The sequence below is a fragment of the Micromys minutus genome (genome assembly GCF_963924665.1).
Source record: "Micromys minutus genome assembly, chromosome: 10".
NCBI lineage: Eukaryota > Metazoa > Chordata > Mammalia > Rodentia > Muridae > Micromys > Micromys minutus.
In genome coordinates this window covers 12,293,321-12,364,365 of record NC_137979.1, presented here as the reverse complement: position 1 = coordinate 12,364,365, position 71,045 = coordinate 12,293,321, and the positions used below count along the sequence as shown (strand labels likewise).

The 71,045-nt window shown below is 46.1% G+C and overlaps 2 protein-coding genes and 1 pseudogene across 4 annotated transcripts in view; 2 read left to right on the top strand and 1 right to left on the bottom strand.

The window, feature by feature from the left end:
• Positions 1-14,049: 14,049 nt before the first annotated feature.
• NT5M (5',3'-nucleotidase, mitochondrial) lies at positions 14,050-39,554 on the bottom strand. 2 transcript variants are annotated; one of them, XM_080924634.1, is made up of 5 exons: positions 39,076-39,554; positions 34,900-35,000; positions 26,904-26,964; positions 15,833-15,947; positions 14,050-14,743 (listed from the first exon to the last, which is right to left on the bottom strand). In XM_080924634.1, exons 1-5 carry the CDS (start codon positions 39,316-39,318, stop codon positions 14,601-14,603), a joined length of 663 nt encoding a protein of 220 aa, XP_080780760.1. In that variant the 5' UTR covers positions 39,319-39,554; the 3' UTR covers positions 14,050-14,600. The 2 variants fall into 2 exon arrangements, with proteins under 2 accessions (XP_080780760.1, XP_080780761.1); XM_080924635.1 differs by lacking the exon at positions 39,076-39,554 and adding an exon at positions 36,147-36,232.
• A 3,917-nt stretch (positions 39,555-43,471) lies between these two features.
• Positions 43,472-43,818, top strand: LOC308425861 (small ribosomal subunit protein eS26-like; annotated as a pseudogene). Its single transcript has one exon. The product of its transcript is annotated as a small ribosomal subunit protein eS26-like (transcript).
• A 7,152-nt stretch (positions 43,819-50,970) lies between these two features.
• Positions 50,971-71,045, top strand: part of COPS3 (COP9 signalosome subunit 3) — a 20,952-nt gene continuing 877 nt past the window's right edge. The window contains exons 1-10 of the mRNA XM_080922238.1: positions 50,971-51,123; positions 53,162-53,291; positions 56,519-56,631; positions 56,728-56,777; positions 58,807-58,899; positions 60,533-60,712; positions 62,127-62,267; positions 64,105-64,278; positions 67,133-67,219; positions 69,660-69,773. Coding sequence (XP_080778364.1) covers positions 51,069-51,123; positions 53,162-53,291; positions 56,519-56,631; positions 56,728-56,777; positions 58,807-58,899; positions 60,533-60,712; positions 62,127-62,267; positions 64,105-64,278; positions 67,133-67,219; positions 69,660-69,773 — 1,137 coding nt within the window. The 5' untranslated portion in view covers positions 50,971-51,068. The remainder of the gene's footprint in view (positions 51,124-53,161; positions 53,292-56,518; positions 56,632-56,727; positions 56,778-58,806; positions 58,900-60,532; positions 60,713-62,126; positions 62,268-64,104; positions 64,279-67,132; positions 67,220-69,659; positions 69,774-71,045) is intronic.

The window sequence follows — 71,045 nt, the reverse complement described above, 5'->3', positions numbered from 1 at the left end:
TTCCAGGACAGCCCGAGCTACATAATAAGGAAAGCCTGTCTCCAAAAAACAAAACAAAACAAAAACTTAAAAAATTATATATATATACCATTTCAGAGACTGGAGGAAAACTTCCAGTAATTGATTCTCTTTTTCAATGTGAGCTCCAGGGATCAAAAAGTGTTTCTACCTGCTGAGCCATCTTGCAGTTGTTTTATTTAACCAATCCTCCTGCCTCAGCCATTCAAGAAACTGAGATCATTACATGCCTGTATCACCACACTAGAGCAGTGACTGTGTGAAATTCACAAACCGTGTAATTGTCTGGCGTAAAGTGCATACTTGAGGCTGAGATGACGTGGCTCAGGCTTAGAGCACATTCTTTGCAAGCCTGTAGAGCTCTGAGTCAAAGCTCAGTACCAGAGGAAAAGAAACGGCATAGATGCGTGTCAAGGACCTTCACACAGACCACAGGATCTTCTCCCTCTGCTCTCCCGGGCTCCAAGCACTCACCAGTCTCTCCGGTCATTCTGGATGAGCCTGTGCGCCTGTGTTAGCTACATCCCTCGCTGCCATGACCAAGACATATGACAAGCAACTTAAGGAAGATGTGGTTTACTTCAGCTTACCGTCAAGGGGATGTGGTCCATCACGATCAATGTGGCATGGTGGTCCATGGTGGCAGGGGCATGAGGAGGCTGGTGACACCATCCACAGTCAGGAAGGAGAGAGATGCAGGCTGTTGCTCAGCGCCTTTCTCCTCTTATTCAGCCCGGAATCCCAGTACCACCATATTCAGGACCAGTCTTCCCTCTTCAGCTAACATTTCTGAAAAAACCATCACGGACACACCCCAAGATGTGTTTCCATAGTGATTCCAAATCCAATCAAGTTGGGGTGTGAAGATGAACCAAAACAGCGTGCCTCGCATGAACAGAATTTTGCAGTGTCTCTCCTTTTGTGATTGGCATATTTTACTGAGCAGTGTCTTCAGGTTTACCCTTGTTGGGACATGTGACAGCATCTCCCTCCTTCACGAGCTGAACTGTCCTGACACTCCTTGCCCTCCTGCAGACGGTCACTTGGCTGCTTCCATCTCTCAGCTGTGAATACTTCTGCACTAGTTCCTTGTGGTCACCGGTGGGTTGTGTTTGCTTACTTTTATTTTACACACACACACATACACATGCACACACGCACATGCATATATATGGTACTGCTGTCACTTACTAGCAGTAACCACGTGGGTCCTGGGGAATCAAACTCAGGCTATAAACTTGGTGGCAAACACCTTTACCCTCCGAGCCACCATGCCAGCTCAGTTCTTGGTGTTTTTAAATAATCTGTTATGGGATAGAGATAACACATGCTGTACATAGAAAGTCTTAGGGGACCAGGTCTGGAAGAACCCTCCCTAATCTTCCTTGCTCCACCGAGAAGTTCCACCCTGGTTCCTCCCTCAGACCAGCCCTGTCACAGAAGAGGAGGGTTTCCCAATCCAGGAGCCTACCCTGGGGAAAGTTCAACCTGAACCCAGACTCTCCAGAGATTAATGGTTGCAGTGACTTTAGGACATGCAATATCATGACTTGGGTTAGATCATGGTTGCATTATGGACTATTGGAGATTTGCTCTCTGCTAGGACTTTCCAGGGTCAGTCATGACCCCATTTTACAGACAAAGAAGCTGAGCCACTCTCCTCCTTTACCTGCCTTCCATGCCCATGGGAGCCTAGGAAGCTGGACACAGTGGTATGGAGCAGGCCTGTGAGAATGACAGGTCTGGTCTGGGTTCCCATGCCAACTGTGTAGCCTTTCTGATGCCCATGTCTCCTCTGGCAACCATGCTCTCTTTGGGCTTTCAATGAGGGTGAGCTGACACAGTGAGGTAAAAGTGCCACCAAGTGCCATCATGATTCTCGGGGCTGGAGACATGGCTCAGCGGTTAAGAGCACTGACTGCTCTTCCTGAGGTCCTGAGTTCAAGTCCCAGCAACCTCATGGTGGCTCACAACCAACTGTAATGGGATCTGATGCCCTCTTCTGGTGTGTCTGAAGACAGCTACAGTGTACTTAAAAAAAGAAAGAAAGAAAAAAAAAAGAGAATGATTCTCTTCCTATGGCTACGAAATAATAATCTGACAAAAGTGTTTTAAGGAAGACGCTCAGCTCACAGTCCAGGGATACAGTTCCACCATGGTAGAGAAGATGGCAGGAGTTTGAGGCAGCTCAGACAGCCTGTCCCGCTGCCACCACAGTCAGGAAATAGAGAGCAGTGAAGGTTGATTCTCACATTAAGTTCTTTTGTATTTAGTTCAGGGCTCACAGCACGCATCTTGTCACTGCAATTAACCTGACTGCATATTCCCAGAGGCTTGTCTGAGGTGATCCAAGATCCTATGTGATAGTCAGCATTAACTACCATGAGGCTCCACTTTAACCCCTTCATTACCCTAATGGGCTGGACAGGATGTTGCTTCTGGCTACACCTAAACACACCACTATTCTCTTCTCCCAGGAAGCTCCAAATATCCCAGGTTTCTTCATGGGCAGAGTGATACTATATTGTAATTTTCCCACCCCCACACCCCCGGCCATAACATGATGAATCTTATCTCTTGCTTGGGGTAAAGATAACTTCAGCCTGGTATCCATGGTAACTAAATGTACAAAACAGATTCATTGATATTTGGGTTTATTGTCAGTAATGAAACTTAACATTCTGAAGTAGGAGGAGGCATGTAGGAGGGACAAAGATCCTCGCCTGAGATTCCAGGCATTATTCTTTTCTGCCTGCACCCCAGCTGCAGATGACCTTGGGATGTGCTAGATTATAGAGAAGGTGAAAGGTAAACTAAAGGCAGGACTTCATGATACAGCCTCCATGATCTCATTGGAGTGGATCTCACAAATGACTGAGATCAGGGCTGATCCTTCCTTAGTCCCTTAAGCTAGTATGGGTATCTTATCTCTAGAAACCATTTTCTAGGAAGAAATGACATGTACCCCTAGTAGAGGTTCAGTGTAACTATGCTTTCTTGTGCCCCAGGGATTATATTACACCAGGGAACTTTTTTCCAAATGAAACCATGTTTAAATATGCTGACAATGAACCTGCTGGCATTAGACTTCCTAAAGTCTTGATTCAGGTTAATCTGAACTAAGTTTTCATTCTCATCTCTTCCTGGCTCCCAAACCTGCCTGACTCCTGCAGAGACCCCTCAAAGTGGGAGGCAGAGAAAGCAAGCACCAAGAATCCTTTGAAACCCCAGGCCTGCCCCCAGTGACACAAGTCCACACCTAATCCTTCCCAAACAGTTCCGCTGACTGTGGACCAAGTATTCCAATGAGCCTATGGGAGGGGGGCAGTCTCATTTAAACCACCACAGTCCACTCCCTGACCTCAATGACTTGGGGCCATATCATAATGTGAAATATATTTAGTCCAGCTTCAAAAGTTTCCACAGCCTTTCATAGTCTAACCCTGTTTAAAAGTCCAACATCTCTTCTGAGAGTCAAGGTGATCTCTTAGTTGTAATCCCTGTAAAATCCAAAAGCAGATCACATGCTTTCAACATACGATGGCACAGAATATACATTACCATTTCAAAAGGAAGATATCTTAACACGGTGGATCAAAGCAAAGCTGAATCCCCAGCAGGGCAAACTCCAAGTCCTGTAGCTCCCTGTCTGACATCAAAGGGCTTAGACGGCTCTGCTCTTCCAGCTTTTTGCTGCTCTCTCTTTCCTCTCCTCCCTCCTCTCTCTCTCTCTCTCTCTCTCTCTCTCTCTCTCTCTCTCTCTCTCTCTCTCTCTCTCTCTCTCTCTCTCTCTGGCAGCTAGCCCTTAGCTCTAGAACTTATAGCATCCTAGGGCCTCCAATGTAATCAAGGCTTCACTTTCATGGCTATATGTCATGGCCTCTCAGGGCATCCCGACATACAGCTGGCCTCAGTGGGGTTTTCCTTAACTTCAGAAGATTCCACAACCCTCTTTCTCAGATATAATTCATAAAGGGAAGACCACTAGGATAACAGTGGCAGGTTTGAGCCGGCTTTGGATGAAGCCTGGCCCCTGGAGTCACACGTGCAGCAGATTCCCTTTCTTGCTCTCTAGCTGCAGAAAATCCCTCAGGACTTTCTTTTTTCCAAGTTGAAAGCTTGGCTAGGTGGGGCCCTGCCTGGGGACACCACCCCCTTATTCCACTTTGCATCAGGCCTTTCCTTTAATCTTTTCACCTCTTTCAGTACAAACCTTGGCTCTAATATTAAATGTCCTGGCATTATTTTTTCTCCTCGAACTGTACATTTTGTATTTCTCTTTGTCCAAGTTGTTCCCTTGCATGGTAGACTTGCCTAATAGTGATCGCTAATAACCCCTTGGCAGAGTTAATATTAGGCTGTCTTGAAATCCCCCCCACTAAGGAAATTAGTCTAAAGCTTTCCGTTTTCCCAGGAAAATTGTTAGGACAAGGCAGAAAACCATATTTGCCAAACTATCACAAGAATGGCCTCTATTTCAGCTGCTAATATTGTTCCCCTCTGAAACCTTGAGAGGAGCCTTCATAGTCAACATATTTATTATCATTACTCACCATCTTTCCGAGTTCCTACTGTGATGGCCCATTAAGCCCCATTTATAACACTCAACTGCATTCCTAGTCTGAAGTCCCAAAGTCTCCCACATTTCTCTAATAAAGAGCATGGTCAGGACTATCACAATAGCCCATTCCCTGGCACTAACTTCTGTCTTAAAATTATTCTTCTCTTACTGTGATAAAATGCCATGACCAAGGCATCTTATAAAAGAAAGTGTTTACTTTAGCTTATGGCTTCAGAATCCTCCAACAAGGCCACACCTCCTAACTCTTCCCAAAAAGTTCCACCAACTGTGTACCATATGAGCCTATGGGGGTCATTCCTATTCAAACCACCACAAGTCACCTACCTGAATGTTCAGCCACACTACAACTGGTGGATCACCTCGTATATCATCCTGCTGCCTAGAAGCTGTGTGGGACCACTCTCTGCCAGCATCTCAGGAGAGGGTGGGAGTGTGTAGCACCAGCCTGGGAAAACATCAAACAGAGACTTTAAAGTCACTCAGTTTGGTGAAGTAAATACAACACATCACACTTTACAGCAAGTCAAAGCTGTGGAAGATGTGCCACATAGAAAATGATCAGGTCAACGTCCCTTCCCCAGATATAAGCATAAGGTTTATACAGCGTCACATGGCACCTGAGCTGCATGCTCTCATTCCCAAGACTTCCCTGACTCACAACAAAGGGCCTAGCAGGATTCTCCTCCAGGGAAAAAGTGGAGCTTTATTGGGGTGGGGGTTGCAGTGAATAAAAATAGCCCCATAGGCTCATACATTTGAGTGCTTAGTCATCAGGGAGTAGCACCACTTGAGAAGGATTAGGAGGTGTGGTCCTGTTGGGGGAAGTGTGGTTTTATGGTTTCAAATGCTCAAGCCAGGCCCAGGAGCTCTGTCTCTTCCTGCTGCCTGGAATCTGGATGTAGAACTCTCAGCTCCTCCAGCACCGTGTCTGCCTGCATTCCACCATGCTCTCTGCCATGAGGATAATGCACTCAACTTCTGAAACCAAGCCAACCCCAATGAAATGTTTTCCTTTGTAAGAGTTACAGTGGTCATGACGTCACTCCACAGCACTAGAACACTAATGTCTTTGCCAAAGGGATAGAGAAGGATGGAATCAGAGAACCCAAGAAGGATTTGCAGTGCTCTGCAGGAAGTATATCCTTCAGAACCCAAGGTCAGCAAAGGAGAAACAATGTTTCTGAAGTCATGGGTACAGAAGGGCATGGTCCAGCTCTAGTGGGCGAGTAACAAAGCCTGAGCCTAATCTGACTTCCCCAGTCCCAGGGGAAGGCAAGAAACCGAGAATAGACGTCATCTTATTTTCCAAACAAACAGCTGGCATAGTGCCTTTAAACCCTGAAAATTTTGTTTTTTTCCTTCACCATTTTCGTCAGCCATCCTTGGGGCTTTATAAATAGAATCACTCACACGCAGGCAGGGGTAAATCAGGCAGCCCGTCTGAATATTCAGCACAGGGTTCAGAGCCTGGGGAAGGGCAAAATGGGTAAATTAATGGCCAGGCAGAGCCACCAGCTACTTCCTGGGGCCCCGGGGAGAGGAAACCCTGTAAGGAGAGCAACAGGGACTAATATGCAGGCTGCAGGCATGAATGGATGGACAGAAGCTCCAGGAAAGGCTGCGCCTGCCTTGGAGCATTTCTGCCTTTCCCAGAAGCCCTCCCATGCTCCCGAAACCCCACCCATGCTTCCTGTGTGGTATCTCCCACGAGATCCCCAAGTCTGGGGCTTTTTCTACCTGCCTTGCTCCTTTGAGTGCCCTCCTTCCTCCTCTAGCAGCTTTTCTCAAGAGTCCAGAGCTAATCGGGGTTGTAGGCTCCTGTTTTCCTGTGGCTCTGGGTCTCCTCCATGTGAGACCAGCTGCCAATGGTACAGCTGTTTAAACACTGCCCTATGCTATCACAAAGATATCTCTGTGTGGCTGAGGGAGCCCATGAGTGGTGCCTTCGGGATATTTATAGTTCTTGGGAAGGTGGGGGTGTCCCAGTCACAGGAGGGACACAAGTTTAGACAGAGGTTGCCATTTAAGAAAAACCTGGTGTCTGGACACTGGTAAAGGGCAGCCTGTACCCAGCTTAACCTCTGGAGGAGGGAAGAGTAGGGCAGAGGCTTTGTGGGGAGATACAGGCTCCAAGGAGATGGTGAGTAGCTGGTAAGGCCAGAGATAAGGACTTGGCAATAAAGAAAGGCTTTATACACACAAAGAGTATCTACCTCGGCTGAGACCCTGGGGACAGGAGGGGCAGTTGCTCAGCATGAAGCTGACCCAAGCTCCAGCAACCACTGACAACAGATAGGCTGGAAGCCAAAGCTGGTGGAACCTGACATCAGACAGTGTCAGGCAACAAGCTGAGTGGGTGACAGGAACTGAGGTCACAGCCCTCCTCAGGGAAGTCCCACTCCCTGTTGGCATTGAACACGAACAAAGTCCATGACCTAGTCAATGGATGTCAGCACACAGCACTCCCCCAGCAGCAGGAACCATGGTGCTGGGCCCCATCATATCCCAGAGCCCACCTCAGCAGAGATGGCCAGTGTGATGTGAGGCTAGAGCCACACACAGGGATCCTGGGGCCAGACCTGTCTATGGAGTGACCAGCAAGCATCTACAAAACTGACAACTGCACAAATGGACAGTCTGAAGGCATCAAATAGTAATTAGAGGGAAAGAAGCCTATGATATCACAAAACCCACTGAATGGTCGCTATATGGCAAGGTCTCCTCCATCAGGGACCTGGTCTTTAGCCTTTGGGTCAGGGAGTACCATGACCATTCAGGTACAATGGATGCATCTGGTCCCCTCATATGTCAGCTTCTGGCATTTGGGGCTCCATACATAGTAAAACTACTCAGAGTCTATGCAAAATAGCATAGTGTCCCTAGGACTGGACATGTGGGGACAGGAAAACCTATCTATACCTTATCTTACCTATGATGGCTAAATTCATGAAGTAAGTAGGGTATCTGACATCTTCTTTTCCTTCTTGCTAGAGTTCATAACTTGGTAACTCTTTTAAAAAGGAACTTTATCAGGAGCTGCAGAGATGGCTCAATGGTTAAGAGCACACACTGGATGCTCTTCCAGAGGACCTGGATCCAATTCTTAGCACCCATAAGGCAGTTCGCAGCCATATATAAATCTAGTCCCAGGGAATCTAATACCCCTTCTAGCTTCTGTGGGCATCGGGCACACATGCAGACAAAACATAACATTTTTTAAATGGAAAAAAGGAACTGACAAAGTCATGCGGTTCTACTCTAACATTTTTCTAAAGATTCATTTTTCTTGTAGTGTGTGTGTGTGTATGTGTGTGTGTGGGGTATGTTCAAGTGGGTACAGGTACCCACAGAGGCCAGAGGATTGAAATGCTCCTGAGCTGGGGCTACAGGAAGTTGTAAGCCATTTAACATGGTGCTGAGAACCAAACCCAATTCATGCTCTTAAAGGCTAAGCCATCTTGCTGGGCGGTGGCATTGTGCACCTTTAAACCCACTCTGGAGGCAGAGCAGGTGAATTTCTGTGAGTTTGAGCCCAGCCTGGTCTATAGAGGGAATTCCAGGGCAGCCAAGGCTATAAAGAGAAACCCTGTCTTGAAAAAGCAAACAAAAAGCTGAGCCATCTCTCCAGCCCTCTCGGGATTTTTTCCCCCTTATATTTAGCTCCACTTAGAGGTTGAGTCTGAAATCATTTTCCTTTGGATTTTGAAAATAAGTATCTCATTTTCTTTTGGGGGAGGGGGTGTCTGGAAATGCTTAGAATTAGTTTGTCTTCAGATGTAAATGCTGTAGATGCTCAACACATCTGTCCAGTATGAAATCTATTCGTGCATCAACCCAGGCTCGGGGTGCTGGGGCACTGTTAGAGTCAGCTCTGTGCTCTTTGACACGTTCTTCTGGAGGAAGAAATGCTTTTGCTGTGTCCTCTGAGTCTCTTCCTCTTCCTACCCCCTCTCTGGGCTGCATGTTAGAAGTCTTCAGCTTGGGCCCCTGACTGTTCATCTCTTCAGAAGTGTTTCTGCTGCTGCTCAGCCCATTTCCTGAGGCCTTTTAGCAATCAGGTTTTAACTGTCCCAGTCTCCACTGAGTCTTGATCTACTGAGGACACTGTTTTGCGCATCTCTCAGCGGGTACTACTACACCGTCTGAGTTCTGACTCTGGTCGGATGAAGTCTCTGCTCTTGTGTTTTCTTTTCTGGCTTTGGAGTCAGCCGCCTGTCATCCACTGTGGTGGATAGCCAAGACCAAGCCATTTTTAAAAACTCTCCCCCATTTTGGTGAAATAGTGGTAATCTGTTTCCTCTAACCACTAACTTGCTTGCCTCTTTCCCATCTCCACCCCTGCTGACCAGAAGAGATGGGAATCTACTTTGAAATGGAACGTTATTAATTCTTTGAGATTCCGTGCAATGTATTTTGACCACATTCACCCTCCCCCTGAGGCGTTTATCAATCTTTACCTCAACCAGTCATCTCATCAATGACCTACCGCAGGCCAAAAATGTCCGAAACCTTCCTCCCCACCAGCTTCCACCCTGAAAAGGATGGCAAGTTCTGATGCTTACAGGCATCTCCCCTGTGCGAGCTTTTCCCAAAGAAAAGCCTCCACCACCTTAAGTCCTTTGTTTGGTTTTAATGTGTTTTGTTCCCGACACTGGACACTTGACACTCATTGAAATGTGTTTGTTGCTGGCAGTGTTCCTAGCAGGAGGTAAAGGGAGGGCTAGAGATTTTAAACCTATTAGGAAAGCAGGGACAGGACCCTGGAAGAGGGGCTGTTTCTTGCTCCTGGTAGTGTTCCCAGCCCAGGACCTTAAATGGGTGACAAATGACTACAAATTTCAGGAAGAAAAGTGTGGGGGGGGGGGAAGAGCCCACTCAAGGGAGGGTTCCCAATTGGGACCAAGGAGTGAGAAGAGGAGGAATCCAGAAAGGGGAGGCCTCTCCCTCCTCAGTGGCATGGCTTGTCTTCTCTAAGGAACCGGGACAACTTTCTTCTCCTTTCTCCTTCCCTGTGTCTCTGGCCTCCGCCTTGGCCTTGGCTCTTACCTCTTGCTTCCACTGGTGAGCTGTACTTTCCCTCACCACACGCTGCTTGCAGGTCCCTCTGTTCCGTCCTCTCTTGGCACCTGCCGCTGTTGCTCCATTTGTGCTTTGGTTCTTCCGTTCCCAGGAGGCCCCATCCTTTATTGCATAGAATGAACTCAGTGGTCCCTAAATGACCACATCTCACTCCCAGAATCCGTACGTGCACGCACGCACCATGAATTACCCAGGCTTAAGTGTGCTTACGGCTCACACCACAGTGTCATGTTGCTCCTGCTGTCTCTATTTGTAGACCAGCCACACTCCATCAACAGTACCTCAGACTCTGGGCTCAAACTGGCAATATGGGAGGTAGGGATGACCTGTAGGGCATGGGACCTCGTGAAAGAATGTTAGGTCATTGGGAGAGATACTCAAAGAGACCCTCATTCCCCCTCTTCACCTGTCTGTTCACACCTAAGGTACAAAGTGAACACGTTTGCTCCACTGTGTGATCCCTCCCCCATTCTCTTCTTCATCCCAGGCCCAACAGCAGAAGGATCAACGGATCATGGGCTAAAACCTTTGGTCTTAGTCCCCAATAAACCAAGACTAAGCCTTTCCCCTTTTTATCCTATCCGTGCTTCATAGTCACTTGGGGAAATTTATGTTATCACAGCACACAGCATATGCTCAGGAAGCTCTGGGGCCGTCTGCCCGCTTCCACAGACTGTCTTCTCCCTGCACCTCCTCCCCTAGAGTCCTGTGGAGTTAGCACTGTACTTGTCATAAGGTTAGGACTCTGGAGGGTGACACTGCAGGCCTGCGGTCTGGATCGGCCTGGGGGCAGTGGGGAGAGAAAGCAGAGGCTCCAGGCTGGAGGTGGAGGCTGATACATCCCATCGTGCCAGGCTCTCCTCAGTGGGGGGGATCAGCTGATATGATTCATGTCACGATGCCTAGACAATAGTGCCTGAGGTCCCAAGACCCTGCCCAGAAGGATCATAGTTCATTGAGAAATGTTGGTGGTTGGGAATAGGCTGAGACTTCCCAGGGATGACTGACTACAGGCTTCAGGGAGGCACAAAGGGCTCCAAGTCCTGGAGCCAGTCCTCTGGCGCCATCAAGTGGCCATCTTGACAAACTGCAATTCCTCTGTCAGATTTGTTTCACTCTGTGGTTGTCAACCTTTCTAACGCTGTGACCCTTTAATACAGTTGCTCATGCTGTGGTGAGCCCTCCCCACACCATAAAAATTATTCCGTTGCTACTCCATAACTGTGATATTGCTACTGTTACGAATCATAGTGTAAATATCTGATATGTTACCTGGGGTCATGGAAAACACTAGAATTTGCCCAGCAGCAGAACTAATTAAGAGATTCTTGGAGTTTGCGTTAAGACCACGAGTCCTCTGTGCAGACAGCCATTCGTTAAGTGGTGAGCACCTTGGTTGTTACTGCCCTGTGGAACCCAGTCTGCACATTCAAGCCAGCAAGAGCAGATCTAATCAAGGATTTTCAAACAGCAGATATACCCACAGGGGTGGCTGTCTATGTGTGGTTTCCATGTGTTTTTTTTTATCCTGTAGGGTCGTTTTTAAAAGAAGGCACAACGTTGGGCAGAGAACAATTGCGGGTGCTTCCATTTCCCCTGCCAGCCCTCAGCCACGGGTGGTCAGTGGCTCTTGTCTGATGAGCCACACTCAGGAATCGAACTAACTAGCAATTCCTCCTTGACCGCATTGACGAGGCAGTGCCCTTGGGCACAGAATTCCAGTGGATAAATGCAGCCATTGTTGCCTGCGTTTCAGGGATTGCTTTCAAGGGCACCTCCAAAAGGATCCAGTGTGTAACTCTCACCATGGTTCTGCGAGGACAGACAAAAAGCTAGAGCCTTCTCACACCCAATGGAGCCTCCTAGGCAGGGAGCACCATTTGTTGGAAGGGTAGCAGAGCTTTGGGCCCCGAAGGAGCTTGCCTAAGGGAGGCCTTTCTTAAGTGTCCCTAATCAGTGAAGAGGGCCTCCTGGATCACTATGGGGTTAGTCAAATATAGCTGTCACAACCCTAGCACAAATAGGAGGAATAGTAGAGACCAGATGCTAGGCCACTCCATGCAGGGCCCCGGAGACCAGAAACTATCTGAGCAGGAGGCAAGAGGGAGAAACCCAGATAGGGCTGCAAACCTCTGTGCCAGCTCCTGCCTCCAGGTTCCTGCCCTGTTGCATTCCCATCCTAATTTTCCTCATTGTGGAGGGACTTCGGAACTCTGGGTTAGAAAAGCCACTGAGTGCTGGGAGATCAGTGAGCTGGTCCGTAGAGGACAAGAACGCTGAGGGCGGTGCAGACAGCGGGGGTTGGTGGGGGGAGGGCTGGCTTGTGAAGTTCCAGGGGGAAGAGAAGACTCCGCTGGGTCTTTTGTGGGAAGAGTCGGTGGTGTCTGGTCAGCTGGGGCTGAGGAATCGGCCATGCTTGACAAGAGACCAGAAGCACTAACGCGAAACAACCTTCTCATCACTGGGACAACAGAGATGAGATTAACAGTGACTAAGAAGAGACCAGCAGCACCGGGGTGGAATCTTCTGGCAAGTGTTCCCTCAGAGTCAGCACATAGATGCTGCATTCCAGAGGTGGCCCCGGTTGTGCCACATGCTGGCAGCTAAACCTGGCTATGGGTAAGAGTCTCCCAAGTGTTCCTGGTTTTGGAGGCATGAAGGGGTCCTGGAGAGCAACCGAAGTTTGGCACTTGAGAGACCAGGAGAGATGGCTACTAGAGGCGTGCAGCTGAAGCCCCTGGGTTGAAAGGTCATGGAGGAAGTTGAGGCTTGGCACCAGGAAGAGAGCCTGGAAGAGGCTACTGGTAAAGGCGCAGCCCAGTTGCAGGAGACCCGGATTCTGGAGATGTCAGTACCATGGGAGGTCCACCGAGCAGGGCAGCTGCAGCGGAGCAGAGTCCGCTGCAGCCTGAATGACAAGCTGTGTGTGCTGCAGAGGGTGGAGTTGCAGAAGTGACCCAAGCCTTCGAAGGAGCCTGGAAAAGTCTTAGCTGACAGAGACATTGGATACTGAGTTTTTGAAGTTGGAGTTTTGTTTTGCTTTGTCCAAATTGTGACTATGTCCTGATTCTTCTCTCTTAAAAAAATGTACACATTTAACTTAATTTTTTATAGGATCCCACAATTGAGACTTTGGATTTTAAAGGGGACTTTGAAATTTTTCAAAAACGTTTGAGTTTGTAAGACTGTAGGGCTTTTACATTTGAAAATGTTTTATACTGTGATGCCTGTACTAATGTGTAATCTTGGGGGTGAACAAGAAAGGGAAGGTTGTGGTTTAACAGTGATTTGTGTGTCTGAAGCCCACTCTCTAGGGACTGGGTTTCCTCCAGACCACCCAGGCATTGCCACACACTGCCCTGCTTGTCCAGAGTTCCAGTGATGCAACTGCCGCATGTTTGCAGTAAGACGCTGGCAGGGCGCCCAACCAGTCCAAGGGGCAACAATGGTAAGACTATGGAAAGCTACATATAGACAAGTCAAGAGGAGCCCAGGATGGGCAGTGGGTTCCTGGGGCATCCTTCTCTAGTCTGGTTGAAGAATGGATACCTTAGACATCCCTACCTGGGTGACAGAACTCAACGCTTAAGACTAAAAGATGGGAAACAGAATCCCTGGCCAGCTCTGAAACCAGGGCTCTCTCATTGTCCTTTTCTCTACCTAATCAAGTCCCCAGGCAACCTAAAGATCACCTGCCACAGGTACCAAAAGGCAGAGCATGAAGGCTCAGCATGTAAGCCCAGAAACAAATTGGGGTGCTGGCTTTAAATGTTTCTCGACAGGGTTTTGCTATGTAACTGGTCTAGACTGACTATGTGGCCCAGGCTGGTCTTGAGCTCACAGTAATACTCCTGGTTCAACCTAAGTGCTGGGAACAGGCATGTGTCACTGTGCCTGTCTCAAGTCAGGGTTTTGAGAATGCAGCTGGCCTTCAAGGGCACTGTTTTCCAAAGTATTAAGAGGACAGGTGGGAGGTGGCTTGTCAGGCGTCACCACCCAGAGGTTCTGCTCACATGTAACAAATGTTGCAGCTGTACCAGCAGTTTCTAGGTCTTATGGAAACTTGGCCTTGGGTGAGAAGTAGGGATGGGATAAAGTGTTAGGGAAGGGGCCTGGGGGACGAGTGGGACCAAAGAAACCATCAGGCTGCCAGCAAGGCCACCACCCAGATCATCTTGTCATTGTCCCCATATGGTACCATGCAAGGTACACATGGGAGAGCTATGCCCACCTCTGTCCTGTGTATCGGCGTGTGGGAGTCCCGTATGCTGACATCACAAGCAGATAACACACTAGAGGACCCTGGGGCAGGCTCTAGAGAAGGCCACAGCACGGGCTATATGCAAACAGCATTTATTTCTCATGTCGTCAACAAAGATTCGAGCCTGCTGATCTCTTTCTGGGCTGTGGATGGGATGTAGGGACACCGGAGCAAGAGACCGCAGCACTGGCCATAGGCAGGGTCACTGTCGGCCTACAGAAGAATTTGGTGGCCGTGGGAAGCCATAAAGACTAAGAGGTAAGTTGGACAAGATTCTACAGTAGAGGTAGAGGGGCACATGCCTGCCAAGGGAATCTCTGTCATCTGTCCTTGGCACTCCTCGCCCTGCACATCCTGGACCAGGGTACTCTCGTGTCTCAGAGGCCTGACACAGTGGCATAGGCCTCGGGCATGGGCCTGAGGTCAGACCAACTTGGCTGGGAGCACATGCCTTTCTTCCAGCCCTGTCCCAATATCAGGTTAAGGCCTTGCTGGGCTAGGGAAAGAAGGGAAGTGTGTCAGATGTTGTTTTGACCAAAGTGGTCCACTGGGGTCCTCCAGGAAGTACCAGGAAACTGCAGCACAGCCCTCCGTGGGCTGTTTGTTCAGTCGTGAGCTGTGAGTGCCATGCTGGACCACGAGAGAGCCACAGTACAGCCCTCAGCGTAGCCGCTTGCTGTCCAAGATGGCCTTCCAGTCGTCTGCCCACGAGTGCAGCCTCCGGCGAGGGGGCTGCAGCTGCAGGTGGTAGTTGTGGCAGGAGGTAAAGAGGATGTGCTCCCAGCTGGGGTGCGGCTCGGCCCCTGTGGGGGGAAGCAGCGGCTGAGACCAGAGACTAGGGGCTAGGTGTAAATCAAGAGCCCCAAGAGTAGGTTTCTGATCATCTGACTCAGTTTCTTTCTCCACAAAGTGATCCTCTACTAGCCTGCCCTGCAGAAGGCATGAGGGCAAAACAAGGTACTGTGCACAGGGTGACAGAAGCTGAAGTCACACGTTGCTGTGCCCTGCCAGCCACCTCTGTGCCCATCCTGTGCCGCTTCAATTGGGAAGCCCCGGCTAGCACTGCCGGCAGTTACTGTTACCACTGTCCTTCTACAGGTGCTGTGACTGGATAAGCCCCTTGGGGTAGTGACCGGCCAGCTCTTCTGGAAGACTGGTTTGAGAGAGGCTGGCTCCTTACACACAGACAGATTGGAGGTCCCACCGGAGGGACTAGGGTGGGTAGACACGATTCCCCTGGCATTCAGCAAGCTTTAGGATAGAAACTGTGTTTTCCTACTGATGTGCCCAGACAACTCATGAGAACTACCAGGAGATTTTGTCCAGTGGAGCAAAACCAGGTAGAACACATCCAGGAGAGAGGAGACAGTATGGACTGACTAAGGGAATGCTCATATCTCGCCATGCCTAAGGCCCTCCCTCTACCCTGCCTTGTCAGCTACGTAAGCCAAGTTGTTGGTTTGCTTCTTTTTTGGGAAGGGGTCATGAGCTAGAACCAAAAAAAAGCGGGACAAATACAATGCCCAAGTTACTCTTAGTCAGAGACACCACACTGTGACTTCCTGTCATACAGTAAACTTACACAAACTACCTCTGAGGGGAAAAGGAGGGCCGGAAGCTACTAACCATAAAGGTTTGAAAATCAAAGCTGGGTCTTCACTTGACTCAGGAAGGCCAACAGGTTAAATTCAATCTGGATAAGGCACAGACATTCTGGCTTCCAGTAGCACCCTGTCCCTCGGTGCTGAAGAAGCTCCTGGCTGGGTGTTTACCTGGTGATGGTGGGAAGTGGGCTGAGGAGACCCCAGGAGAAGGGACTTGGGAAAAGGGAGAATGGAACTGTGCTCTCCACCCTCTCTCTGCCACCCTCATCCCTGCCACAGGCCACTTGCCTGTGATGTCCGGCCGGTCATCTATGAGAAGGTCGGCAGAGACCACGGTCTTGTCTCTGGTCAACACAATTTGCTCCAGAAAGTCAGGGCCAAAGTGCTTCTCCACCCAGGCATACTAGAGGTAACAGAGGAGGATACAGCATCAGATGGAGCTGCGGATGGTTCAGCCTGGGACCCCGCACTCAGAAGGGAAGGAGGCGGATATCAATGGCCAGCTCAGGCAGCTGTGCCCAGGAATTCAACACCTGGGAGCTGTGTGCCAGCACACTTGTCCCCTAGACTACAGAAAGGTCACAACTCAGACCAGAACTTGACCAGAATATGCTTTCAGTGTTCCAATAAGGTCCATCATACTGGCTGCCACTGAGTGACTCCCTGAAGTGGCTGTGACTCCCTGAGGTGGCTGTGACTCCCTGAGGTGGCTGGGACAACCAGCAGATCAGCCCAATGTCTCTCGGCGGGAGCATTCAAACCATGTGTGACATACTAGGGAGAGGGGCGACCAAACAGTAGTTGAGGAGAGAGGACAATTACAAGGAGCTCGACTGGCACGCTAGTGCCAAGGGGGTGCTGCTGACAGTCGGTGTCCTCGGGCACACAGGAGAAGCACAGGCGTCTGCAGGACTGACAGGCAGAAAGCTCGACTCACACCAGAGTAGCAGCTACCACTGACAGATCAGTGTGCAGTTTGGCAGGCCACACTTCCCTCTGCCACTGTGGGGTTCTGAATAAACTCTCCCTGTTCCAGAACACTCTGGATACCAGGAAAACAGCCCTCCTTCCTTCACCACCCCAGTGAAACTAGCAGCAGAAATGGCCTGACTAGCCTGGGTCTGGTTCTGTCAGGAGAACCAGGACAGGGATGAGAGGGCCCTGGGCCCGAGGGTCATAGCTGTGTCACTCTACCCTGCAATTGCATTTTGCCACCTGTCCTTCCGCATCCTCCCTGGTCTGCTCACAGACCGAGATGGGTATGGATTTTAGTCAGGGCAGCTTCCAGCGGAAGGAACAGGAACCTTTGTCCAGATTTCTCCAGCCCCACCTGGAGAACAAACAGCAGCCAGAAGCTGGGGGAAGATGGCTGCAAGCACGTACTAGGTCACATGGAATGACCTCCAGAGGGAAAGGCTATGTAGTCACCAATGGGCCCACAGCAGAGCCTCAGGCAGGTTCGTCTCAGAAGTGCTCTACGTGACTTGGGCAGACACGAGCAGACTACGTGTGGCTCCAAGTGACCTCTAGCACATGAAGAGCTTGGAGAAAAGATCAGAGCCCTGTCCCACCCATGGCTTCAGGCCTCGTGATGGCAACCTTGATTTTCAGAATGTTCTACCTCTTCAGGCCTTTAACCACAAACATGCACGTATCTCTCTCGTCTCTCTCTCTCTCTCTCTCTCTCTCTCTCTGTCTCTGTCTCTCTCTCTCTGTCTCTCTCTCTCTCACACACACACAGGCACACATATCCCACACAAACACTCACACACACTTCCAACACAACAAGTTCCTAAAACAGCCTCTATACTCAACTCCTGTTTCCCACACCTCTACCTCCTTCAACTTCACAGTCCTCTCCTTCCAGATGATGATCACAACTGTAGCCACATTATCTGTATCCCTGCAAGCTGCCTCAGTGGCCTCTGACATCCTTTAGGACAGGGACTGTGGTTCTTTGGATACCCGTCCAAATAACCAAATGAGCCAATGAAGAAGAAAGTACTTCCTGAGGTCGCTCTGACTGGGTAGCCTTTATGGCCAAGGCCTCAGTGAAGCCATACAGGAAGACATCCCGTGGCAGGAAAACCCGTTATGCTCATAGAAAACCTTAGCAGGATCAAAATGCTGCCTCGGGCAGATGGTGGTAGACGGGCTGAGTCCCTGGAGTGCTTGCTTACCTGAGTGGGGCTGGGGTCAGCACTGGGTGTCAGGCCAGGGAAAAGACATGGCTGACCCTGGTGCTGGTGGTGATACAGAGGTGAGAATGTGAGACAGAAACCAGGGCTGCTAATGTGAGTGTACTTGATGTCCAGTGCCTTCTTACCCTCACCACAACCTGGATACATCCTTTCTCCCCACTCCTGCAGCTCTCTGCCCTGTCTATGAGGCATACTAGAGAACCTGGGAGACCCCAGGCCTCTTCCAAGCAGAGGAACCACAGCCCAGCTTAGTGGTACAAGGGTTCTGAGGCCTAACAGAGTTGGTCCCTGAGCACCATGTTTCACAAACCATTCATAGGCCCAGGGAAATCTCCCTCTGCTGTGTTCATTTCTGGTCCACTGTAGCCAGCAGCTCTGTGAGTGACTGTCACATCAGTATCAAGTCACCACAAGTGTCTGATCCCACACACCCAGTCTCTGGGTCTCTCCTCTCTGGCTGGGCCTGGGTACAAACCACAGAGGAGCAGCTAGACAAACAAACAGCACAGTGACCCACAGATCCTGTACAGAAAAAGAAACTGAAGTTCAAAGAGGGCTGGTGATGGCTGCTACCACTGCACTCTCCTGCCCTGGAGCTGGGGAGGGCTCAGGTTCCGGCCTGAGCTGACGGCAATGTGGCTGGGGACATCAGAGATACTGTTTCTAAATGGGCTCGCCATTGCTCTGCCTCTGAGCCTTGCTGGAAAGCTGCCTGATCCACGTGTGGTACCAGGAGCATTGGGACAGTCGGTCTTGGTTGTCCACTTGACTACATCTTTATAAACTGATTTATCTCAGGTGCTTTTTATAGTGATGGGAACCTGGCTAACGTAAACATCTACAAATACCTAGTATATATTACCATAACTGAGCTTTAATAGCCCCCAAATAATCTACAAAAGAAAAAAATAGAGCTACACTAAAACCCAAGCAGCTGGGTACACCTGTGAGGGATTTTTCTTAATTATTTGAAATGGACAGACCCCACCTTTAATCTGGGCCACGCCTTCTGCTGGCAGCCTGTGTAAAGGGCATAGAAGAAGGAAGTTTGCTTGCTTCTGCCTGCTGGCTCTCACTGGCAAGTCCACTAATAAATCCTAGATACATGTGTGTGTTTGTGTGTGTGTGTATGTGTGTGTGAGTGTGTGTGTATATGTGTGTATGTATGTATGTGTATATGAGTGTGTGTGTGAGAGAATGTGTGTGTATATGTATGTGTGTATGTATGTATGTATGTGTATATGAGTGTGTGTGTGTGTGAGAGAGAGAGAGAGAATGTGTGTGTGAGAGTGTGTGTGTATGTGTGTGTATGTATGTATGTGTATATGAGTGTGTGTGTGTGAGAATGTGTGTATATGTATGTGTGTATGTATGTATGTATGTGTATATGAGTGTGTGTGTGTGAGAGAGAGAGAGAGAGAATGTGTGTGTGAGAGTGTGTGTGTATGTGTGTGTATGTATGTATGTGTATATGAGTGTGTGTGTGAGAGAGAGTATGTGTGTGTGTATATGTGTGTGAATGTATGTATGTATATATGAGTGTGTGTGTGAGAGAGAGAGAGTATGTCTGTGTGAGAGTGTGTGTGTATATGTGTGTGTATGTATGTGTATATGAGTGTGTGTGTGTGAGAGAGAGAGAGTATGTGTGTGTGTATATGTGTGTGTATGTATGTATGTGTATATGAGTGTATGTGTGAGAGAGAGAATGTGTGTGTGTGAGTGTGTGTGTGTGTGTGTGTGTGTGTACTCACACATATATATTCAGTTTATCAATTTTGTTCTAGAGAATGCTGATTAATTCAAGCATCTTCTCTCTCAAGTTTGGGAAGATGTGTGTGGATGCCCCTGCACTGCATCTGGCACACAGTGGGCATGGGAAAAATTTTAGCTCTGGGTTTTACCACAAATCAGAGGCCCCAGGTCCTTCCCACTCCATGGTTCTGACAATGACTGAATTCTGGGACCTCCTAAGAGTGTACACCCTCAGGATATAGACGGCATGGTAAATTAATGTAGGGTGCGGCTACAGTGTCCCTCAGAGGCCTGTGTGGCACTGTTAAAAGTGCTAACCCTTGAGAGACTGAACCTTGTGGGAACATCTTTGGGTCACTGAAGGCCTCAGAGGGATTTACGAAAACCCAGACTTTCTCTTCCCCTTTTGCTCTCTACCTAGCTATAAGGGAAGTGGTTTTGCTCTCTAATGGCTTCTGCCATGACTACAAGCTGCCTTATCAGAGGCCCAAGGTAAGGGATCCAACCAATAAAACCTCTGAACAAAGAAAACCCTTCTCTTTATAAACTGATTTATCTTGGGTATTTTTTTTATAGTGATGGGAACCTGGCTAACACAAACATCTGTGCCCAGTATATATGACTGTAACTGAACTTTAATAGCCCCCAGATAATCTATACAAAAATTAGAACTATTAAAAGTAGATGATACAATATGCAAACCACTTATATTTCTATTCATCTGGAGATTGTAAGTAAGCAAAATGTTTTACAAAGAATAAACTGAACTGGCTATGAGAGGAACTTCTATGTTATATGTACCTAACACATTAAAAACCGTTTAACTAAGCCAGACTTATAATGAAGATCTGAAGTCTCAGCCACTTGGAAGGTGAGGCTAGGGGTGACAATGCCCTCAGTGAGCTTGGCCCACCCACATCAAGAATATGTACTATAGGTCAGGCAATCTGATGGAGTCATTTTCTCAACTGAGACTCAATCTCTTAGATAACTAGCTTGTGGTAGGTTAAGGTTGGGTTAAAACACCCAACCAGGACAACTATCAAAGACCCAGAACAAGTAAGACAAGCCGGAAGTAGCACATGGGTGATGGAGGTGTCAACCAGCAGCTGCAGAGACCCAGGCCACTGCCGTGGGTAATAAGAGATCTGAGGTAGGTGGTAGCTCGGGGGACACCTCAGGTGTGAGGGAGGGGATGCAGGGAGAAAGCGTGGGAAGCCGTCTGGCTCTGGTAACAGCCTCCTACTTAGTGAGTAAATTAGACAAAGGAGACAGAAAATGAAGGTTTGTCTATTTTGCTTGTTGTTGTTGAAACCGGAGATACAAAACTCCTCCTGGAAACCTAAAATCTAAAACTTATAGGAGGGGGCCGACCAGCGATCAGAGCTGAACTGATCTAGAAGCAACAAAAGACACCCGTAAGTCCAACTTCAGATAGAGAGGAGGAGAAACCCAAGAGCCAGCATCCAGACAGCGTGAGAGACCATGGCAACCAGAGAACATTCAGCGCTGGCACTGCTGGAATTGGGGAAAGCCCTAAACAATCCATGAGGGACTCTCTCACGGCCTGGCTTGTGCGGTATGGGATGCGGGGCAGACAGGATCAGTCTGAGCGCTGCAGAAGCAGAGGACCAGAGCACCATAACCACAGTCCTCCTTGGGACACATAAGATGGAGTCGCATAGCCTGAGGCAGTACAAGGAACCAGTCCCCGATGGACTCGCTCTTAGGAGCCATTAGAGATGCTTGGTCGTCAAGCAGCTAAGGACCCATAGGTATGGGGGGGTGCCTAGAGGACAATGGCAGAGGGACAGGGTCACTGAGGGAACTAGGTATGAGGGCAGCAATGTTTGATGCCCGTCACAGGGCCCGAGAGGATGGTGTGCACCAGAGACTTAAGGGAGACTTGGTTAGCAAGGACCTGGAGGCTGGCGCGGAGCTTTAGTGGCCTTTGCTGAGCCCTTCGGTGGAGTAGGAAAGGCTTCGGAGGACTCAGGGGTTACAGCAGCATGTGAAGACTGCCCACTGACAAACCAGAACTGTGGCATCCATACATCTATCTTCATAATTTGTATGTGTGTGGCATCCTTCAGTGATGGATTATGACCTCAGACTTGTGAGGAGAGATAACACCTCTCCTTCCCGGAACACCCCAAAAGAAGCATGTCCACCAGAGCACCTGTCTCAGAACACAAAAACAAAAATAAACAAAACAAAAGGTGGCCTCCAGGTGTGGTAGACAGAGGCCACAGTTGTAGCTCCAGCCACAATGCCAAACCAGGGTTTTCCTGAAACAGGGAGCTAGCCCAAGCACAAAGTACAGGGTCTCAGAAACTCAAGGGGCACCTTGACTCTGGGCAGGACTGAGTCAAGTTCATCAAAGGTGGGGAAATTCAGGGAGCACTCCAAGGTGTGGAAGCGCAATGGCTCAGAGAGCGTGCCTGAGGGCTGTGGAGGCTAAGTCAGTGCCCCTGTCCACGCTACGGCACCCAGCATGGCTCTGTGGAGAGAAGAGCTGATGCCAATGGATAAAGTCGGCCCAGATGTTAGGCTTTGCTTATGTCTGACTTAGTGTCTGCTTAGTGAACGTCTGTGATGGCCTGGCACGGCTTAAAGCAGATGACAACGGACTTCCACGGGCTTCACCAGGGTTATCTCCACAGTCTCACTGCGCATTGTGCACGACCAGATCACTGCTCTGCCCATCCTGTGAGAAAGACGTGACTGCACAAAGGCAGCAGGAACCCTTGAGCATTTTTGCAGATTTGGAGACTCACTTAAGAGGCACGTGAGTGCACCTGAAGAAGCCATCATGGGACATTAGGTCACAAAGGGATGAAGGCCAGGCGCTGCTGTGGAATTCTTGGGAGCTTCACAGCTGGGTAAGGCACAGTGACACCCACTCAGGTGGGAGGGGTGAGTCTGCAAAGCCCCATGCCTGTAAATGCTAAAGAGCACACACCCAGAAGCCATAGGTGGTCAGTTGGGAAGCCAGTGTTAAGAATAGGTAACCTCTCTAGGAGCTGTTGGCCACAGAGGCCCTAGGAGCCCTAAAACAATAAAGGCCATGCCGCAGGGCTGCATTACAGTCCTGGATGGTAGCATTCTATTGCTGTGCACATTTTGGCTGCTGACGTGGAGAAATAAAGTTGGGCCTGGGCCCAAAGTCTTCCCCCTGAGAGCAACTCCTGTAGTGCCAGAAGTCCCTGCTAAGAATGTTGGGGAGAATTAAGGCCCAACATCCTGCTCAGCTGTGGATCTTGCACGCTTGGTGATAGAAATGTCAGACAAGATGTGTCGACTCGCACATCGCAGACACATGGTTCTAGACAGGCTCAACTTTCTGAACGAACTCAAGGCCAATCCCAGGAGGAGATTCATGTCTAGTACTGGGAAGTCAGACAATTGTGGGCTCCAGTGTTTTGTAGTAGGAGAAATACCAACGATCCCCCAACCACCACGGTCTGGAGATGGAGGAGTGGATAGAAAGGCAAGGAGAAATATTGTCATCTATGCTACCCTATTTCTGGCCCAGGGACTCCTGCAGAAGAAGGGGACAAGGAATGTAACAGCTGGAAGGGGTGAAGCCTGAGTGTACCTCAGCATAACTGTGCCTCGGTTTGCCACTGGGACCCTCAGAGATGGGCAGACATTGTTTCTGTCTTCTCCTTGGAATGCATTTTACTAGCAGCCTCCTAACTGGTTTTCAAATACCAGGGTTCAACCCTAAAAACACATACTTATAAGCAACATTAAACAGACTAAACATGTAGTATTAATTAAAGAATAAGGCTACGAATTTGGTAAAAAATGAAGAAGAGGGGACATGGAAGACACTGGAGGGACAAGGAAAAAAAGTAAAGTAACTATAGTTTAGTATTTTACTTCATCTTATTTTACTTTTTTTTTTTTTTTTTTTTTTTTTTTTTTTTTTTTTTTTGAGACAGGATTTTTCTATGTATCCCTGTCTGTCCTGGAACACACTGTGTAGACCAAACTGGCAGAGATCTACCTGTCTTTGCTTCCAAGTGTTGGGATGAAGGCATGTGCCACCACACCTGGCTACAACTGAGGCTTAATTTAAAAATTTTCAAAGAAGAATGTTGGAAAACTTGCTGTTTTGAAGTTATTATAAAACTTTCAAGACAGTGCAAAAGGGAGAGACATGGGTCAATGAACCTATTCAGAATGTCAGAATGAGACCAGGGTATAAAAATAGAAAGATAGATAGATAGATAGATAGATAGATAGATAGATAGACAGACAGACAGACAGACAGACAGACAGGTCAAGGGGAATCATAACTTACACAGGAGAACTAAAAGCATGAAACCTTTGCACTGCAGAAAACGTTAATGCTGAACAGCACCATGTACAAGAATGGAAATAGACCTGTACCCCTCACCTTGCACAGAACTCCAGTCCAAATGCATCAAAGACCTCGACATAACACCAGACACCCTGAATCTGACAGACGAGGAAGGAGGGATGGCCGTGAACTCGTTAGCACAGGAAGAGAATTTTGAAACAGAACACCACTAGCACAGGCACTAAGATCAACGATCAGTAAACAGGACCTCATGAAACTAAGGAAGGCAAAGGACGCCATCATTCAGACAAAGTGGCAGGCTCCCTAATAGGAAAAGATTTTTACCAACTACACATCTGACAGAGGGCTAATATCTAAAATATATAAAGTATTCAAAAGCTGGACACCAAGAAAACAACTCAATTAAAAGATAAAACGCTTCTTACAGAAAAGGGCACCACCAATCAAGCAAAGAGACAGGTTACAGAATGGAAAAAATCTTTATCAGCTATATAAATGTTACAGGGCTAATATCTAGAAAATCCTGATGGTAAGGCCCTATGGCTGAAGACATCACATTCTTACATCATCAAACATGGGGAAATTAAAGCTGATGTTCAACTAGGAACTTTGCTGCTACTGACTAGTGTTTATACACAGGACCTGAGGAGAAGCGTAACAGCCGATCTCAGCCAGCTGCAAGTCCTGAGAATTACAACAGCAACCCGCTGCAAGCTTTACCCACGGGTGCTACAGTGGCATAAATGTCATGGAAGTAGCCAAACAGCTTCTGATTGGCTATAAGGTCTGCTCCATGAGATGGTTAATGAGGCCAAGAGGTCGTGGGCCCTAAGGGAAAATCTAGAGTTACTCTGTTAAATGAGCACAGCAATAAAACAACTCCTAATGGCATACTGCTAAAGCCATAGATTGGTGCACTGTTCAGTCCCCACAGTGAGACCCACAACTAGATAATGTGTGAAGAACAGTCAGAGGCTCTTTGTCAGACAGGCCTATATGGAATATTTTTATCCAACTTCTCCCTTCAAGGCTTAAGTATCTATGCTAAAGAGGAATGTGAAAGATTTTAAGATCCAGAGGTGATGGGAAACTCCAAAAAGTGTTTTCCAGATACAACAGGGGTTAACTCCCAGAAGAACTCACTGTGACAGTATTCTTTATGTTAACCTGAGATGAGGAAGCCTCAGTTGAGAAAATGCCTCCATATGTCAGGCTGTAGGCAAGCTTGTAGAGCATTTTCTTAACTTGTGATTGATGGTGAGAGGCCCAGCCCATTTACTGTAGGTTGTAACACCCTTAGTACCTGAGTTCTATAAGAAAGCAGGCTGAGTAGGTCATGAGGACCAGGCCAGTAAGCAATGTTCCTTTATGGCCTCAACGTCAGCTTCTGCCTCCAGGTTCCTGTTGGGTTTGACTGCCTGCCTTGGCTTCTATAAGCAGATTATGACTCAGTATATGTAAGCCAAATAAACCCTTTCCTCCCCAAGTTGCTTTTGGTCATCGCAGTAGAAACCTTAACTAAGACCTGTACAAGTTCCAACTAGACGAAAATCCCAGCATTTAGATGGGGAAGTGGGCAAAAAGTCCCAACCCTAACCAAGATTAACTTTTTGCAATTGAGAGCTACTGGCAGAAAGTTTTTTTAAAAGTTTATTTTCTTTAATCATAGAGTGTGGACCTTCCTGCCATCATTCCCTACACAAGACTGTCGAGCAACCGCAGCAAAGGCATTTGTTCTGCACTGCAGTCCCCTGAGATGGCTTAAGTACTCAAGCTCAGGGGAAGATGTGTACACACCATGCTGTTTCTATAAGGAACTCAAGTACCTGCGTACTTGATTTTGACAAGCACCCACGGCACCTGTTCTGGCCAGGCATCCAATTGTTTGAACTAGCTAAAGTTGAAGCTGTCACCTGACCGTCACGGCTCAAGTGCAAGGGCCAGCAGAGTCATCTGACAAAAGAGTTGGCCAGAACCATCACATTAGCACTCAGAGTTTCTGACTCAAAATGTCAGTGTTACCGAAATGTCTATTTCTAACCGGTCTCCGAGGGAGGATGACCCCACCAGTCCACAACATCCTGATAGGTGCTCTGATACAAAGTGGGGACCCATCCTTCACTCCTCGCTTGACCTCCGGGAACTGTGGATCCGACACCCACTCCCTTGTGCTGAAATGAACTCAGCCTTGGGAGGTCAAAGGGCTAGGGATGACCCCAGCTGACAAGGAAACTGCTCACATAACCCACAGTAGCAGCCATGGGTGTGAGCTCCTCCCTTAAGCAAGGCACATAACAACTCCAGGCTGGGGACGGCACTGAGTGGGAAGAGATGGAGGTAGAGCAGGTAGGCAACTCAGCAGCCCTGAGGATCTGAAGCCTGAGTTGGAGAAATCTGACTGGGAACCCAGCCTCCTGAGTGTCTGGGAAACCTGCAAGGGCCCTATCCTCCCCACATGGGAAGCAGCCGGCAGCTTCTACAGTACAAAAAGCTCCCTACTGCAAGACTGCTACTTCTCTCAGCTAACACAAAAGAGCACACAGAAAAACGAACTTACATTTCCTTGCTTAGACCTCCTTTCTGTTTTGGGGGTGTGTGGCAGATCTCGTTGTAGCCTAAGCTAGTTTTGAATTCACTGTGTAGCGCAGGGTTGCAATACCTGTCTCAGCCTACTAGGTGCTGGGGCTACAGATATTCACCACGATGTGCAGCTCTTGGTTGGACTTTTGGTGTAAGTCTGAGGAGAGCGCTCGCCTGGCATGTATGATGCTGAGTCCCATTCCCTGGACCACAGAGGTGAGTGTGAGAACGAGCTAAAGGGGGGTGGGCTGTTCATGCAGGACGTCCTTGAGCCTCTAGCCCCTCCCCGGGCCTGGTTCTCTCTCTGATCCTTGCCGCTTCCCTTACCAACCTTTCCTGGGCTAGGTGCATCTGACAAGCAGGTACCCACCGAGCCCATGGTGGAACAAGTCCATCCAGCATGTGAGGGAGAGCCTCAGGCTGGTCCAGAGCGGCAGGGAGCACCAGAGGAGGCCCAGTGCCACACAGCAGCCCTTGCCTGGGATGGACTCCTTACCTTCTCATAGGGACAGTACTTGAACATCTTGATGGGGCTTGTACAGATGAAGACATCAGTGCTGCCAGAAGAGAAAGGACAGTGAGCCCTGCAGCTGTCTCCACGCCACCCACCTGTTAGTCCAGCCTGCACCTGCCACGCCACCCACCTGTTAGTCCAGCCTGCACCTGCCGTGGGAAAACACACTGTTCTGCGTCTTCCCACCCAAGGGGCTACAGTGTGCAACTTCAAACCCCACTCAAAGGCCTTGGGGAGCTGTGGATGATCTGTCCTGGCCATTCAGAGGTGGGGCAATATTTGCAGGACTTGTCCCAGAAGGTTAGCTGGGCTCATCACATGCATCTAGCTGAATAAGAAAATGAGGGAGAGAAATGGGCATTTGCCAACAAGCACTGCACTGAACAGATAGAGGACTGGAGGCTCAAAGGTAGAGAAGGTGTATCTAATAGATGAGGCCTTGGGTTCCTTCTCCAGCACCAAAAAGGGAGGAGGAAAAGAATAAAGGGAAAAAATACGCAGAGCCTCTAGACAGCTTAAACGGAACTTCATCCCGGGCCTATTGAAAGGATGAAGGAAAGGACTCTATCCTCTATCCCCCGGCTGCAGGCTGCACAGGGAGGGAGGGAGGCTCCACCAGGACAAGCTCTCTAGCCTGGAGCCTAAAGAGGAGCATGGGCTTTGCGTAGTAAACACACCATCAGGGCTCTGGGTTGCTGACCCTGACCAAGAAGGGCTCCTCCCCACACCCACAGGATGGATTTTCTACTGCCGCCGCCGCCGCCCCATTTCAAACACTGTGTTCTACTCTGTGTGGGATGGCCCATCAAGCCCAGCAGTGAGAGCAGTGTTTCTTCAACTGTTTAGCAAATAAGTCCCTGACATGATCGTGGAAGCCTGTCTGATGGTCTCTGGGTAGTTTTGCTTGTCTCAGCTCAGTGTTCACCCTGACATGATCGTGGAAGCCTGTCTGATGGTCTTTGGGTAGTTTTGCTTGTCTCAGCTCAGTGTTCACCCTGAGATGATCGTGGAAGCCTGTCTGATGGTCTCTGGGTAGTTTTGCTTGTCTCAGCTCAGTGTTCACCCTGAGATGATCGTGGAAGCCTGTCTGATGATCTCTGGGTAGTTTTGCTTGTTTCAGCTCAGTGTTCACCCTGAGATGATCGTGGAAGCCTGTCTGATGGTCTCTGGGTAGTTTTGCTTGTCTCAGCTCAGTGTTCAGGAAAATAGCAGGTGCAGAGAGACAACATGGTTCGAAGTATCTGCCCCAGCCTCTGTGGAAGCTCACATGAAGGTCTAGCCTTAGACTGGCTTTTCCTCACCCCCCCCCCAAACCTTAGAAAGAAGCAAGCTGTCCTCTTCTCTGGTGCCCGACTGCTCAGGCTCAGGCCACAGCCTCACTCTCCCTGCCTTGCTGCTACACACAATGCCTACCCTCAAAGCTCAGATGACCTACCAGATCTCGGCTTTGCCTGTGCTCAACTCTTCGGCCCAAACCAGGCAGGCTGGTCAATCCTGACACCTGCACGCTGTCCTCCTCCACCTAAACTAACTCTTTATGCTAAGGAGGCACAGGGCAGAGTCTTCTCATGTTGCCCTGGCTGGCCGTGACTCCCACATTCATCTAATCCCTCTGCCTCAGCCTTCTGAGTAGATGGGTCTACAGAGGTGCTATCTGGCTCGAACGGATCATTTTCCAAACAGCGTTATTGGGATACAATTGGCAGGCAAGCATGCGTGTGGTGCACATACATACATGCAGGTAAGCATACGTAAGCATAAAATGTAAAAATCTTTGAAAACTGCACCTATTAAAAGGGGACAATTTGATACGCTGTGGTACACACGTGCCACAAAAGCAGATCTCCTTGTTCCAAGAGTAAAACTCACTTTCTCCCAACCTGCCCCTGCCTGACCTCCTGACCCCAGAGCCCCAGCAACCACCACGCTGCTTTCTCCAGCTATAGATTGCTTTGCATATCCGAGAGCATCTGGAGTGTTTTCCGGCGTCTTGAGCTCAGTGAACTATTCACCCACACTGTTAAATAAACACACCGGCTGCCTGCACCTTCTTAAAAACCAAGCAAACCGACTTTAAGGTTTTTTTTTTTTTTGTTTTGGGTGTGGTGTCATTTGCTTTGTTTTGTTTTTGAGACAGGGTCTCACCACGTAGCCCTCCTTGACCAGGAGCCTGCTATATAAACCAGACTGGCCCTGAACTCACAGAAATTCACCTGCCTCTGCCTCCTGAGGGCTGGGATTGAAGGCGTGTGTCACTACTCCTGTCCCGATTTTAGGTTGCACTGAGATAATCCATATAATATAACGTTGACCCACTTAAAGTATATCATTAAATACATTTTAGTGTATCTGTAGTGTTTTATCAAACACAACGGAAACTTAATTTTTGGAATATTTTCAACACTCACAGAAGAAACCCTACTAAGCAGTCAGTACCCATTCCCACCTTGGCTGGCCCCTGGACACAATTGATTTGTATCTAGTCCTGGAGATCTGGTGTAACTGGGGTCATACAGTGTGTGGCTGCTGTGTCTGGATTCCTCTCCTTAGCATCGCCTGGATTCCTCCTCTTGGCATCCTGGCTTCCAGGCTCAGCCACAATGCAGTGTGAATGCAGCTGTTACTCTGGAAACCTCTGTGTGCACATCTACTAACTCCCATGGGTAACATCTGCTACCACCGCTGCTGCTGCTGCTGTTACTAAGTATCTTACTCTGTGCCAGGAGCCATAGGATCATACTGTAGCAAGTTTCTTATTAGCTGCAGTTTAAGAAGTTTAAGAAACAGAGCTTCGGGAAGGTTGAGAGCATGCTGGGACATGAAGTTGCAGTCCAGTTGCAGACCCTGTTCAAAAGCCCTGCGCCAGGACACAGCAATGTGGGTGTGAGGTTTGGCACACATGGTCTGAGGAAATAAGGAGGATTCTGAAAAGCATAGGCACTGGCATAGCTTTCCTTTAGCATCCACAGGACTTGGCTGGAAGATCCTGTGGGCATCAACCACTCGGGATGCTCTGGTCCCGTATGTGTCCAGTGCACATCCTCTGTGTGCCTTTCACCAATGCTAGTGAACTGATGGCCTAAAGCAGTGCCACCGTGGCGTACATAGTCACTGCATGTCCACACATGCTCACTGCAAACACAGCTTGTATCATGTGTCCTATGGTCTGGACCTGGAGCACTCCCCAAAGGTCCCTAGCCTTGGGAATTATGGGGGGAAAAATGATGTATCTCAGAAAAGACATTGAGGCCCTTCCTCTTCCTGTCTCTTTCTTCAATTCCTAGCCACCATGAAGTGACAGGCTTCTTCCACCACATGGTCCCAGCTGCTGTGTTCTGAGCCACCATGCTCAAAGAAACACAAGTGACCGCTAATTACAATTTCCATGGGTATGTGCCCAAACAACCCTTTTTATTCTCAAAAAAAATCAATTGTATTATTTTAGGACTGTTTTGCCTGCATGTGTCTATGTGCATAGTGTGCAAGTGTGCTGTCCAAGGAGGTCAGAAGAGGGCATCAAATCCCACAGGACTGAAGTCATAGACAGCTGTGAGTAGCCATGTGGGAGCATGGAATCAAAGCCAGGTCCTCCACAAGAACAAGTGCTCATAACTGCTGAGCCACTTAGAAAGCCCCCAACCCTTGCTCTTTCCTGAACTGATTTTCTCAGGTGTTTTGTACGGTAGTAACACAAGGTTAGCTAATACAAAAGGCCTGTAAGTAAACTGGATATACTGAAAATACACGTTCATTAAAAACGTAACGTTTTACTGATTAAATTTGTTCTTTGACAATATCATACATGCATATAATGCATCCTGATTAGTCCACCTAACTCTTTTTTTTTTTAAATAGAAAACTCTTACATTTACTTATCTATTTTGTATGGGGTCCCACCGCATACATGTGGAGTTCAGAGGACAGCTCACAGTCCGTTCTCCTCCTCTGCTCTGTGGGCCCCAGGGTTCTTACTCAGGGAGGCTGTGTAGCAAGTACTTTCACCTACTACGCCATCTCAACACTCTCCCCTTAAACTTGCTTGCCTTTTGCTTTTTTATCTCTCCAAATGTAACTTTTCTTTCAGAATTTTTTTTTATTAAGAATAGGTTCAAAGGAGGGTAAGAGTAAACTAACAATAAAAATGTCTGAAAAGACATAAGTTGGTTTACAAATATACATACATAGACCTAGTAAAAAATTTTCATCTGAACTGACACGATAAGCAAACAAAAATCCCAATACTAGGTATAAGAAGCCCTCCTTTGAGTGGTTAGTCAGGGTTGCCCCAGAGACTCCCATATAGCTCCTGCTCCTATCTTTGGTTGACCCCGTGCTCTGGATTTGGAAGCTAGTACTAAAGATGGTTTGCACCTCAGAAAGAAGGCCTGGGAACTCTGAGCTGGAGCTGACCTGAAGGTCTCCTCCCTGATGACTAGCTTTCACTGTGCCTTAAGATACAATGCAAGCTTCCAAAGGAGGAAGGCAGCCAACAGTCCTGCCCAGATGTGAGACCTCTGAACCACAACAGTGACCCTAATGGCACAGCAGTGGCACACTGGAAACCAACTGCTCTCTCCGTGGACCTAAGACCCACTCAACAGGAAGAAACCAAACCTGGTACCGGAAATGAAGCCAACTACTTGAGGAACCTGAAGTCATGAATCTTGGAAAAGAACCTAAAACTGCCATGTTTCTAAGTCCCCAAACCAGCAAGGTCTCTCACTACATGCTAGACATTTGTCCTTGTACCCGCAGGTAAGTGTAGGCACCATCTCTCATCAAGGAACTTCTCATCACAGAAACTCACAACTCATTAAGAGTCATGTAGAATTGTCCCAGTGCAGACGTGTACAACAGTGTTCCTGAACCTCAGGGGCCATTTTGGAAGAGGATCCTGGAAAGGTTTTAAGAGCCAGAGGAATAAGGAGCTTGCTGTGCATGCGTGTCTCTTAGTAATGCCAGGGCTACAGCCATAGCCCCTCACTAACAAGACTACCTAAATGTGAGCTGAACAAGAGAAATAACAACAGACCTGCTGGAATAGGTAGGGGGAAGCCTGGGAGGCCCCAGTTCTACACAAAGAACCACGGGCAACTATAGATGTAAGAGCGGGTAAAATGTTCTTTCCCAGGAAAAAGAACAACTGGTTATCCAATACCAAATAGCCCTGAAAATAGACACACAAGTAATATTATATAGACTGGGAGGTTTGTAGTTTTGTATTTAGTAGTGTGTGCATGTGTACATGTGCATACAAGCATATGTATTTGTGTGTGACAATTGGTTTTTAAAAGAGGCTATGGATTTGAAACAGGGCAAGGAGGGGTGTAAGGAAGGGCTGAAGGGGGGAGGAAAATGAAGGGGAAATGATGTAATTATATTACAATCTCAGAAAATAAATAATAAAAATAGGTTAAATCCAAGGGTGAGGAATTCACAAGTATGGAGGGTCAGCCACACCTGCTTCCCAAACTCTTGCCATAGATCTTTATAAATCAAATTCATACCATAAGACGGAGGAAATGCATAACCTGAGCTCAAGCCCAAAGATAAAGCACCAACCAAACAAGGTCTCAATTCAACTCGAACTGTAAGCATTTTGTTTCCTTGTACCTGTTTAGTCAGATTTGAATTTATAGTGTGTGTGGGCGTGCGTGCAGAAATCAAGAGGACAAGTTACAAGAATCAGTTCTCTCCTTCTACTACGTGGATTCTGGGATTAATCCCATGCTTGGCAGTAAGTGTCTTTACCTGTTGAGCCATCTGCCAGCCTAATATAAGAACTTTAACATGGATAGTTTTAGAGACATTTTATATTATAGCACAATGAAGACCGTATTACATTTGTTGCCCAGTTTGCTAAATTTAAGCAAAATCATGGCAAGTCTCAAAGCAAACCCTTACATTCGTGGTCAAATGATGGTAAACTGAGTGTCAAGGCAATTCGATTTTTCAACATAATGTGCTAGACTAATTAGATACTAACACAGCTGGACTTACAGCTCATACAGGGGAGCTGTGTGTGGTGTATGGTGGTGTTTGCCTTTAAGCCCAGTATTCAGGAGGTAGAGACAAATGGGTCTACATTATTTCCAGACCAGCTTGGTCTATATAGAAAATACCAGGCCAGCTAGAGCTACAGAGAGAGAGCGAGAGAGAGAGAGAGAGAGAGAGCGAGAGAGAGAGAGAGAGAGAGAGAGAGAGAGAGAGAGAGACAGACAGACAGACAGACAGACAGACAGACACACACACAGACACACAGACACACAGACAGACACACAAACAGACAGACAGACATAGGACCAGGGCATTTACCTATTCTGGTGGTTTGCATTACAATAGTCCCCATAGGTTCATAGTTAGTGAACTGTTTGTTAAGAATTAGAAAGTGTGACCTTGTTGAAGGAAGTGTGTCTCTGGGAGTGTCTCTGAGGTTGAACCAGGGCAGATTCCAATCGCTCTGCCTCCATCTGGCAGGTGACATAGATGCTCTCAACTACTCCAGTGCCAAGGGTGCCTGCTGGCTGTCATGCTCTCACCATGATGGTCATGGATTAACCCTCTGAAACTGTGAGCAAACCTCCAACAAAATGCTTTCATTTATAAATTGCCCTGGTCATGGTGTCTCTTCACAGCAATAGAAAAGTAACTAAAACACCTAGTATGCACAAAACTTTTAGTTTAGTCCTCAGCAGTACAAAGATAGATAGATAGATAGATAGATAGATGGATGGATGGATAGGTAGCTAGATAGGATGATTTAAAAATAAGACCCAAAGTTAAGGAGCTGGAGAGATGGTTCAGCAGTTAAAACACTGGTTGATCTTCTAGAGGATCTTGGTTCTATTTCCAGCACTCACATGGTGGCTCAGAACTATCTGTGGCCCCTGTTCCAGAGGATTTGACATCTTCTTTTGGCCTCTTTAAGCACCAGGCATGCATGTGGTGTACAGACATGCATGCAGATAAAACCACCCATATACAAAATAAAACCACAAGGGACCATGGTTATATCCACCACCAAAATAAGACAATCACAAGTGTTGACAAACATGTCAAGAAACTGCAGTCTTTCTGAAGTTAGTGGGAAACAGCTTGGTGGTTCTCTAAAACATTAAATATAGAATTACCTACAACATCACCATTGTATATGTCCCAAAGAATTAGCAGCAGGTGTTCCAACAAATGCTAGCACAAATGTTCACAGCAGTACTACTTACAAAGTCGAAAGATAGAAACAGTCCAAATGTTCATCAATTAACGAATCGACACACACAAAATGCAGTCTATCTATACATTGTCAAAAGCCTAAGTGCGTGGTTGGGGATATATCTCAATGGTTACAGCACTTGCCTCTCATACATAAGTCACACAAAAATCCAACCCCAGTCACATACTTTCACAGAGTAAAAGAGTGGGTATTGACAGACACCGCAAACTAAATAAGCTTTAAAAGCATTAAGTTTAAGAAGCCAGACCACATGTTAGATGGTAGCACTTACAAGAACTGTCTATAACAGGGATATCCCCGGAGGCAGAGAGTGAATGGGTGATTCTTGGGAACCACAGAAGGCCAGCAACGAACAGCGTGCTAACAGGGTTGACATTTTCATCTAGGGGATGATGAAAAATTCTGAAACTGACAGTAGCAATGGCTCAATCGCTTTGCAAGTGTTCTGACAGCCCCTGAACGCCCACGTGAAATGGGTAAGCTTCAAGGTATAGGGTAAAAGTCACTAAGACTGTGCTTGTAACAGATCTTAGGAAGTGCACTGCCCAGTTCCAACTGGCTTCAGAGGGCCACGGAGGGTGGGTACGGAGTGAGGGCTTCAGACCACACACGCTCTCAGTTTACCAGGACAAAATGACACCCCTGACCTTTGCTCACTCCGCCCTTGGAAAACTGGGAAGTGCTGAGAAGGGAGGGGCAGGACAGCAAGGTAAAGGGGCAGGCTTGGGTTTCAGGAGACATACTTACTTCTGCAGACTGGCCATCTGCTTCACAGCTTCCACAGCTCCGGGAAGAGGGTCAAGTTCAAAGAAGAAATCCTTTGACTCCCAGATGCTGATAGCCTTCTCCTGAGGAGCCAAAAAAGCAAGTCACTCCAGGTTCCCACTGTCTCATCACCCGCTCCTGGAAACAGGCACAGCTGGGTGGGGTTACTGCTAGGTGGATAGAGGGTTTGAGGTTTTCTACACTCACCCCAGACCTGATTCCTGGGGAGGAATCTAAGGAGTCACCATGTATTGGGCCCCCTCTATCGGGATGGAGGTGACTCCTGTTAGGGCCGCCTGATGTTCTCGGGTGGAGGCTAGTCTACAAAAGTGCACATTCGCTAGGCTTGCCTGGAACAGCCAGAACTCAGCGGGAGCTGAGGGAAAGCATTCATGAACACAGAAGTAGTCACTAGAGTTGGAACCTGAAGGAACCTAGAGTCTCTGAAGTAAACATTCGTCTACACGGTCTACATGAATGGGTATGGGGAGTTGGGAAAGGATAGCCAGGAGAGTCCCAGTTCCTCATCACACACAAGAGCAGCTCTGCTCTCGCCTGGTTTACACGCTGAGGTACCCATGCATTCTTTTATTTTATTAAGACAGGATCTTTGTGTAGCTCTCACTATCCCAGAACTACAGAGACCAGGATGGCCTCAAACTCACAAAGATCTACCTGTTTCTACCCTCTCCCCCAAGGGATTTTGTTCCTTATAAAGTTTGAAAGCCAAAAATCCAAATTCTGACCCAGGCATAGTGGCCTAGGCTAGTCCTGTTACTTGAGAGGCCAGTCTGAACAACATAATAAAATCCCTGTCTCAAAATACAACCCTGTCTCAAACGAAATACAAACACTCTTTTTAAGTATAGGAAAACTGATGTTACACAGAAAAACAGTGGCTGGGTAAGGCTCCCCTTTCTACCATGTGTGAGTAAGCCACAACTTGCATTCCCAGTACCAGACCTCTCCTGGGGCCAGGCAAGAGGTAGACAGACACCTCAGCCTCTGAGAAGGGAGCTTCTCAGTGCTATACATGTGTGCGGCACAGAATATACCACTGCCTGGTTAAGAGAGCACAATACCTCTGTCAGGCAAACACACACCTGCTACTAAGGCATTCTCAAGTTCCATCCTTACAACCTACAAGGACCAAGGATGGCTAGTCCACAGTTTAAGCATGATTTTCTTCAAGGCCACTTAGGGGTAACACCATCGGGACTCGAACTCACATTTGGAGGCAGTATGACCCTTGCTGTGGGTCAGTCAACTCTGGGCTGGCCACCACCCTCATGGAGCTTCTCTCCAACAGCATGAAGACAAGACCCATCCCTCCCAAAGTCCTGGTGAGACAGAACAGGTACGGAGTTCTAATGTCGAGCTTACAGAGTCTGTTTCCCACACCCGGTCCTCCCGTTGCTTAGAAGAGGAAATCCCCTCCGAGTTCAGTTCTCATCCTAACAGCTGAGGATTCTAACTCAGTGGAGATGAGCTTTTTTTTTTTTTTCCCACCTTTGCCCATTTCCCTCCAACAGCACAGAGAACGAGGACAAAGGTGTAACTCGGGAGCCACAGAGTCAAGCCATAGAAAAGGGACCAGAGACCTTTTTCTGTGTTGTTTCTCCTGCCTTCAATATCCCAAACCATCTCCCTGGTATTTACACTGCCCTCCACACTATAAACCACCTAGAGAAGGCTGAGAGATGTGCAGTCAGACACAAACACCATGCTGTATCACATGATGTACTTTTGAGCATCTGTGGAGCTTGGTATCCCAGGGGTCCTGGAACCCCCAATACCAAGGGGCCAGAATACAAACAAAAGTGGCTACATTTAGTATACCTAGACTGTTTGATTTAACTACAGACATTTAGACATTCAGGCCACGGAGAGGCTCTTGGTGTTTTTCAAGGAGCCGAGGCTTGGAAAAGGAATGAGGGGAAACCAGTAGGTTCCGCCCATCCCAGCAGCCCCTGCCTGCCCCACACTTTCTCACTTACAGTTGGAAGTCAGGAATTAGTCCTTTTGGGCCTGAAGTAGCTATACAAGGAGCTATTGGGTAACTGCTCCTTTTCTTTGCTGTTTTGTGGTACTGAAGAGAAAACCTAGGCCTCACACATCCTAGGCAAACACTACTGGGAAGCTAAACCCCCTTCATTGTATTCTTTTCTCTTCCTTCTCTTCCTCATCCTCCATCTCTTTCTCATTCTCCTCCTCTTCTTCCTCCTCTCGATGGTGGGGTTTGAAGTAAGTCTGCTTGCAGAATCTGGGTAGATTTCATTTTATCCCATTAATATATTCCCCGACCTGGAGAGATGGCTCAGAGGTTAGGAGTTCTTGTTGGCCTTGCAGAAGACCTGGGTTCAATTCCAGCACCTGCGTGGTGGCTCACAACCATCTGTAACTAACTCCAGTTCTAAGGCTTTGGATACCTTTTTCTGACCTTTGTACACCAGGACTGTACACATGTATATATAAAGGCAAAACGCTCACACACATAAAACTAACTAAATATCCCTATAAGGAAATTATGTCCCCCCCAAATTCAAATGTTGATCGGCCATCTATAAGTGAACCCTATGCGGTGTGGCAGTTGATTGCTGAGGTGACAGAGGTGACACAGAACGTTTCTTTAGGTTTAAAGTTTTCTCAGCACTGGGAGAGATCAGCTATCTGGGTTCTGTGGAAGTCGCTTGCAGCAGTTCCATCTGTGAATGAACAGAAATGACACCCCATGTCCCCTTTAATTAAATACCTGTCTCTTAGTAAACCGTTTACTGTGGGGGTGCGTTATTTATCATGTAGGTGCCTGGGAGCTGGGGGGCAGTTGCAGTCCTAGGACAGAACCCTAGGGTCTTACACTAGCTAGACAATTCTCTGACCTTGAGCTCTTTTACCGGCCCCGAATACCATGTTGAAATCAAAAGACAGTAGGGTGAATGGAGAGAACTGTGGAGCAGGCAGATAGATGTGTTGCTGGGGCTTGAATCCCATCTGTACCCCTTACTGCCCCACGACCTGGGGGCCGGTTTCCTCATGTGCAAGGTGGGAACAGTAGCATCTTCCCATAGCCAAGATAAGGGATTGGAGAGAGCGCTGAGTGAATTCCTGTGGGAATGTGTGGGTGTCTCAGAGTTGTGTCAGAACCCCAGAGCCTCAGACCCATGGAGGAAGGGCAAAGCCCCACCCCCTAATCCCTGGCATGAAGCTCAGAAGCATGAGGAAGCCTTCTTCTGATCCAAGTAGAGATTTTGACAGTGTGTGTAGAAAATGACCACCCTACCTTAGCTTTCTCCCTTGAATGTTTACCACCTGCAGACTACTCCCCTGAAGACGGCTTCTAGCCTGTTTGGTTAGACCTGTCCCCTATCTGTGTTCATCCATGTACACCTCCTTTCTGTTCAACTCTATAAACACCCTGAGCTTCCAGAGGTGCCATGGGTTCTGCAGCAAAGAGCCCAGCTTTCTGTTTGTGTGTCTTTTTCTTCACAACCTCACTGCTATCAGTCCTGGAAGGCTGTGAAGAACGAAATGTTACAAACCTGGTAAATTAAAAACAAAACAAACAAACAAACAAACAAACAAACAAAAAACCCAACCCCCCCTGACCATCAAGCCCTCTAGCTATGGCCGCTAGACAACCAACTGAGAAAAACGCCAGAATTTCCAAGTTTATGCTGGGCAAATCCCCTTATTTCACTTCTCCAGAGACTATAGCAGGAGGATCAAAATTTTAAGGCCTCCCTAAGCTACATGGTGAGTTAGTTCAAGGGCAGCCCAGGGGAGCTAGTGAGAGCTAACAACAAAGTAAAAAGTAAGAGGACTGAAGATGTGGGTCAGTGGTAGGCAGCTTGGCTAGTCTACAGGAGACTATGGGTTCAGTCTCCAATACTGATGGGATGTGGATACTGAGGGGTGGCAGCAGGAGTGAGGAATGGACGGGAAAGGGAGGGTCGAGATTGACACCTAGGGAGGAGGGTTAAGGAGACTGCAAGAAGCCCAGCAGCAGCAGTGGGTCCCACTAGATCTGTGGCCCTAGTCCTCCCAGCAGCCCTGTGGTACAAAAGAACCCGCCAAAGGTCATGGAGGAGTGGGGCTGGCCAGCTGCGGCCTCAGTTTCCCCTCCCGCGGGGCACCGCTGCGGGGCCGGCGGGTGCTCACGCTCAGCCCAGGCTGCAGACGTCCGTACTGCTCTGACACCCAGAAGCCGCGCCGGTCCTCCAGCGCCACGAAGGGCAGGTCGGGGAAGCGCGCGCGGAACTTCCGGAGGAAGCCGCCCTCAAAGTCCGCCAGCACGCCGTCCATGTCCACCAGCACCCGCAGGGCGCGGCTGCTCCCCCGGCTCCGCTCGGCTCGCAGCCGGGCACCGTGGGGACGCGCGCAGCAGCCGCGCAGCCTGAGCATCGCCCCGCTCCTCGCCCTGGGCCCTCCTCAGCCGACGCAGCCTCCGCCGCGGACACGGACGCGCAGGCTCCGGCCCAGAGCGAGGCCCGCGCGCAGCCCCGCCGCCCTTAAAGGGACACGCGCCCGGAGAAGGTGAGCGCGGCGTGGGTGCTGATCGCCCCGGGACAGCCAGTCCCGGGTTGCAGCCGCCTGCGAGAGCCAGACTGGAGCACCTCTCCAACTGCGGCAATGGTGGATGGAGGAACCCATCATCCGGAAGAACAAACCCAGTGAGTGTCCCTAGGTATTTGTTGAGCGCTGACTTCGTTGAGCTCTGAGCCTAAAAAAGTTTCAGCCATCCCGGATTGTGGGTACAGGTTTTTAAACAGCGTGTCATTCCCAAGTATAGACAGGGAGGATTTCAAATTTTAGGCATAGGTAAAAGCAGATAGATACACCTGTTGCTCGTGATTCTCTCCGGTCATAGATGCTGTTTGCAGCCATAACCTTATAAAATTTAAAGATATCAGAGTGAGCCTTCAAATCTATAAAGATGTATAAAGAACATCTAAGAATAGATGTTCTGTGTCCAGCCTGACATCACTAGATTCCACAGTGAGTCTTCAAATAAGTCTATAAATTTGTTAATTGCTATTATGCCTTATGCTATTAAAAAAAAGGAATTGGTAGGTAGAAAAAGATTTCAATGTATTTAAACATGAAGGTATTTTTAGTAAAGAAAGATCTCTGTATGTTAAGACAGATTCTGATCTGGTCTGGATTCTTCCTGGTCTGGATTCTCAGAATCCTAACTCCCCAGATGATACATCGCCCTCTGCTGGCCTTCGTGGGCACTGCATGCACATTGTGCACAAACATGCATGTAGGCAAAACTACTGGATGGATGGATGGATGGACGGACGGACGGGATGTTTTTTTATTTTTTTAAAAAATATTTATTTATTTATTTTATGTATGTGAGTACTGTCTCTTGTCTTCAGACACTGTTTTTTTGTCACCAGAAGAGGGCATCAGATCCTATTACAGATGGTTGTGAGCCACCATGTGGTTGCTGGGAATTGAACTCAGGACCTCTAGAAGAGCAGACAGTGCTCTTAACCACTGAGCCATCTATCTCTCCAGCCCCAGGGTGATGTATTTATAAGATTAAATGAAGACTCTGTCATAAAGAGGGATGGCTGGATGTTTCCAAAATAAGAAAGATAATGGCAAAGCTAGAGAGCTCATGTCCCGGAAGGCCAAGCAATTACATGGGATTTATGACCAATGAGACTAGCCAGAGGACCAAACAATCTGTTGTGAGATTACATTCTCTTGAAAAAATATGGAAGCTTCACCTATGATATGGCTACTTAAATAAGACCAGAACAAGAAAACACGGAAAGACGTTCTAACGTGGAAGAGAGAAATGTCAACGGGCCACAGATAGAGGCTCACAATAGTCTGTAACTCCAGTTTCTGGAGATTCAACACCCCCTTCAGGCCCCCTCAGGTACCAGACATGTGTGTGGTATCCATACATACATTCAGGCAAAACCTTCATATATTCAGAATAAACATCTTTAAAAGAAACCCGCCCTCCCTGTAGTCTATGAAATTCATTCTTCAGATTTGTGAGACAAGAATCTAAAGCCACTGACTTCGTAAAAGCTTTGTGACTATGAGCTTCTGGGACCCTAACTCCTGAGGTAAGCCCACCTGCAGCTAGAGAACTTGTCACAAAGCTCTTCCTACTTCACAAGGTTTTTCAAGGTGAAAAACAAGAGCCGGGGAGAGGAGGCTCTTCTGTGGGGACTCCCTGCAACTTGGGCAGGGAGCAGCAGGGTTGACGTTTTCAAGAGCTGTGCCGAGCTGGACCTTTTGTTAATGCAGCTGTGCGATTCATCTGTGCACCTCTAACTATCCCCTCGCCCTTGCTCATGTTGGTAATCTGAGTGAACTCATCGGTCAAGCTAGCCTTGGGTGAAGTGTATTCTTTGGTCTGTCACATCTCTCCTGGAGAAGTCACACAGCACAATCCATCAAACATGCCGCTTCAGCTGTGCTGTGTTGGCCAGATAAAGTAGCGTAGTCACCCTGAACTTCAAAAACGGTAGAATAAAAAGAAGTGGAACCGTTGTGAATTTTCTGGGTGATTCCCACTGCAGTGTCGGGAATCCTGGCGAAGGTGACAGTTTTTCAGCAAGATGTCATTTAGTGCCCCTGTGCCAGCCTGCAGTAGGAAAGACCGTCTTTCCTGGGACAATGTGCTGAGCCTAGCAGGATGCTGATATGAGCTGGGATGGAGTGGTACACATAAGGATGCTGATATGAGCTGGGATGGAGTGACACACATAAGGATGCTGATATGAGCTGGGATGGAGTGACACACATAAGGATACTGATATGAGCTGGGATGGAGTGACACACATAAGAATGCTGATATGAGCTGGGATGGAGTGACACACATAAGCCTTCCATTTTCCCAGAGTCTGCTTTGTCTGCCTCACATTTGCTGAGCCTGTAGTCGCATCCGCTGCTTTAACACAAGGTAGCCATCTGAGCTTAGGTCTGCATGAATACTGCTGTAGGTTAGGACTGTAACCTCAGTCGGCAGAATGCACTGCCTAATGTCTAAGTCCTGGATCCTATTCCTAGCACCACATAGATGAGATATAGTGGAAATAGTGAATCACAGTTTTCCTCCGTGTGTGTGTGTGTGTGTGTGTGTGTGTGTGTGTGTGTGTATGTGTGTGTGTGTTTGTCTATGTGTTTGTAGACAGCATGAGATAAAAATTTGAGTTTGAGGGTTTGGGGCCTTTTCATGGCCCTATAATTAAATCTTATTAATTAAACTCATTAATTTTGCCAAAAGTGGAACTTGATATTTTTTTTCTTCTGTCTGCCTGTGCCCTTCTTATTTGGGGTGAACGGTGTCTCAGGAAAGTCATGTGACACACTAACACTTGCCTGAAAGGATCGCTGTAGGTGCAATGCCTTTAGACTACCATATCAGGACTTCCAGCCAAGAGCGTGGGAAACAGTGCAGATTTAAACAATTCAAAGATAAGGGTGAGTCAGAAAAGGCAGCGCCATCTTGTTCTGACCCCATTTGGTGTTTTCTTAAACAATTCTCAGCCCTCTACACCCTGAACAGTCATATCGGCCTTGGCAACGCAATTGACATTTCTGCGAGATGGACCATAGTCTAGATGCATCAACCAAAATAATGTTTCTACAGACTTAAACTAAGGCAGCTGTCCTGGCTGGTTTGTGTCAACTCGACACAAGCTGGAGCTATCACAGAGAAAGGAGCCTCCCAAGAGGAAATGCCTCCATGAGATCCAACTGTAAGGCATTTTCTCAACTAGTGATCAAGGGGGCAGGGCCCAGCCCATTGTGGGTGGAGCCATCCCTGGGCTGGTAGACCTGGGTTCTAGAAGAAAGCAGGCTGAGCAAGCCAGGGGACGCAAGCCAGTAAGTAACATCCCTCCATGGCCTCTGCATCAGCTCCTGCTTCCTGACCTGCTTGGGTTCCGGTCCTGACTTCCTCTGGTGATGAACAGCAATGTGGAAGTGTGAGCTGAATAAACCCTTTCCTCCACAACTTGCTTCTTGGTCGTGATGTTTTGTGCAGGAATAGAAACCCTGACTAAGACAGCAACCGAAGAAGGTACAAGTCAAAAGTGATAGTCATGTTATATCTAAACTGTGACCGGCCAGAAATGAATGTTTCAAGGTTACTCTGACCCTTATTTAACTTCCATGCAAATTATGGTCTGTGGGACTTGCCTTTAAAAACGCTGTACTCCTGACTTTTGGCAACAAGAAACTTTGAGGCATGTGTCAATTCTGGTTGCTGGCTAATAAAGGATTCATATTTTTAATTGGCTTAATCAGTGTGGTTGTCTGTATCTTTCCCAAGTGGATTGTTACAGGGGGAATCTGTTGGGTAGTATATTTTGACTGAAGGGTTCAGAATCGGATTGTTTCAGACAAGATTGGCTTTAGTGACTCAAGGATGTCATAGGACTCACTTCTTTGTCTCTGTATTTTGAGATACTATTGGCTCTCGGTACCGCCAGGTTTTTCCATTTGAAGAATCAATTAACCACGGTTTGAAAATATTCTTTAAAAATTTCTTCTGTCCTCTCTTTCGAGTCTTGGCTCCAAGATGACCAAAAAAAGAAGAAACAACGGTTGTGTCAAAAAGGGTGAGGCCATGTGCAGCCAATTCCCTGCACAAACTGCACCCGGTATGTGCCCAAGGATAAGGCCATTAAGAAGTTTGTTATTCAGAACATTGTAGAAGCTGCTGCCTTTAAGGACATATCTGAAGCAAGCGTCTTCGATGCTTACATGCTTCCCGAGCTCTACGTCAAGCTGTGTTACTGTGTGAGCTGTGCCATCCACAGCAAGGTCGTCAGGAACCGATCTCGTGAGGACCAGGAGGACCGGACACCCCCACCAAGACTCAGACCTGATGGCGCAGCGCCACAACCTCCACCAAAGCCCATGTAAAAAAGTGGTTCCATAAGGATGGAAAGAATAATGCCTTGGGAAAATAAAACGGAAGTTATACTTAAGAAAAATTTTTTTTTCTTCTGAGACAGGCATGTGGCTCCTGACTTTAATCCCAGCACTTGAGAGGCAGAGCATAGGTAGGCAGAGCTCTCTAAGTTCAAGGCCAGCCTGATCTGTGGAGAGACACAGTCTCAAAAATAAATGATCAAATAAACAAATGAATAAATAATAAACTCTTCATTTGTAGTGGACATATGTACACTTTCCCCTTGCACCGTGCAGCATAGCAACCATCGGCAGCAATTACGTTGTATTGTTACTAGAAGTAGCTGAGGGATCGCTGGAAGTCTGAGGGAGGATGAATATCTCTCACATTTAAACGCTTCAGCATCTTACATTGCACAGACCAAAGCAGCCCCATTTTGTCCTAGTTTTCGCTCACCCAACTACTCCCCAACTCCTTGCCAAGCACATTCTCTGTGTAGACAAGTCAGTCTCACACTGCCACACCTGTAGCTTCCAGGGGTAGATGTCTGTTGCTTTACAACATAAAGCAGATTGCTTTAATCAGTTGAGCTGAAACCTTTAAAACTTTGACCTCCTGCCTGCCTCTGGTATGACGTCATAAACCCTAACCCTGCCTTGGTTTGGGGCCAAGAGTTCCTTGTGAGCAGAAACCTGCTGTCAGGAACCAGGACTCGTGATGGCCTTATACAAGTGGTCTGCAAGTGCCAAGTCTGGTGTTCCAGACACACTTCTGAAGAGAAGTAGGGTTTGAGGGAATTCCCTCCAGCATCATACTGCCCCTGCCTCCTCTAGGATTACCTGCTTGTCCTTTCAGGTCACACAGTCAACCTGCACACATTACCAAATGCTTTGCTTTTTAACAGCTGTACACATCTAAAAGATTATTACGCACGCTACAGAGAAGCAAGGTTTCCCTCGTGTGCTGTATTCTAGCAGAAATGGTGGTGGTACATTCTTTTCTGTTTATGTCTTGGGAATTTTGCTGTGATTATGACTCCTCTGACCCTTCCAGTCATCCTGGGACATGACTCTCCTGCCTGGCTATAAACAGAAATAGATGATGATTGTTGGCCAGGTCAGGACATTTAAGAAGTAAACAAGGCCACATGCTACCCTACACTCAGTTGTCCCGTAACCTCTACCCGGTCCTGGGTCTCATCCCTGCTGAAGGTTATATTCATCACATGTCTGGACCTTAAGATTGCCGACCTCAGGGCTGGAGAGATGGCTCGGCGGTTAAGAGCATTTCCTGCTCTTCTAGAGGACCAGGGTTCAGTTCCCAGCACCCACATGGCAGCTCACAACTGTCTATAACTCAGGTTCCAGTGGATCCGACTCTCACACACAGATACGTAGGCAAAACACTAGTGTACATAACTTTTAAAAATTAAAACAAAACAAATATTCTTCTGTATCCACCTGGCCTCTCAGAGGCAACCAATCTTCACCTTCCCGAAGAAGAATTCTGAAAATGATGTCAGGGGCCAGTTAACATGAACTAGACTGCTTCAAGGACTCAAAACATGTTGAACCATTTTTGGCTCTGAGTTAGCCTCTGCTTTTCCAGCAAACCAACATGGCTGAACACTGCATTCAGATGCAGGAAGATTATTAGGAATTAATACAATTGCTCCTTACCCTCCTGTAGGAGGCAGCTACATGGTTTTAAAGAAAAAGAAAAAAAGACACAAGTCTGCTAAGAATGAGTCAAATGCCTTGGTTTTTCATGTGTCCCAGAGAGACAGTAGGCTGTCTGGTTATCCTGGGTTCATCCACTTAATGCTAGGTTTGGGAGTTCCCTCAGGGCCACAGGTTTCTGTAGAATCTGAATACCTAATTTGTCATCTTGTCAAAAATGACTTTATGATGCCACAAAGCAGGAGAGCAAGACCCTTTGCCATAGGAACAAGAACAACAGAAGGCAATTGAAGAGATCAAGAAAACCCTCACCAATGTGCCTGGCCTTAGGATATCCAGACATTACCACACTCTTGTGCATGCATGAGCATACTAGCATTAGGGTGGGGGTCCTGACTCAAGTGTTGCTATCATGGCACTGCCAGGTGGCATACGGTAGAGCATGAGACTCTTAATCTCAGAGTCATGGGTTCGTGCCTCACATTGGACGCCAATTGTTGCAATATCCTTTTCAACCCAATTGCCAATTTGTTGCATTTTCCTCTTCAACCCAATTAAACCCATTCAATGAAAACACTACTCAGTAATTAGGAAAACAAACTGCAGTCTATTTGGGGCAGATTTACCACTACACTCTCTATTTCCCTCCTAAGAAACCTGTCTCACTTGCCCTGAATAGTCCTCTTGTTCCGGTTCTGTCCTCTCCTCCTCCTCTGACTCCTCCTCTTCCGTTTTGTCCCTGACTCCTCCTCTTCTGTTTCCTCTCCTTTTCCCCACCTCCTCTCCCTGTTTAATCATGTATTGCCTTAACATAAATCTACACTAAGCAGCTTAACGCCACTGCAAAGCTGGCCGCCTGGCTCTAGACACTCACTACCATCATAATGTCAAAGATTGACAGGTTGATTATGGGAAGAGAATTAATACTCTTAGCCCCACACTCACAGTCCTGATGATGGAGTACAAGGGAGAATACTGGCTAACTAATACCTGGATGATGAGACACCAGGAAATGTGCGAGGACCTGCACATTCACCTAGGAGTATTGTGGCCCTCAAACCTCAAGACCCCAGTGTTTGTTGGTCTAGAGCATAAGACCATCCATCAGTCATGAAGGAGGTGTTCTCTAACCAATTGGACCCTGGATGCTTAGTATTTCACCGATGGTGACAGTTTGTGAAAGAGGGAGGATATTTTTCGGGGTATTCCATGGTCAACTTGAATTTCATCACTGGGTTGAAATCTCTGCCAAAGGCAGAACTTCTCACTGACCTGGGTCCTGCTACTGCAGCTGGTGTGTAAGTCAATACACACACGGACTCTTAAATGTGCCTTCCACCCTCCATACACATGGGCCTTACAGAACAAAAAAGTACCTAACCAACTCAGAAAGAAAAAGTAGAACCTATGGCAAAGAAAGCCTTGAACTCATGCCGGGAATGGTAGCACACACTTTTAATCCAGGCACTTAGAGGCAGAAGTAGGCAGTCTCTGTGAGTTCGAGGTCTGCCTGGTCTACAGAGTGAGTTCCAGGATAGCCAGAGTGACATTGTGAGACCCTGTCTCAAACAAACAAAACTGAAACAAACATAAGAGGAAGTCCTAGAACTTTTAGGCGACAGTTGTATGCTTTAGAGGGTATCAAGGGAAGAAACAAAAAAAGACTGAGAAGTGACGCTTGTAGCCTTCAAGGACCTAGAGCCATGCATGCCCTATGCCCTGACTTAGGCCATTGGGAGCCTAGTGACTTGCATCATAAACACTCGGTATAAGACCAAAAGTGGGATCTGTCTTTCAGAGGGGATTTGAAATGGCTAATTCCAGAGACCATAGTCTCCGGTGTTGCCAAACAGTTGCACCAGAAGAGCCACCTTACCTGGGAAGCTCTTAAAGACTCATTGAGCTGACATTTCTACATCTTTGGACTCTCTGGCATAGCCCAGGGGGTATACAAGGTGAAATGTGTACCCAAAATAACCTGAGTTGGGAACCTAATGTCTCTTCTGGGGTACAGAGTGTTGGAGGAGCCCCATTTGAAAATATAGTTGTGGACTTCACTGAATGTCTCCCAGTCTGGGACGAGCTGCTGCCAATTGCTTGGTTAAATATCAGGTCTATGGCTACTAGACACGGAGGGTTCTCCCTGTATCATTTATAGACTCTTGCCTCCCCTTATTAGTGCATACACGGGTTGGTTAACGTTACCCTGAGACAACAAATGCAGGCTCTCGGCTCATCCCTGACTACTGTATACAGTCCAAGTAGGGAGCAGTTGCCTGCCAGCTTGACCACAGATGGAGATGTTATATGGGTAAAAGAATGGGATGTCCAACCCCTAAAGTCCCTTTGGAGGGCCTGTTCGCTGCCACTTTATCCATAGTAGTGTGGTAAAGGTGGTCCCCTAAATTCACCACAGCAGAGGGAAACCAGTTTCTGGAGACTGAGAATGCATGCCTGGCTCATCACACCACACAGGCTGATCATCCGGAAGAAGAGAGCTGTGTGCCAGATACCACAGAACTGCCGCCCCACTTTAGTCACGTCCGAAGCTGACTCAGCTATGTGGGACAGCAGTTTGAGGAAAGCCATCTGGTGGCATAAAGAAACTATTTCCTATATCAGCTCTCTTACTGTCCTGTCATCCCTTGTTTATGATCTGTTGCTGTGACCCTTGCCCTCATCTTTGCCATAGGGTTGGCAGAGACTGCCCTTGACAACTAGAAATAGGGCAAATGACTTTGTTAGTGTTCTTTTCCCTCTTGTGGGCATGATGATTCATCGCTACTGGCTGCTACCCATCCGGGCCTTGTTTCTAGACTTAAGTCTGTCTCATGCGATCTGCACCACTCCATGTGACCAGGCCGTCACAAAAACCTTACTTTATCACACCCGTTTCCACTTGCCAAGAAAAGGTCTTAGGGGCCTGCAGACATAAGACTATCTGCTCCATCTGCCAACTAGGAGATCAAGTTACTTGTTTCAACCCACAGCGCTCCCTCATTGAAAAGTAGATAACAGTCTGGAAAATGGTCTCATGTAACCAGACTAACCGAATTCAAGTTCTTGACCCCAAACAGCCAATATCCTTATACAGCGACATATGTGATGCCATAAGTAATGCCCAGTCAACTTTGAGTGAACCATATGTGGGTCTATATTGGGAACAAGAGTATAGGTTTAATGGTAAGTATATGTGTGAAGAATTCTAGTAATGTCTAAATATGCCACCTAGGACTGGCATTTCTGCTCCTATTGGAGCTGTGGAAGGATAAAGATAAAACAGCACTCCTTCAAAGGGTAGTGCCATCACCAACTGTAAATCAGGATCCTCTAATCCTCTTAATTCCTCCAAGAGTGAAGCATTGCATCCTACAAGGAAGCTCCTTAAACAGGAAGGTAAGTGACTCAAAATAGCTTCAGGAAGTCCCTGAAACTGACCAGATTACTAGGCTCCTCCCTTGCTGAGCAAGCAATAAATACTTGACTGAAAGTCTTAGAGGAACCAAGCTGAAAAAGAAATCTCTGAGACCAAGCCAGCTGCCTGAAAGAAGCAGAAACCAGCCTAGCAGCCTAGAAGAGGCTTAAAATCACCAAGTCAGCAAGAAAAGAAGCTCTCCAGCCTGTTGAGCTGCCTCAAGCTGTGCAGTGTGTTACTGGTCCCAGCTTTTGTGAGCTGTCATCCATACTGGGGTAAGGCTTTGGTGTTGCAGCTTCTTTGAGTCATTTCTGTTCCTGTAAGTAACCCCTCACTTATACTTTTATAAATAACACCAGTAAAGCTCATTGGTTCAACCAAGTTGGACTTTGGTGGTGTCCATTCTTTTGGTCTGCTGTGGACCCCCCCCCCTTTAAAGATTTGTGTATTTTATTTATGAGTACAGTTGCTGCCTTCAGACACACCAGACGAGGTTATCAGATCCCATTACAGATGGTTGTGAATCACAATGTTGTTGCTGGGAATTGAACTCAGGACCTCTGGAAGAACAGTCAGTGCTCTTAACAACTGAGCCATCTCTCCAGCCCTGTTGTAGACTCCTTATCTGGGGTAAGTACATGTGTGTACAGCATCTCCCCAGGGAAAGCTTTGTTACATAACAGTCCTCCATCCAGAAGACTTGACATGGAAGAATGGCCACAAAATTGATTTTTATCCCGGGTATAACCAAGACCCTATGTAAGGTAAAAGATCCAAGCCAACTTCCAGACTTGAAAACCCACCAGAACCCACCAATTCCTCAGCCTCAAAACTTATCAATCCCTGAGCACAAAATCTCCCAAGTCTTTGAGCTTGGCTTGAAATCTCACCAATCCTCACCCTGGAAATCTGCACCCTGGAAAACTCCTTCCCCAAGAAACTCTGTATAAGCCTATCTCCTGACCAGTTTCCTGTTGCTTCTCACAGATCAGAGGCAGCACCCTCTTGTGTCTTTCCCAATCTCTTGAGTGAGGTTTGTTGTGTTTTCGTTAGCTCCAAGATAACTTTTCCTTCAGCTATAACACTTACATAGGGGAAACCTCTCCCCTCAGAGCGTAATACTTCCATTAGAGAAGCCTTTATCCATCTGCAACACATGCATTGGGATTTCCACCTCAGAGCTGCAACACTTGCATTAGGGAAAACTTGTCCCTGGAATCTGTAACACTAACACCCTAAAGCCCTTGTTGTGTTTCAAAAGACTCAGTCTCACTCTAAAACTTCATTTCATGAGGGCTTTAATTCATTTTATGAAGTGCTACAAAGTAACCTTTCCCTGGTCTCTGCTATAAAACTAGAAACCAAGCAGGAACCTAAAGTGTTCAGCACCTATCAGGACCCCTTAGTCTTAGATGATGTGCAGAGGGAGTTTGCGGAAAGTTTAACCTGAGTTTAACTGTTACTCACAGATAAAAGATAGTCTAGACCTGAAGAGGCTGGAAACCCGGGGAATTTCTTGGGGTTTAATTTTCAGTTTTAGGAGAATTAAAAAATCTTCCTAATGTTATACTTTTGATTTGGGAAACTTTCAAGTCCTAAACTGTTAGGTCTCAGGCAATGTGTGTCCAGAAATGAGCACAACTTCATATACAGAAGTATTTCTGGTAGTTAGATAAAAGCCACCATTCCTCGGGAACTTATAAAATGAGTTCCTTATGAGTTCCCATCCTCTAAAAGGAGTAATTTCTTTTGGTTCTGGAAGAAGGTATGGTTCTCCATTGACATGTACCTTCCCGAAGTGGCAATGAAGCCGTGTCGAAAGTATGTAGCTAGGTTTTAAAAAGTGTCTAACCATTTTTAGCAAAACTGGGCACCAAAATTTTGTGCTTCAGTATTATTGTTCCTTCCTTTCTTATTTCCATTTAACGTGAGAAGAGGTTTCATAAGATCAGAAAGGCTAAGGAGGGGAACTAACTTCCGGCAACTAGCGGAACTGTTTCCATGGAGACAGGAGGGGCCCCAGCCAGGTAAGATCTCGCGGCGCTTGGCCGGCGGAAGTGACACAACCACCCTCCAGGCTTTAGTGGGTCGCCGGGCCCCTCCTCCTAGAGCGGCGGCCTTTTCCCGCGCGAGCTACCTCTGTTGCTTGGGCCACCAGCGGGGAAACATGGCGTCTGCTCTGGAGCAGTTTGTGAACAGTGTCCGACAGCTCTCAGCTCAAGGTGAGGCCTGGACCGCAGGGCTGGGCCGCTATGCCCTGGCGCCGGTGCGGAATTTGGGACCGCCCTCAGCTCTAGCCTCTTCTCTTGGACCTACTTAGGCTAGTGAGCAGCACTCCTCATGCTGTCGGACGCCGTAGTCCCTGCCTTGGCCTTCCCCTGTCTCGGGCCCTGGAGACTTTCCTTCCCCTCCCCCTTCCCCACGCCCCACCCCCGTTCAGGGCCCCAGCCACGGTGCGCCTCTTGACAGTTTGGGGGCGTGATTTCCGCTAGGAGCATTCCGGAGCGTCCATTGGTCCCTTGGCCATGACTGGTTTTCGGTGATTGGTTTAGCGTCCTATCCGTCCTGCCGGTCTAGCCACCCCCTGTGACCAGGCCTCTCTAGCGGCTGGAGGGGAGGGGATGGAATCTTTTCTAGGCTCCTTGGCTCGGAGGCTTGAGTCTTGGCTGGCCAGCAGCGCACGCTTGGAATCCTCCACCCCTATTTTAGTCGTACTGAGCTCTAAGGGAGCTTTCAGTAGTGGGACTCCATTTCTAGGGCGTATAGTTGTTGCTTTATTCCCCCCTTAATTTACATATCGTCTGGCCCATACATCTTCTCACTTGAACTCACATAATCTTGAGCCAGGAGAATGTGATCTCTCCCTAATAGAGTTACAGGAATTTAGTGGAGAAAACATGTAAAAATGCTTTTGACATCTGGAAATTCCGTGAGGTTAGGCTCATTTCTCCCATTTGTCAAAAAGAGGTATGAGGTGTGGCCGGGGAGTTGTCCACCTGACTCTTGTAAGGTTTAAATGATGCAACCATGCGAAATAAAATAGCAATTCTCGTTTTTCTTATTAATAATAGACTTAAGCTCACAGCACAGTTACATACCTGTGAGTGATTTTTTTTTCTTACATAAATCATACCATACCATACAAGCAGGATTAGTTAGAGTGAGCATCGTAGTGCGCTCCTTTAATCCCATAACTCTGGAGGCAGAGGTAAGTGGATCTCTTGAGTTCAAGGCCAGCCAGCACTAAATAATAAGACTTCATCTTTAAATAAGTTAATTAGGTGGGGCTGGAGAACAGCTCTCAGCATATACTATTTCAGAGCACCTGAGTTCAGTTCCTAGCATTGTTAGTGGACACCCAACCACTGGTAGCACCAGCTTCAAGGGATCCAAAACTCAGCATCCTCTTCAGTCTCCTTGGGCACCTTCACTTACATGTACATACCCACATATAGGTGCGGACACAAAATTAAAGTTACAGTTCAGTAGTACATACACATGGATTCCTATGTAGCTGTGGAAAGGAAAGTATATGTACTTTTTGTGAACTGAAAAGGAATCTGAGGCCATCATTAAATAGCAGAAAGCTGCTTAATAGTGTACACATCAGTGTCATCTGTGTGGCTAGTCACATGGTCAGTCATGGGGCACAGAGTATGGTGCGGGCAGAGAGAAGGCCTAAGTTGATGAGTGCAGGGAGGGGAGTCAGTGTGAAGACTAGAAGCACAGAAAGGAGAGCGTGCATTACTGAAGAGTGCAGTGGGGAGCTAGGAAAAGGCATGGCTAGACAACTAGAATCCACCTATTAAGTTGGCTCTGGAAACTGATCTCGAGTGTTCGGATTTCTTAAAGCCTTTGGTGTAATTTGAGTTTGCATAATATGAAGTGGGATTTGGAATAAAGATACATACCATTTAGCAGATATCCCAAGCAGTCCATACAAGAAGTGATAATGTTCCGAATTAAGAAATTAAGACAAGAAAGGGAAAGGAGTGGGCTGAGGAACTTAGGGCATTTCTTAAGTCCTGTTTGGTTATGAGAAAGACTGTGACAGTGGTAAGTAGACTTCTGGCTTTAGAAACTGCAGGTGCTTTCCGGGGACCAGAGGGAATTGGGAGGTCTAGTGTTTCCACTGACTGGTTTTGAGGCAGGGGCAAGTTATTTGTTCCTATCCTAGTCTTGGAGTAAGACAGGAAGTCTGGTTAGAGTTCTTTAGTTTGATTAGTTACCCTAACTGAATGCTAGTGTTCTGTTTTGCAGGGCAAATGACTCAGCTTTGTGAACTCATCAACAAGAGTGGAGAACTCCTTGCGAAGAACTTGTCCCACTTGGACACTGTGCTTGGGGCTTTAGATGTTCAAGAACACTCACTGGGTGTCCTAGCCGTTCTGTAAGGGACATTTCTTTTTCTTTTATAGGTTTGTGCTTGTTATAGTCTGTGTGTGTGTGTGTGTGTGTGTGTGTGTGTTCCAGAAAATTGTTGCTTATTATTATATTTTCAGTTCCATGTCTTTTGTTTGGAGACAGGATCTCTCTGTAGCCATGGCCCTCCTGGCTGACCGGAGAGAGAATCACCTGCCTCTGCTGAGTGCTGGCATTAAAGATGTGCACAACTGCACCTGACACCAGTTTTATCATGTTTTTGAAAGTTTTATTGATTTTTATGTGTAGGCGTATTTTGCTTGCATGTATCCATGTGTACCACATGCATTTCTGGTGTGCACAAAAGTCAGAAGAGGGTGTTGGATTCCCCTGAAACTGGGGTTATGGGTGGTTGTGAGCCACCATATGAGTACTGGGTCCCGATCCAGGCTCTGCAAGAGGAACAAGTTCTGTTAACTGCAGAGTGAATGTTCCAGCTTCCAATTTTACCATTTTGACCATTGTATGTGTGTATGTATAGATTTGAAATTTAAAAAATTTTTGTTGTTGTTTTTTAAGATAGCGTTTCTCCGTGTAGTCCTGAATCAGTAGTCTCTGGTTGTGAATCGGGCTGATTTAAAGTTTTTTTGTTTTGTTTTGTTTTGTTTTTTTTAATTTATACATTTATGTTGTAGGGGAGCCCTTAGAGGAAAGAAGAGGAGCTGAACTTAAAGGCAGCTGTGAGCCACCTACATGGGTGCTGGGAACTGAACTAAGGTCCTTTGCAAGAACAGCAATGTTGTTAATCTCTGAACCATCTTGCTCCTTGGAAATTTCTTTTAAAAAATAGCTAGGCATTATAATTTGCATTCTTCTCAATATTGTGTTCATGTGATCCAGAGGCTTGGCTGTGTTTTCTAACTTTGAAAGTAAATATGTAGAGTAATAGAGTAGGGTATGGTGAACTATCCTTAGTGATGTAGCTGCTTACAGCCTGGCACAGAGTCTCAAGTCTACTGTAACTGGAGTTTGTTGTAACAATGTCTCGAAGGATATGTTTCCCTGTAGTAGTGTGGAGCATGTAAATGGGTATGCTGTCATGACATTCAAAATAACAGATATCTGGCCCTAGTCAAACTAGGAGTTCTGAGACAAAAGTCTATTTTTTTTCTTACTGATATGAAAGAGCAGATAGTGTGTGTAGTTTATTATATACATATATGTCACATGAGATATATGTGAGAACATACTTTTTATATGTATTTGTTTGTGTCTACGTCCACTTGCAGAGGTCAGAGACAACTTGTGGGAATTGGTTCTTTCCTACCATGTGGGTTTCAGGGATCAATCTCAAGTCGTCAACCTTGGCCACAAGCACCTTTACCCTTTGAGCCAGCCCCCTAGTCAGAAAGCTTTTCTTTTTTCCCTTCTGAGACAGGGTTTCAGTATTCAACACAGGCCAGTCCTGGATTCACCATCTTCCTGCCTTAGCCTTCCTAATGGGAATGCCTGCAACCATGAAAACATTCGCTACTATGCAGTGTCTTACCATTGTGTGTTAGTTATATGCAGCTATCGTATGGAAAGAACCCAGAGCTTGTGTCTGAAGCCTCGTTTAGATCCATGCTCTTTCACTTACAGGATGTGGAGCCCTGCACTGATGCTTCTTTCAGTGTAAATCACAACACTTTGTTGATGGTTGTGAAATTGTTTCTGGCACATCTTTGTAATTACAAAATGAAAAGTGACATTAAGTAGTGCTGTGTAGGTCAGTAGTCCTCAACCTTCTTGATGTCACAACATTTAATACAGGTCCTCATGGTGTAGTGACCCCAACTATAATATTTTTATATTATAATATTTCATATTTCAGCTACTTCATAACTGTAATTTTGCTACTGTTATGAGTCGTAGTATTTTTGGAGACAGATTTGACAAAGGGTGGACGCCCACCAGTTGAGAACTGCTGGTGTAGATAGAAGAAAGTAGGTAAACTAAAAGATGGAACTAATTTCAGTAGTTACTGATTGAAGAGGTCACGTTTGCAGTGTTCAAGTGGTGGTAGCTTTTCCTCCTGAGATTCTCCACAAGCCCCTGAAAATGTCTCATGGGAGCTGGTGGCACTGTCTGGATGGGTCATCTTTGTGCTCCCTGTTACATCTGCCCCTCTCTTGTTTTGTCCGTCAGATAGTTCCTTCAGTATTCGAGGTAGCATCTTGAAACCAAGGTGCTGCCGTAGCCTCCCACCACACCCCACTCTCTTGGCCTTATTTGAGTGCATTCTATTCCAAACAGCAAAGCAACAGATTCTTCTTTTTTAAAAATGTTTGTTTTGATAGACAATAATGTATCAAAAATTTGTAGATTAAAAAAATGTTTATTTTGTTTGTAAATGGAGTTGCATATATGTCCCTTATGCAGAGACCTTAAAGGACAACTTTCTAGAATTGGTTTCCTTCCAACGTGTTACTCTTGGGGACCAAACTCAGGTTGTCTGGCTTGACTGCAAATGACTTTATCTGGTGAGAACTTCACCAGCCCTAAGCAACTGATTCTTAACTAAATAAATGTCCTGACCACACTGGGGCTAGAAGAAGAGGGAGAGAGAGGGGAGGGGTATGGGGAGAGGGAGAGAGAGGAGGAAGGGAAATGTGAAGGGGAAAATTTGGGAGGCAGAGGCAAGCGGGGTCTTTGTACATTCCAGGCTAGCCTGGTCTATATTAGTGAGTTCTAGGACACACAGGGCTATGTAAAGAGACTCTGTCTCAAGAACCAAAGAAGTTTTTTATTCTGAGTGTTGTCCTCTTTCAAGCATATTTTCCTTAACCTCTACATATGTCTTTGTTTTGTACTGTAAAGGGAAAAAGAAAAGAAAAAAGAAAAAAAAAAGACCAGGAATATTTGGTAGGCTCTAATACTTGTTTAAAAGATATTTTTTTTTATTGTGTATGAGTGTTTTGGCTGTATGTATATATGTATGTCTGTATGTATGTGTACCACATGCCTACTTGGTTCTGGTGGAGATCAAAATACTGCATCAGAGCTCCCTAAAAAATAAAGTTATAGTTAGAACCACCATATAGGTCCTGGGACTTGAACCCTGGTCTTCTTCAAGAGCAACAAGTGCTCTTAACCACTGAGCCATCCCTCCAGCCCTGTGGGAGTTCCTGTCACAGGAGGATGGATGTGAGGCTTAAGTTCGTATTGTTTACCGTGTGAGACATGAGGTTACTGACTCTTCTCTCCCCGTTCCAGGTTTGTAAAGTTTTCAATGCCCAGTGTTCCTGACTTCGAGACACTGTTCTCCCAGGTCCAGCTTTTCATCAGCACTTGTAATGGGGAGCACATTCGCTACGCAACAGATACATGTGAGCTAGTTTTATTTCCTCTTTCTGAATGTGTCTTCCTTTGCATTGTTTATGTTTTCAATATATTGTTATTGTTTTTGTTATTTTTTCATCTAGTTGCTGGGCTTTGCCATCAGCTAACAAATGCACTTGTGGAAAGAAAACAGGTAAGAAATATTCAAGTTATTCAAGTTTTGTTACAGTGCGTGTTTGACTGACAAACTAGTCTAGAAAAGGCTAAGTTCAGTTCTCAGCATCCTGATACCTAAGTATGTGTGCTTCCTTGAGAGCAGCCTTTGGCTACATGTGAGGCCCCCAGGAGGTGACTGGTAGCAATGGTTGTTTTGAAGCTGCAAGTCTGGGCTGGAGATACGGCTCGGGTAGAGCAGTTGCTGGGTATGTATGAAGTATTTGGTTCCATGCCCAGCACTGGAAGAAGAAGAAAAATAAAAAATTTTCTTGTGTTCTTGTGGTATAATGATGCTTTTTTGTTTGTTTTTTCCTTTTAGCTTTTAATTATGATGATTTCACCTTATAGAACACTGAAAGGGTCATATGATGGTATCTATGTGCTCTTGCTTAGATTCTCCCAGTGTTAGTGTTTCTTCCCTCCCACACGGTTGGAAAGTCGATTGTAGATATGTCCTCCTTGTCCTAAATACTCAGTGGGTGCTGCTTACATTCTTGTGTAAAGCACAGTGAAGATGGCCAGCATCTGGGAATGGATGTTGAGATAATGCTCCGTGAAATCACAGACTGGCAAGATGTGGCCAAGCAGATGATTGATGTTCTCTGTAGAAAGCAGACCTAGAGTGTCGGTGGATACGCTGATGTTTCTCTTTAGTTCTTTGTCAGCTGGAAAGGTTCTTAGACTTTCCTTTGGTGATGCTGACGCAAATTATAGTTTGTGTGTTTCTTTTTGATTGGAAAGTGAAAGGAAGGAGGCTAAAAGCAGGAGGAGCCTCTGTATTCTTAGCTAAATAACTTGGTAAAAGCTGTGGGGCTAAAGAAATGGTTCAGTGATTAAGAGTACTGGCTGAGGGCATTAGGCTCTCATAGGCATACATGCAGAACCCATATATATATCATATACCAGGAGGTATATGAGTTCAAGGTCATCTTTGGCTACATGTCTAGTTCAAGATTAAACTGGGCTTCATGATACCGTGTCTTGGAGGATGGGGGAGACTATGTCTCTTCCTGAGTATTGAGAGGAGAGCTTTTACCAGCCTCTTATTGAAAAAGCTGTCAGCCAAGTGTTGGTGGTACACACCTTTAATTCCAGCACTTCAGAGACAGAGGCAGGTGGATCTCTATGAGTTGGAGGCTAGCCTGGTCTACAGAGTGAGTTCTAGAACAGCCAAGCCTACGCAGAAAAACTTTCTCAGAGAACCCATTCCCAAAAGAAGAAAAAGCTATAAAGTTCTGTGGGTATTTTATAGCTTCATCTTCTGTTTATAATTTATAATCAGGAAACAGTTTGTTTATGATATGTGGTTAGAGATTCAGTGGCTATTTACTCTTTAGGGCTAATACTCACCTGTAAAAACATGCCAGCACCATTATCCACAAACCTAGCTTCTAAGCTACAGCACTAATTTGTGGTAAATGTTGCAGAAAAATTCTCTTTGTTTAATGATTAGAAAAGTACTCTAGTCTTATACATATGTATGCATGTGTGTGCACATGCAGTGTATGTGGAGGTCACAGGCTGACATTGGGTGTCGTTTTCATTTACTCTTTGCCTTGTTTTTGAGGCAGTCTCTGACAAACCTGGAAGTCTTTGGTTGTCTAGACCCAGTAGCCAGCAAGCCGGAGAGATCCTCTGCCTCTGGCTTTTCAGTCCTGGAATGCTGGGTGCACACTGCCACATCTGCTTTACATGGGTTCCGGGGACTGAACTCAGCTCCTGGTACTTAGATGGCAAGCACTCCACCAACTGAGCCGTCTCTCTAGCCTCAAGAAAGCAGTCCAGTTTATTATTTAGAGTATGATACTGAAATTATCAAGTATTCCAGGAAACATTAAAACATTGTGACTGAGTAGACACAGATATTTCCTGACATAGTATGGAAAGCTTATTGCTATGTAAGGAACCTATCAATTAGTGTTGTTTTTTATTTGTAAGTGACAACATAAGATCCAATGTGCTGCCAACTTTGAGAACTTATCTGAAAGAGATGTCATTTCTGACAGCCCCTTCGAGGAATTGGCATCCTTAAGCAAGCCATAGACAAGATGCAGATGAACACAAACCAGCTGACCTCAGTACATGCCGATCTCTGCCAGGTACGAAGCGGAAGTATGGGACTCGAGCTCAGAGCTGTGAGACTGCTCATGGGCTTGTTCAGCAGGGTAGTGGGGGAGGTGCCGTAGAGGCTGAGATGTGTAGCGTGGGGTTACAAAAGGAGCCTCATCATGGTCATGGTCATTTTTTATTTTATTTTATTTTATTTTTGAAATTTAAGTCATTTTCTGTTAAATAAAGTATGGTACTTAAGAGTAAAAACACAGGCAACATTTTATGTCTTAAAACATTTTCACTTATCTTATATTAAATAATTCAAAGTTCAAAAGACTGCCCAGAAGTGATGAGATGTGTGATGGTGTCCCCTTCACTGTTGCAAGAGGTGGTTCTCTTCAGAGAACACCCGTGTTGGTTCTTTCTTGTGCATTTATTCTCCAGATACTTTGCACATACAAGCAGCTACACACAAACACACAGACCCCTTTTCTTTTTTTCCTAAAGCCCACAAATCCCAATAATCTCTGACTTTCCCTGTATCTTACTTTCTTCTGTATAATGCATATCTTGGAGGTGAACCTGATCTATTATTACACTACACCGTTTTCTGTAGGTCAGACTGGAGCTATGCTGGAGTGTTTCCTGCTGTGGACTACCTTGGACGTCTTTTCCTTTTTCTTACATCATTCATCCTTCAAAGTGCTCTTATGACAGTGATAGCATATACTTTATTTTACTTCATTAATTCTGTTTGTTCGTTTGAGATACTGCCTTTCTACATAAATCCTAGCAGTCCTAGAACTCATTTAGATAGACCAGTCTGGCTTCAAACTCTCAGTGCTGGGATTAACAGTGTGCATACAGTATAAAAAGCCTGGTTATACCTGTTTTGTTTTTTTATTCGCTTTACATCCTGATCACTGCCATAATGCCTAATATTTTAAAATGGGCTATTGGGTGATTCTGCAGACATCTCCACTGTTACCGTGGTTTAGATACACACTTGTGTGCTTGCTTTTTGTACTTGCACACTTTTTTATATATTAACCTGAGAAAGAATTAATTAAAATAAATTTCTTCACTTTTGATCTAACCATCCTTGTCTGATTTTTATTTTTGTTTTTACTTTTTGGTTTTGCTTTTTTTTTTTTCCCCTAAGAGAGGATCTCTTTGTGTGTTTGTGTAGCCCTGACTGTTCTAAAACTGGCTCTGAAAATAAAGCTGGCCTAGAATGCAGAGTCAGCCTGTGTCAGTCAGCCTCCCATCTGTGGAACTAAAGGTGTTGTTGTTTCACTAATCCAGTGAATTGAAAGTGGACACTTGCTTACTTACCCAGAAACTCATGTGTGCTGGGTGGATACTGCACTGTATCTGTGGAGTTGTGGTTTTCAGTTCATCTGTCGTTGGCTCTGCCTTAGTGTTAGTTTTTATCCCTTTCTTAGTAGGATCTTACTCTGTAGCCCGGGCTGGTCTTGAATCGCAGCAACGTGCTTCAGTAGATGTGAGTGACCGTAGCCATCAGGAAATGCTCTTATTCTAGATGAAATAATGTGTTGATGTTTGTTATTAATCATTTGTGAAGCAAAACAGTATTATCTTAAAATTTTGACATCTGATTTTTTCCCTAAAACCTGCCATAGTGAAATGTATAGTGATTCAATACAAATTTTCTTATAGCTTTGTTTACTGGCGAAGTGCTTTAAACCTGCCCTTCCATATCTTGATGTGGATATGATGGATATCTGTAAAGAGAATGGAGCCTATGATGCAAAGCACTTCCTGTGCTACTATTACTATGGAGGGATGATCTACACGGGCCTGAAGAACTTTGAGAGAGCACTGTACTTCTATGAGCAGGTAAGCAGTTTTCTAAAGTTGTGTGGTTCAGTCACCTGGTGTTACTGACTTACACATACTAGGAGAGCTAAGGTCAGAAGACAGGCAGAGCCCTCATAATTGTACATAGGGTTGCAAAATGACAGTCACATTGGAAAAGAGTTTGATGGTTAAGATAAAACTCAAGGGCTGGAGAGATGGCTTAGCGGTTAAGAACACTGACTGCTCTTCCAGAGGTCCTGAGTTCAATTCCCAGCAACCACATGGTGGCTCACAACCATCTATAATGGGATCTGATGCCCTCTTGTGTGACTGAAAACAGCTACAGTATACTCACATAAATAAAATAAATAAATCTTTTTTAAAAAAAGATAAAACTCAAGATTTGGGGATACAGTTTAGTGAAAAGTGTTTACCTTATTTGTTCAGGGTCCTGGGTTGGATACCAACCCCAAAAAACAAACACAAAAACAACTTCAATATTAAGCATGTGGCCTAGCTATTTTACTCCTAAAATATATATTCAAGAGAAATAAAAAAAACACTGTCTACATAAAAACATGAAGAACCAAAAAGTAGGAATAACCCAGAATAATCATCGCCTGAAGAATGAATGGACAGGTCATTTTCTGCCATGTTGGGGGTGTGCTGACGTCAGGATTGGAGCACTTGTTAAGGTAAAGGAGTCAAACACAACAAATCACGTCTTTATGATGCCTTTTATACCAGGGTCAGAACAGACAATGCAAAGGCAGGAAATAGAGTATAATCCTGAGGTTCTGTGAACAAAGTAAAAAATGACGGCTTGTTCTGGAGGTTTCTTCCTGAGGGATGAGATGTTGTGGAGTAGGTAATGATGACAGTGTGGTGGAAGCCACCGAGTTCCATACTTTAGAGGTGAAAATTTTGTACTACGAGTTATATTTCAGTAAAGCTGCCACAAGCCTCAAATGTTGACATGCTCAGGAGCTCAGTAGGTTCTTAAGTTCCAGGGCAGCCATGGCCTATCCAGTAAGTGTTATATGCTACCCGGCAGGGGAGACATAACCACTGGTTTTCCCAGGGAACAGCTTCTTCATTGCAGCTAGAATAGGCTGACCTGTACGGTTTCCCTAACTGCAGGAAACTTGGCTGCATAATTTGTTGTTGTGGAGACTGTATACACACACACATACAACACACACACAGTTTTTACTTTTTAATCCTAGAAACCCACATAATGAAAGAGACAGCACTCCCACACGTGTGTTCTTTGACTCCAGTTATTCACTGGTGTATACACTGGTGCACACACACTGTAAATAAATAGATGTAGTGCATCTCAATAGCAGTGGACATTTAAGTCCTGTTGTTTTACAGTTGCAGTGATGCGTGTGGTCAGCTGACATTCCTGCTATGCTGGCCGAATCTTCACTCTCCGACTTCTCTTCCTCAGGCTATAACCACTCCTGCCATGGCCGTCAGCCATATCATGTTGGAGTCATATAAAAAGTATATTTTAGTGTCTTTGATATTACTTGGGAAAGTACAACAGCTGCCTAAATACACCTCTCAAATTGTGGGTAGATTTATTAAGGTAAGTTTTTAAAATAAAGCTAATTTTCTTACATTCTGTATTAATTTGTATGAAAAGACATTGTGACAATACAGTCTTGTAATTTTATTTTATGGTGACTTATCTCTCCCAGAAACTTCTGATTAGCAAATGTGTATGGATTATCTGAGGGGCGTCCAGAAGTGTGGGTTGGTCAGAATCTGTAGTAGCTCTGTTCTAGTCCGTGTACATTCTGTTTCCCTTGCTGGTAGTAGTAGTTCTCAGAAGCCCGTTTCCAGACTAAGGTGTTTAAGCTCTTGCAGGGGCTGGGGATATAGGTTTTATTTCTTTATTTAGTCAAAATACTGTAAACAGTTGTGATTTGATTGAACTTGAACTTACTCAAATGTTGGGCTGTCTTAAGTTCTACTTAACTCGTTCCCCCTGGCAGCCAAACTTTGAGACCACATTTAAAAAACAAAATGAGATTTGTTGTTGTTGTTGTTTTTAAGTGCATATAGAGAGGTCTGGGGAGATATTGTAGTTGATAAGTACTTGCTTGAGTTTGATTCCTAGAACCCATGTGAAAAGTTGAGCGAGGTGAAGACAACTGGATCCTGGGCTTCACTGACCTTAGGTGAATCCCAGGTCCTGGTGAGACATTCCATGTCAAAAACAAGTGGATGGAGCCAGGTGATGGTGGTGGTGGTGGTGGCGGCCAGCAGTGGTGGTAGCAGCAGCAGCAGCACTAGGGAGGCAGAGGCAGGCAAATCTGAGTTTAAGGCCAGCCTAGTCTACAGAGCAAATTTTAGGACAGCCAGGGCTACAAAGAAAAAAGCTGTCTCATGGGAAATGATGGACCTCTGGTATTTGGGTAATAAATGTTGGCTGGGGCATAGCACACTGTGGGGACATTATCTTATGATCAAGACTTTTCTCTTTAAGTTGAGCAGTTGCAAAGAGTTATCATAATAATGTAACTATCATAAAACTCAATGTTAAGACCCATGTGCAGTGGTGCTCATCTTTAACTGTAGAACTAAGGAGGCAGAGGCAGGCAGATCTCCATTAGCTTGAGTTCCAGGATAGCTGGTGCTCCACAGAGAGACCTGTCTCAAGAAAAGAGACAAAAAGGCCATCAGCACTATAGGAATGTAAGTCTTGTGTCATGTTTGTTGACAGATGGTCACCTGCACTTTGCCTGAGAGTTCTTTGTGGCTTTCAAGACTCTGTACTGCCTTGTCCCCTCGTGAGGGGGAAGACAGCTAAAAGTGCCCTGTGGAAAAGTGATGGGTGGGATCCATTTAGGGCAGCCATACTTGGAACACCATAGAATGCTACTGAGTTCTTGTGTCCCTGAGCAGACAGCAGACTTGCTGTAGGAGGAGAGCCTTTGCAGATTGAGTGTCTGCATAGGGCAGGCACTGCTCCTAAGAGTTAGTAAGCTTCAGTCATGTGGTTGTTAGGAAAAGACTAGTGAAGACGAGTGCGTTTGAATCCGTTTCTGCCTAATGGCAGTGCTCCAGACCTTTCAGTCCTTTGGCTCTGTGTTCAGATCCTGAAGGAAATAGCAGATTCTCCTATTGTACCTGGTAGGGATGTGTGGTGTGGCAAGGGGCACTTAGCAATAATGAAGATTTTGCCCTCATTTTTCTCATTTAACTTACCAGTACCAAAAAAAAAAAAAAAAAAAAAAAAACCAAAGATGTGTGTCTTCACTAAATTATTTTTATTTTTAATAAATTACTCCATACTGAATTCCTGTCCTTGGTCTTGAAAACTAGGCATTTGTATTGCGTAAAGTGTAGCTTTATGATAATGTGCAGTGTATTCTCTGAAAATCTACTGCTCTGATTTTTTTCTTACCTTAATCATTTAGCCTCTCAGCAACGCTTACCATGAGTTAGCACAAGTTTATTCAACCAACAACCCGTCCGAGCTCCGGAACCTGGTGAACAAGCACAGTGAGACCTTCACTCGAGATAACAACATGGGCCTGGTGAAGCAGTGCCTGTCGTCTCTGTATAAGAAGAACATTCAGAGGCTGACAAAGGTGAGCACGTGCTGCCCCAGGGGCTGCTCTGGCTCTTCTTGGACCTGGTGTGTCCCTTTCTTTTCCTCTTGAGCACAGAGGAAGCAGGTACAGGATAAAATGTGGCAGGGTTTCTACACTAAGAGAGAATCTGTTGCAGCTGGGTTCTTAGAAAGAGTTTGATTGATACCTTTTGGTCTTTTCAGGGCTAGAGCAGGGTATTTGAGAAGAGGAGCAGGTGAAGAGGAAGAAAGGTAGGCGATACGGCTGCACTGGGAGGCAGAGAGGCAGCCCTGGAGGGTGACCAGTTCCAAGTGGGAGTGCTGGGTGGCTAGTGATCTCTGGTCTGGAACTCTCAGGCTGTGCTGATGTCTGCGTAGACATAAGACGGACATTACCATGTAGGCCAGAGCTAGACAAGCCACGTGTACTTAAGTTGTAGGAGGTAAGGGAGTTTTTATTTACACAGGATCTTCCTATGTTGCCCAAGTGGACCTTAAACTCTCGCTCCTCCTGCCTTAGTGTCTAGAGTGCTAAGAGTTACAGGTCTGTGTCACCATGTCCTGCTCTTCATTTTTATGTTCAGGGTTTCTGATAGCAGTGCCTGCTGGGTCTGCTGGCATGTGCACGTAGTCCTAGCCACTGGGAGTGCAGATGCAGGAGGATTTCTTAAGGCTAGTCCAAGCAGTGTTATAAGACTCTGACTCAAGGAAAAAGAAAAGAAATATGCATTTTATTAAGTGTTTGAACTGTGAAATGAAACATATAAGTTAAAAGCCCTTGTTTAAAAAGTGTTTGCTGCAGGTAACAGGAATTTACTAAGAAAGCTTGTGTAGCATTTGACTTTTGGGTAAAGTGGCTGCTTGTGGCCTGGCAGTGACAGCTGGTGAGGTGATTAGGAGCCCGTTCCCAGGCTTCTGTTCACATTATCAGAGCTGGTGTAGGGAATGTAGGAGTGAAATCATGGTGTCGTCTGACGGCAGGAAGTGGTGGTGGATGCTAAAGAAGCAGAGGAGGGGGTTGTGTGGATGGAAATGGACAGGCCGTCGAAAACATGGGGTCTGCAGGAGGAGAGAGGACAGGGAACTCTCACTGACCAACAGGAGGAGTCCCTCCCAATAGTCTAGACTCTAGAAAGAATAAGGAACAGCTTCCTGACTCAAAAAGAAGCCAGCAAAGAATTAGTAAGAAGTCAGTTTATAAGGAAAATGAAGAATGAGACAAAGAAAAGCAACTCAGAAAAGGTCCATACCAAGCGTAACCTGTCGGCTAGACAAATCAACTTTAGAAATCTAATGTGGTTGGATATGGTAGCATATGCCTTTGATCCCAGCACTTGAAATACAGAGAGGTAAACAGATCTCTGAGTTCAAGGCCAGCCTAGTATACATAGAGTTCCAGGCTAGCCAGGGCTACGTAATGAGATACTGTCTCAAAGCAAAGAAGTCAATCTAATGTATGCAGGCATTGCTATGAAAATCATCAGCCATAGTTGAGTATTTTCAAATAGTTACCAGCTTGTACTTTCCAGCTGGCATGTGCTTTGTAGTTTAGATAGGATAGGATAATCTAGAACAAAATAAGCACACAAATGGAAAAATAAAATTATAAAAAATAGAAGTTTTAAGGAAGAAGAATTTGAACAAATAAACAGGGTGCTAAAGTGATGTGGCCAGAGCTGAGGAAGCGGCTTATTCATTGTGTCCAGGGCCTGCATACGTCAGCTCATGGCACATCAGAACATGCAGAGCTTATGAGCACTGTTGAGGGCATCTAGAGAAGACCACCATAAAGTGAGGTATGCAGGGCAGTGTTTCACCCAATGGGTAAGTCTCTCCTGGTGATAGCTACACTTGGCCAACATCAGGTCCTAGTGCCAGAGTGATAGTAGCAGAAGAGAAAGAAGGTTCTAGCCACATGAAGCCTCTTCCTAACTAGCAAATCAGAAACAAGTTGTTGATAGAAGCCTCAGCAAATAAACTGTGTATTAATGTTTGGGATGGGATCTCTGTCTCTAAGTGGCTAGGTACAGGGGCTGTTGAGTTGGGAGTTTTATTGCCTCATCCATTGTAGAGGGGTTACTTTCTGTCATTACTTTCTGGACATTAGTTGGTTGGTTATTTTTTGAGACAAAGTCTCACTGTGTAACCCTTTATGGCCTAGAACTTGCCTATCAAGCCAGGCTAGCCTTGAACTCACAGAGATCCGTCTGTCTCATCCTCCCAAGTGATGGGATTAAAGGTGCATTCAACCATGTCTGGCTGGACATTGGATTTTAGATTCCTCTCTTGTCTCTTCTGTGTGTGTTTGGGAAGATAGTCATTTGTAATCATCATGCTGTTCTCATCTATTTCCTTAGTGTGTCCTGAACCTCTTTTCCACGGCAACCTCAGCCTATGTCACAGATACTTAATTGCAACCACTCTCTCACTAGCCCCAGTGGAGATGGAGTCTTTGTATAGTTTTACTTACATTTTCCTAATGATGTTAGAATGAGCATTTTCTCTATGATGAATGTGCTTTTGGTTTCCTTTTCAACACTTAAATAGCCCTTGATCTTCTGACTTCTGAACTTAGATCTGTTTCTTACTTATGAAAATGCTGTGTGTGTTTGTGTGTGCCTGAGTACCTCTGTGTAAAGCAGAGAACAGTATGTGGGAACCAGTTGTCTCCCTCCACCATTAGTGCGCAGGGATTGAGCTTGGGTTGTCAGACTGGCTGCCAGCCCTTGTACTCCGTGAACCGTCTTGTTAGCAGCAGGTCATTTTCATGAAAGAAAATCTTATTTTATGTAGCAATGGACAGAATGCTGAACACATTCAGCTCATACCTGTTTTTCATTTCTACATGTGATTAATTTACTTCTGACTTTCAGACCTTTTTAACACTATCATTACAAGATATGGCAAGTCGTGTGCAGTTATCTGGACCCCAGGAGGCAGAAAAATATGTTCTACACATGGTAAGTGTAGTTTAAAATTAAGTAGTAATTTTTTTTATTTTTATAAAAGCGGTGTTCATTTGAGAAAAGAGTTGTTTTTGTCTTTTGTTTTTTTAAGATTTATTTATGTATGAGTATAGTGTTGCTGTCTTCAGACACACCAGAAGAGGGTGTCAGATCCCATTACAGATAGTTGTGAGCCACCATGTGGTTGCTGGGAATTGAACTAAGGACCTCTGGAAGAATAGTCAGTGCTCTTAACCACTAAGCCATCCCTCCAGCTCCAAATAAGACGTTTTTAAAAAGTAAATATTCAGTGTCAATCACTGTTGACATTTTGGTCTATTTCCTTACAGTTAGATTTTTTCAGGCATGGCTGCATTGCTACATGGAAGTGTATGAGACTTGTAACTTTATAAAAAAGAGAAAAGGATCATTCAGCTCACATTTTAGGTCCATTATGGGGTGGTCTTATTGGTCTAGCCTTTGGTGAGGGTGGCACATCATGAAAGGAACATTCATAGGAGCAAACCAGAAGAGAAAGACGGGGGTCCCACAGTTCTCTTCAGAGATACACCCAGTATCCTCCCAATGGCCTCACCTCCTAATGTCTTCTCTAGAAATAGTTCCACCTTATAGATAAAGCTCTCAGTCACAGGGACGTCTAGAGGACACTCAAACAGTTAAACGTACTTGTGTGATATACAGCACAGTTGTATGTAGTTTACTTAGTATATTTAATTCACTTGAAATATCCCTAAAATATTTCACATAAGCAAAGCATAAAGTAGTGCTGTTATGTTGATCTGTGATGGGATCTTTCTACTACTCAGGTATGGATGCTGAAACAACCCTCAACATCAAGAAAGTCTTCCCTCCCCAACCCACCCCACCCCCAAATTGTACCTGAACCACTGTGCTCTGATGTTGTTGACTTAATTCTGAGTCAAGTTGTGAACTTCCCTGTGGAGCAGCACTGGCAGAGTTCGGGATGAGCTCACTGACACCAGCTGAGAGCATAGAGGCTTAGGGCTAGAGCTCTTACCCAGTGGTTAAGATCTGAGTTCAGTTCTCAAAACGTGTTTGGCACCTCATACTGCCTGTCACTAGCTGGCTCCTGAGGGTACCTGAGCACACATGCACACACTTACACAGACATAGACAAAAGTCAACCTTTAAAAGGAAGACTTAGCAGCACACCAGCCCCTGGTGTGCTTGGTGAGGCAAGGTTCCTAAGCTACCACTTCACTAGGTAATGTGCATAAGGTACTTACTAGGCATCCCATTACACACATTGTCTTTCTTTTTACATTATTAAACTTGTATGTGGATGCTTTGCCTGCATGTATATCTGTGTACATGCAATGCCCCTGGAAGCCAGATGAGGACTTGAGTCCCCTTGGATTGGAGTTATATCATTGTGAGTCATCGTGTGGTTGCTGGGTATTAAACCTGGGTTTTCTGGAAGAACAGACAGTTCTCTTAGTCTCTGAACCATTGCATCAACCCCCACCACACACATTTTCAAAAGATGCCGACATCCTTGAGGAGGCAAAAATGTATTTGCTTCCACCACCTAGCAAGAGGGTTCAGTGATAGCCTGACTGTCAGCAGCTTGTTTAGTTATGTTTATTTTGAGCTTTATATAAATGGTGTACAAAGCATGCTTTTTAAGATCCATGAATATAGATATATTTGTAGGTGGTGCATTTTCAGATTAGTGTTACAGTGTATCTTTCTATCCTAACTATATGGCCATTGAGTTGGTTTCTATTCTGGTTGTTACAAGAAGGGCTGTTATGGTGAACCGTGGTCCAGATATAGTTTGAGTCTGCAATGACATGCATGGTGAGAGAACTCTGAATTCTAACTTGCATGCTTTGGGTTGGAGCTGCTATCTCATTAACACTGTTTACTCTCCCTTCTGAGACAAGAAACAGCCATTTTAGGTAGTTCAGTTCCATTGCTCACAAGTGGGCCAAACATTAGTCACACTGCAAAATCTGGGCAGAGTGGCTTTTGCAATCCTAGCGATCGGGAGCATGAAGCTTGAAGGTTTTGTGTGTGAGTGGCGCTTTTGACTACTTGGCATCTATAATAATGCATAGCATGTAGCATTTAGGAAACACTGGATAAATAGATAACACTTAAAATTTATATGTAATTGAGCTGGAGAGATGGCTCAGAGATTAAAAGGACTTGCTCTTGCAAAGGACCTAGGTTTGAGTCCTATTACGCACATGGTGGCTCACAGCCATCTGTAACTCTAGTTCAGTGGGTTACCCTCATTTTGTTTTTCAAGTAGCCAGGCCTGTAATTCCAGATCTCAGTGTCTGAGGCAGAAGGGTCACAAGTTTGAGGTATGTCTGCCCACCACAACAAGACTTAGGCATTGTTTTGGGGCCTTTGGTCTAAATTTTCATGGTTTCCCATCTTTCTATTTTTTTCTTTTTGTTTTTAGATAGAAGATGGAGAAATTTTTGCAAGTATTAACCAGAAGGATGGTATGGTCAGTTTTCATGATAATCCTGAAAAATATAATAACCCAGCCATGCTTCATAACATTGATCAAGAGGTAAGCATATTGCTTGGTTTGGGCATCTTTGACAGGTGATTGCGATGCTGTTTTGAAATGCTCTGGTGCGCCAGGATAGCCTGTTTATCAGTAGTTCCCAACCTGAACACCGAAGGGTCTGCTGTAAACTCTTCTACATTGATTGGGTGGCTAAACTAAATGGGAGATTAGATTTCCCAAGTAGATTACCAAAACCTACTTTTAACTCCAAAACCATTCAAAGGATCTTGTATTTTACCTGTGATTTACAACTGCCAGTGTGTGGACCTGTTTCTGTGCGTGTCCAGGTGGAAGAGCAGAAGGCACCTCCCATGTCAGCAGCACCGATGTCCTGGGCATCTAGGGGGCTGCTGTGTGAGCAAATAGCCCACAGCCTGTGTGTGTGTTGCTTTGGGTTCTGGGAATGAGCTGGTTCATCTAGACAGTATGTTTCTTACTTTGAAGGAAAGAAATAAATGTAGTCATGTGAAATAAACAAAAAGCTATGTGTGGTTGCTTGTTGGTTCGAGCCTGGTGCTTGGGAGGCATATGATTGAATCCGAGGCCAGCTCAAGGTAGCAAGACCAGTAAAAACACCAGAACCAACAGCAAAATGCCCAGGATAGGGCTGGAGAGGTGGCTCAGCAGTTAAAAACACTGGCTGCTCATCCAGAGGTTCTGGGGTTTAGTTGCCAGCACACATAAGGCAGCTCACAACCATCTGTAAGCCTAGTTCTGGGGGATCTGATGCCCTCTTCTGACTTCTCCAGGTACTGCACACACATGGTTCATTTGGTGCCCTTTAAGTACTCATACATGTTTGTTTTAAATCCCAGGAATCCTAAGAAAATAACTCATGGTAATATAGAATGCATTCCCTACATTACTTTCTTGTGGTTTGGAAAAAAGTAAAACTTTATTATTACTCCTTTTTTATAATTTGTGGATATCGAAATGTCACCTAAAGTGATGCCTTAGTAGGGGACTGGGAAAATGGCTCAGTGGGTAAAGCATGTGCTGCCAGGCCTGAGGACCTGAGTTCAGTTCTTGGAACCTCCATGGTGGAAAGAGGGAGCCTGACGCCTTCAAGTTTTCGCCTGTCCTCCACGTGCTGTGTTTGCATCTGCGTGTCTGTGTCAGAGGGGAGAGCTAATGGGATTGACTGTCCGCATTGTTTCAACTCTGGGGTATTATGCAGTACACAAAATCCCCTTTTTTGTTTGTTTTGGGTTACAGGGTGGGTGAGGCAAGATTTTTCAGTGTAGATTAGAGATACACATGTAGCTCTTCGAG

Excerpts from the sequence above, each read along its gene's own strand:
- NT5M (XM_080924634.1), bottom strand. The coding sequence starts at position 39,318 with ATGCTCAGGCTGCGCGGCTGCTGCGCGCGTCCCCACGGTGCCCGGCTG. Across the intron at positions 35,001-39,075 it reads GTCTGCAGCCTGGGCTGAGC|GAGAAGGCTATCAGCATCTG; the intron begins GTGAGCACCCGC and ends TTGGCTCCTCAG. Across the intron at positions 14,744-15,832 it reads TGACCGGCCGGACATCACAG|GGGCCGAGCCGCACCCCAGC; the intron begins GCAAGTGGCCTG and ends TTCCCCCCACAG.